This window comes from Microtus pennsylvanicus, chromosome 6 (genome assembly GCF_037038515.1).
Source record: "Microtus pennsylvanicus isolate mMicPen1 chromosome 6, mMicPen1.hap1, whole genome shotgun sequence".
In the NCBI taxonomy this organism is placed as follows: Eukaryota; Metazoa; Chordata; class Mammalia; order Rodentia; family Cricetidae; genus Microtus; species Microtus pennsylvanicus.
Genome location: NC_134584.1, coordinates 91,125,046 through 91,196,229, shown reverse-complemented (window position 1 = coordinate 91,196,229; position 71,184 = coordinate 91,125,046). Strand labels below are relative to the sequence as shown.

At 48.4% G+C, this 71,184-nt stretch overlaps 1 protein-coding gene across 1 annotated transcript; it reads left to right on the top strand.

Annotated features, from left to right (window-relative positions):
- Nucleotides 1-16,255: 16,255 nt before the first annotated feature.
- Sall1 (spalt like transcription factor 1) lies at nucleotides 16,256-32,948 on the top strand. Its single transcript, XM_075976841.1, has 4 exons — nucleotides 16,256-16,405; nucleotides 17,984-18,076; nucleotides 26,817-30,247; nucleotides 31,368-32,948. The coding sequence occupies exons 2-4, from the start codon at nucleotides 18,001-18,003 to the stop codon at nucleotides 31,809-31,811; spliced, it is 3,951 nt and encodes a 1,316-aa protein (XP_075832956.1). The 5' UTR covers nucleotides 16,256-16,405; nucleotides 17,984-18,000; the 3' UTR covers nucleotides 31,812-32,948.
- The last annotated feature ends 38,236 nt before the right edge of the window (nucleotides 32,949-71,184 follow it).

The following is a 71,184-nucleotide window of genomic DNA, read 5'->3' as shown; positions in this document are numbered from 1 at the left end:
AAAAAGCCAGAGAAAGTGAGGGAAAAGGTCCAAGGCCAGCTCTGCAGGATAAACAGTCATCTCAGAGACATAGCTGTAACTGCTTTGCTGGGCCTCTTTGTCACCATCCATGCTTGGGAGTGATTAGCTGCCTTAGTTAAGGTTTCTATTGCTGTGAAGGGACACCATGACCATGGCAACTCTTATAAAGAAAAACGTTTAATTTGGGTGACTCTTAGTTTCAGAGGTTCAATCCATTATCATCATGGTGGGACATGGCAGCGTGCAGGCAGACATGGTGCTGGAGGAGCTGAGGGTTCTACATTTTGATCCAGGCAACAGGAAGGGAACTGAGACATTGAGCATAGCTTGAGCATAAGAGACCTCAAAGCCCACTCCCACAGAGATAAACTTCCTCCAACATACCTCCTAATAGTGCCAATCCCTATGAGCTCATTGGGGCCAATTACATTCAAACTATCACATTAGCCGAGAGAGGTAAGAGGCCAATGAGTAAGCTACTTGGCTATACTTTACCATCATCACCATCTCCATCATCTTTACCAGTGCCATTACCATTATCATCATCACCGCCATCATCACCGCCATCAGCATCTTCTCCTTCCATTCTGTTATTAAGTGATATGTTGCTGGGCTGAGCTAAACATTTTATACACTTTATTTCACTGAATCCTTAGAGGAAGCTTATGTGGGGCTAAGTTGTCACTTAGTAGTGGAATGCTGGCTTAGCAGGTTTGAAACCCGAGATGATCAAAACCCTCTGTATCATCGAAGAAGAAAAAAAGCCTAACCAAATGAAGGCAGATACTATTGGTATCGTCAACAAACTGATGGGAGGGAAAACAGAGGGAACTTGAGTAACCCAAGGTCATGTAGCTCAAAAGGGGGTCATGATCATCCCCCAGACTCTTACCAGAGCCCTTAGTCACACAGCTATAACTCATCAATGCCATTGTCCCCACCTATGCCATACCTTTGCACGTTCTGAGTCTGAGTTCAGCCTCTCCCAGCCTACTCTCTGCAGATCTGTCTCCACAGCTGTCACAGCTACACAGTAGAATTTCTGCCAATGTGCTCTTGTGTTTTTATTTAGAAGATACATTTTATGCCCGGGTTGGAGCTGGTGGCAGATCCTGTCTCTTCTATATTATAAAATCTTACGTAAACATCATAAAATTGTTCCCTGGTGCTTATGGCAATATATTGATCACAAGCATTTAAACTCATGTGCAGAGCCAGAGGCTGGGTACACCCTGCTTCCTGCAGTTTGGCCTGCAGGTTTGAGCTTATAAATCTCTATTTATACACCAGTGCTGGAGGCCAAGAAGGATTATTTATGAATGAGATTCTAGGGGCGTTCTGCCCCAGATTAATTGCTTCCAATCCTATTTTATGGAGGACCAATGGGTCAATGGTGGGGAAAATGAATCTCAGCCATACAGCCTCAATGGGGAAAAAAAATTCAGAAGCAGCATTCGTCTTGCTGGATGGTCACTGTCCAGTCCAGCTGTGTTCTGGATCTAGGTTCTGTGATGCTGGACAGACAGCTGTAAGGGAGGACGACACTTGTATTCTCCCCAGAGAGCAGCTGCAGCTCCCAGTGCCATAGCTGCTCTTGCCAGCAGCCTCTGACTTTTTACTACTCTTGTCTTCTGGAAGGAGGCAGAGCACAGATCAATAAGATGCTCCGACAGAGGAGCCTGCAGCAGGGCCATTTCTCAGGCAAGACACTGATGGTACCTATCACTAGCAATAAAAGGCCACTGGAGACAGAACGGAGGCCCGTCCATTGCAGACCTGTCCATCCTCTCTGATAAACATCCCCTGAACAGGCCTACAGCAAAGAAACCATTTCAGGAGGCAACATGCCGGGCCTCCTCTTAGGACTGATCCATTGTGTACCTGTATACAGTGTATGACAAAATGCCCCTTCGGAGTCTATGGTGAATACCGGCTCCAGGGAAGCCAGGGAAGGTGTTTTGAAGTCTTGTGTGCTGTTGAGTGAGATCTATTCCAAATTAAATTATTTATTTATTTATTTATTGGTTTTTCAAGACAGGGTTTCTCTGTGGTTTTGGAGCCTGTCCTGGAACTAGCTCTTGTAGACCAGGCTGGTCTCGAACTCACAGAGATCCGCCTGCCTCTGCCTCCCAAGTGCTGGGATTAAAGGCGTGCGCCACCACTGCCTGGCCCAAATTAAATTATTTAAAGGAAGCCACATCTTGTCAATCCTCAAGTTTTTTGTGTTTTGTTTGCTGTTGTTGCTGAGGGGGGTGGAGGGCTTATTCTTCCAAACTAGTTGCTTAGAATACATTTCTTTTTTCTTTTTCTTTTTTTTTTTGCTTTGAATAAAAGCAATTTTATTTCTCAATAAAATTGAGCAACTGGTCTGGATTTTGCAACCAGAGTGGGTCTAGGTAGTCTGTCCCAAATTCTTGGTGGACATCCCTTACTGATCTCAGTCAGAAAGGGTAGAAAACAGTAACTAGAACAGCAATGCCCAATTCTAAAGCAGCACAAACATACAACCAAAGGGCTCCTTTCCTCCCTTCCACCCGACACATACTGCATGAAGAGAATGTGGAATGCCACAGTCACCGTATCCTATGAAAGGCAGCGAGCAGCATGAGGAAACAACCCTCAGTGGCCTTGAATTTAGACTCAAAAGAATACAAATTAGGAAAATAACATTGAAAACTTCCATTCCCAAGCCAGATCAGAGAAGCTGTAGGAGACTGCAAGGCAGAAATGGAAAGAATTTCCTGCAGGATGGACCACTTCGGCCAAAAGACTACCCTGACCAGCATCACTAACACTGGCCTGCCTACACAGCTTGTTGTGGGAAGCCGTCCTGTGCTCTACAGGTGTCCAGCATCCTCCCTAGTCTCAGACCTTTAAGGACCACTAGCACTCATCAGTTGTAACCATAAAAAAAAATCTCCAAATGTTACACACTGACCCTGGGCTGGAAATTACCCTCGGCTGAAGATTACAGCGCCAAGCAAAGGCACGGAAGCAGGAACGTGGCTGGGAGAGGCGCTAACCCTGATTGGCAACTTGAATGGATTGAGAGATCAGTGAAGGACACTTCTGGAGCTGGACTTTCTTTGGACCACCAGCTCCCAAATAATGACAGACACACAGACTCCTTATTAATTATGAAAGCTTGTTCCCAACTAGCTCTTAGCACTTAAATTAACCCGTTTATATTGATCTGCATTCTGCTACATACTCTCCTCAGTATTGTATGCCCAACTTCCTCTGCCTCTTGATAGCGAATCTCCCACCTCTCAGACCCTTCCCCCCAAGTTCCTCTCTCTCCCTAGAAGTCTCACCCATCCTTCCTACCTAGCTATTGACTGCTCAGCTCTCTCTCTCTTAAAAAAAGATTTATTTTATTTATTATCTATACAGTGTTCTGTCTGCATACCAGAAGAGAGCATCAGATCTCATTATAGATGGTTGTGAGCCACCATGGAGTTGCTGGGAATCGAACTCAGGACCTCTCGAAGAGCAGTCACTGCTCTTAATCTCTGGGTCCTCTCTCCAGCCCTGGCCAGTCAGTTCTTTATTAAACTGATCAGAAGGTTCCTTAAGCAAATGAAATGAAACAGACACATATTCACAGTGTACAGAAAGATTATCCCACAACACACTTCTGGGAGTGTCTGTGAGAGTGTTTTCAGGAGGTGGTTAGTAGAGGGAGCAGACCTGCCCTGAATATGAAGAGCATCCTCCCTCTGTCCCCCAATGGAATTAAGTAGAAAATCTGCTAACACAGGTTCAGAACCTCTGAAACTGGGAACCAAAATCAGTCCTTCCTCCTTGAAGTTGTTTTAGTCTGATACTTTGTCACCGCAAGGAAAACTAATAGAGCTGGCATGCTGAGGCTCTAACCACTCCCAGGGCCTATACAGTCAGTGTCTAAGGTCACTGGACTGCTTAGAGAACTCGAGCAGATGCCAGAGAGCCTCAAAACACAGCATCATTAGAGCAGCCACCTGCAGCGCCTAAAGCCTGCTATGCATGTGGCAGGTGTTTGATATCCCAGGTGTCATACCGCTGGCCGGTGACTCAGAGGAAAAAGCCACTAGACCCATCACGTTCACCAAATACAGAAAATATAAGAGACCACAGCCAGGCAACTCTCAGGGCTCCTAGGGGGAAAAAAGGAGGGTATGCTCTTGTCCGTAGGAATAGTTCATACAGTAAGAGGCGGGGAGTGGGTCACATCCTACTGGAAGGTCACCAGCTAAGGTGACTGCGCTGTTACCCTACCTAGTCTTGCTTGCCAATTGCATTTAATCCTTTACAAAGAGCGGTCCATGACATGCAACCTTGCTGAGAAACTCATCGGAAATTTGGGATCTCAGGGCCCACCTTTGACCTTCTAATTCCCGATCTTCATCCTAGCACAATCCATGGGTTATCTGAGACGGCATTCAGGTCTGTGGTCTTCTATGTAATGGCAGCTTATGTTGTAATCAGCAGCCTCTACTAAGCAGCCTCCATCAGCACTTGGCATCAGCTCCCACTCACCGTAGCAAACATCTGGGATAACAAACTTGCAACTGAAAAAGTTTATTTGGGCTCTTAAAAAAATATTTGTTTGTGTGTGTGTGTGTCTATTTCTCTGTGTGTGGATGTATAAGAAAGAAGGAGGAGAGAAAGAGGGAGGGAGAGAGGGAAGGAGGGAGGGAGGGAGGGAGGGAGGGAGGGAGGGAGGGAGGGAGGGAGAGGGGGAAGAAGAAAAGGACAGAGGAGGGAAGGGAGAGGGAGGAGGACATACATAGATGTCCTGGGAGACCAAAAGAGGTTGGATTCCATGGAGTTACAGGCAGTTATAAGTTACCCCATGTGGATGCTGGGAACTGAATTCAGGTGCCCTCTGTAAGAGCTACTCCTAACCTCTGAGCCCTCACTCCAACCCCTTGCTCATTGGTCAGTAGGGTGCCATAGAGAGGCCATGAGCAAAGCAAACTGCTCACCTCACAGCCAGAAAGAAGAAAAGACAAAGCAAAACAAACAAAAATCAAAGCCAAAGCAAACAAACAAAATAACACAGAGGGGTCTTGGGTCCCTTGAAAGTCCCCGTGACCTGTACATTTTGCCCTTGGCCCCGCCTCTTAAAGGTTCCCCACCTCCCAGTAGCCTCACTTTGAGCACCAAACAGATATTTAACACACAGGCCTTTAAGAGTGTTCCAATTGCAAACCATCACAGTATGCACACATAGACCCCAACCTTCATCTACATTCAATCAATTCAACAACATCCATGGCTGCCCTGGGGGTGACAGTCTGGTGGTAAGTGCACAGATGAAGTCCTTCAGTCCACAGAGGACTACCGTGAATTTCTACCAGGTGAGACTACTCAGGCCAAATCCTTCTGCTAATGGCACAATACAGCCTGCTAATGCAGACTTCCTTTCCCCAAATCCTGGCTCTTTCAACACATGCCCTGCTTTACACTCACTGGGATGAAAAAACAGACTGGGAACTTTCTGCCTGTCCTAAGGCATGGAAGCCTGGTGGGGGCTGGGGTCGCACCAACTGACAGCTGGAACCAGCTAGCAACTCATCAGGAATCAGGGATTCAAAGACAGTTTAAGTCACAGGGGCGGGCTTAGCTTTACTCTAAGCTCACTACCATTTCATCAGGTCGCAATCAAAGGCATTTACAGACCACACAGCAAAACCACAGAGCAGCCACAGCTCCTGAGCCTAGCAAATCTGTACCCTTGAATAGATACTACCAACATGGAAAAGGTCCAGATCACACCTCTGCTGTGGATATTACCAACATGGAAAAAGTCCAGACCACACCTCTGCTACGGATATTACCAACATGGAAAAAGTCCAGACCACACCTCTGCTGCGGATCTTGCCAATATGGAAAAAGTCCAGACCACACCTCTGCTGTGGATATTACCAACATGGAAAAAGTCCAGATCACACCTCTGCTGCGGATATTACCAACATGGAAAAAGTCCAGACCACACCTCTGCTGCGGATATTACCAACATGAAAAAGTCTAGACCACACCTCTGCTGCGGATATTACCGACATGGAAAAAGTCCAGATCACACCTCTGCTGCGGATATTACCAATATGGAAAAAGTCCAGACCACACCTCTGCTGCGGATATTACCGACATGGAAAAAGTCCAGATCACACCTCTGCTGTAGGTATTACCGACATGGAAAAAGTCCAGATCACACCTCTGCTGTGGATATTACCAGCATGGAAAAAGTCCAGGTCACACCTCTGCTGTGCATATTACAAACATGGAAGGAGTCCAGATCACACCTCTGCTGTGAGTCCCACCCCAACTCATTCCTTTCCTGAGGGCTCTAACATTTGAGGGGGATGTCATTTAGTTTCACTTAGTTCTAAGGTTGTCATTGTTTTGTTGTGCGAAGTGTAGAGGTTGAGACAGATGTCACGATGCAACCCAAGTTGGTCTGAATTGTTGGTCCTTATCTCAGCCTATAGTGTGCAGGGTAAGTGCCACCATGACTGAATTTCATTTTCTGATAAAATGACACATGATTGTAGGCAATAAGCAGTCCCACAGCTCAGAGAACCCCAAAGAAATGGCACATACCTCCACTCCCATGTTTGGAACTAGAAATGGCAGAAACACTTTAAAGGGCTCTGAGGGTACAGTGAGCTAACCCGGGACCACATCTTCCTAGATCCAAGAAAGAAAGCAGTGAATGGCAGGCACCCTTTCGTTCCCTTTTTCCTGCAGGCACCCCAAGATTCTTCTGAGGGCTTCAAGACTCCTAAACCCAGCAAGCAGAACTGAGGAGTGTGGCAGGGCCACGGCCCACCGAAGGACAGGGAGTGGAGAGAGGGGTGCTGGCCCTGTTGTCTGAGGAAGCCCCCAGCTGTGCTCAGAGGCTCTGGAATGCTCTGATGAGACACGGGGCTGAAAGGGCCCACATAGATATCTGATCTCATTCTGGTTCATTCCAGCTCAGGGAGCTGCCTACCCCGTGCACCTGAGATGCTTCCCAGAACTGAAGCTGAAAATGCCATGCATCCATGGTCCCAGCTTCCCTTGCAGCTATGACATGACTACCAAAGGCTTCCCAGCAAGGTTGGACTCCGCATCCAAGACCTGTGTGTAAACACCATGGGGCGGATGCTGTGCTTTCTGGCTCCTGTGTGGCCAGAGTGAGATGTGCTTCCAGAAACAATCATGAGCTTATTCTGGACCTTTGTGAGTTATGCTGGGGGCCAACTCTGGACAGGCTAGCCCTGATTCCTTCACCCTCCTGTAGGAGAACCTGTGTACTCCCCAGTGCTCTCTGTTAAACTGGGCTTTGTGACTGTAGGTTGTAGCACAATTAATAAAAACCCAGAGACAGAAATGGGGGTTCAACCTGAAGGTCAGAAAAGCAAAACAGCCAGCCACTGGCTCTTACCTCTGCCTCAGTCCGAAATGGTGATCCTGCCTCCAGGAATCTCAGAATGAGACTGAGTCTGAGACCGTGTCTGAGACCTGTCTCCTCCCATCTTATATCTGTCTCTTATGCTGGGATTAAAAGCGTGCACCACTACCGCCTGGTTTCTATGGCAAACTAGTGTGGCTACTGGGATTAAAGGTGTGTGTCACCACTGCCTGGTCTGTAAGGCTGATCCGTGTGGCTGTTTTACTCCCTGATCTTCAGGCAAGCTTTATTTACTAAAATACAAATGAAATTTCACTACAGTGAGTAGCTAAGAATCCTAATAACGGTGTCCCAAGGTTTGTTTTCTCACAGAAAGAAGGACGTGAACACAGGAAAGCTCACTGCCACCCTCTCAACTCTGCACCGTGGCTACTTCTCACAGCCCGTCACAGAGTCCATGATAAGCAACGAGTTCTGGCGAGAGGCAGACAATACAAGATAATTTGAGGTTGTATTTTGTGTGACTGTTTTCTATTTCACTTTTATGGTAATATATTTTATTATGTTTGCACAAATACTGGTCCCTGACAGGTTGTGGGAGAAAAACTAACCTACTGGTCTCCCACCAGAGATGACCCTCACTACAGCAGGTGACTGCATGAGAACACCAGAGATGACCCTCACTACAGCAGGTGACTGCATGAGACCACCAGAGATGACCCTCACTACAGCAGGTGACTGCATGAGACCACCAGAGATGACCCTCACTACAGCAGGTGACTGCATGCCAACACAACCATGTGGTCAGGGAGCCGCATACCAGGCTGGGACTGGGAGTGTGTCTAGCCACAGACCTGAGCTCTCTCTGGACCCAAGTGCCTCGGGAAGCTGTACCCTTTGTCTTCCCAGCAGGAAGTTTGGTTGTCAGACTCCACGAACTCCTGACACTCAGGAGTCTTTTGTTTCTAGGAGACCAATGGGAAGCATCAGTACACCCCTAAAAAGCTACGCCTGAGCAAAACTTTACGCTCCTTCCAGAACCAAGACAGGTGACTTGGCGGCAACCCAGTCCCACTTCCATACTGTGCTGTCATCAAGCCAAATGTGAGAAGCCCGAGACAACCTTTAGGGTTCAAGAGTTTAAACGAAGCACTTTTAAGATCCCTCCCCCTTTAAATCCTTAATAGACCATAGCCACTCCTGTAAATGTTAAATGAAATTTTTCACTCTGGGTGTTATCATTGTATATGCGTGCACAGAGGAGGAGGGGTGTGCACGCTATGAGCTATGTGTGGAAGTAGAAGAAAACTTAAAGAGTTGGTGGCTCTCCGCTCTTCTTTATGTGGGTTTTGGGGATTGAGCTCAGCTTGTCAGCCTTGTGGCAGGTCCTTTAACTGGCTCATCTGAGACATCTCAGAGGTGCTACACTTTCCATTTTCCTAACACAATTAACATGCACTGCCGAGCACCCACTTAAAGTGAACGGCAACATCAGTCTTAGGGCACTGCCGGCTATGGCTACACTCCAGCTCACAAACATCTCTAACACCCCCAAAAGTCCCCTCATTCCCTTTAACAAGCCCCCCCCCACTTCCGCGTGATCACCTTCTCCGTCATTTACTGTCCGGCACATGGATCAGTACGACTTTCTAGAGTTTCATATAAGTGAAGTTCTACAGTAGGGACCCTTTGGGTGACAGATTTTGTTTTTACTGATCATGACCTTTTTCTGTCCTGGTCACTGTTCTTACATTTTGCATGCTTAAAATCACCACTGGCATGCTAAGCTGCTCAGTCTTGTCTCTGTCGCTGCCACGGATTTGTGAGAAAGGGGATGAATGGGTGAGCAGGTGAGGGGCCACTGGAGACTTATGCTTTCTTAGCTTACAAAACCCTTCCGCCTCTGAAAATCCTGGCACTCCCCAAAGGAATAAAGATGTTCACAGGGCCACCCACCAACACTGGAGGTCTTTCTTTCTTATTAATTAATTTATTTTTTTAAAAAAAATCTATCTTTTCTCATTTTACATACCAATCCCAGTTCCCACTCCTTCCCCTCCTCCCATTCCCTCCACTTTCTCCCCCAATCCCACCCCATGTTCACTTTTCAGAGAGGGTAAGGCTTCCCATGGGGAGTCAGCAAAGTCTAGCATATCACTTTGAGGCAGGACCAAGGCCCTTCCTACTATATCTAGGCAAAGCAAGGTATCCCTCCAAAGAGAATGCCTTCCAAAATGTCAGAACAAGCAGTAGGGATAAATCCTGGTCTCACTGCCAATGGCCCCCCGCAGTCTGCCCTAGCCATACAACAACTGTGTGGGTGTCAGCCACATTTAGAGGGCCTAGTTTGATCTTATGCTGGCTCCCTGGCCAGAGTTGGTGAGCTCCCATTACTCAAGTAAACTGTTTCAGTGGATGTCCCCATCATGGTCTTGCCCTCTTTGCTCATATTCTCTCTCCCTGGAGGTCCTTCTTATACCAGGTCAGCAGTCCAGATGGACAGAGCCACTGAGACCTTCAAGCCTATGGTGAGCAAAGTCAGGAGTGTCCGGCCATTTCCGCCACTGCAATGCTCCCACAAATCATCAGAAATGCTAGATCATGTTTCACTCCTCAACTGTGGCCGCAGGGACCAGAAAGACACTCACATATAGTTTACACACTGCCGAGCTCCTGAGAGCCTCTAAAGAAAAGGCCCTGTGGCCCTTAGGCATGATTTTTGAATAGAAGGACATCAAGTGACAGATTAAGTGTTATCTGTTTCTCCACTGGGGAGAGGGTGTTGCGGGTAAGTCTCATCCTCCACAAGCTGGCATCTGGGAGCTTCTTGAGAAAGCCAGCACCACAAGGAGCGTGCCCACCGGCGGTGCCAGCAACGCTATGCTGGCAGGTATGACGGCTGCACACTCTGCATTCCTTTCCCAGATTCCACCCGTAAAAACCATTTTAATTTCACGGCACACAGGGAGGGAGTTCACGAGGGTGCTTTGCATCCTGCCTGGAGGTGTTCGATTACATTGAGCCACAACATGGCTGTAATCTTAACAGCAGAAGGAGCAGCCCTCATTGCAGGGTCTGAGTCTATACCAAAAGGCAGCTATTCTGAGAGCAGAACGGGCAACAGGGAGATGCCTGGTTGGAATGGCTGGGGGAACTTTTCATAATTTGACAAGGGAAAAGAGAAGGGCTGGGGGAAGACTCCAGAAAAGCAAGTATAGGGCACTATAACTGGTCACTATTGTCTAGTGAAACGCTACATTTCTTATTGTCCTGTTTGCCCTGCCCTGTTTTGGACATGACCCAGGAGACTCCACACAACAAACCCAAATAGCCAGAAAGCACAGCCTGGCACCTGAGCAGCTAGCGACTCCTGTGCCTACAGGGCTCACAACCTTCCAGAAGCATGAAGAAGGCCTGCCTCTGGTCCCAGGACCCACCTGGGTAAGTCGGCTGGGCTCATGGACAATCTACTCTAGTCTCAGACTTCTTTATTAGATTTATAAAACCTAGATCGAGCTTGTTTTTACTCTGGCCACTGAGCTGTTTGTTCCTCCCCCTTAACACTAAGCCAGGCAATAGCATAGTCAAAATAATAATCCTTTTGATTTATTACTATAAGCAATGAAATGAATGTGAGCCTTTTACAGTGGCATCCCCCATGCCCACCCAACATTTCTCTCTAAGAAATGAATGAATAAATGAATGGACAGACAGGTGAAGTGGAACTCTTTTGACCACATCGTATTATCTGATCCCACAGTAAACCTGTGAGGTCAATGACAATAGCTAACAGTTGCACTGTAATTACATGCCGGGCATCATCCAAAAACCTTCACACGTATTAACTCCTTTACCACGCTGGAACCCTATGGAATACGCGTTATCATTATCATCTCCATTTAGCAAACGGAGGAATTCATGGAAGCAGATTTGCTTATAAGAGGCAAAGCTGGCTCCTTGCTAGACACTGGCCAGCATTATTCCGATGCTCTGCTATACACTTAACAAAGCAGGGAGCAGAGGGTCATGGTATTATTTTAAATGAGGTTAGTCAACATATGAACACAAACCAAGCCTCGGGCTATCTCCCCTGGTCACTGGTTAAAGGACACACCCAAACTGAGAAACCTGAATAGCCTGCTCTGACTCCACACTCTCAACCCCTAAACAGCACACGTGCTAATTTAGCCTGCCCTGCAAACAGCCGGGATGCGCCTGACAGAGACTGGGAGGGGAGCTGAGAGCATGGGTGCTGATTTGCTCAGTACGCCTTTCCCAGACTGAAGGTGCTGTGAGGCCCAAGGTGGAAAGAAAAAAATGAAAGCAAACCTGGGAAACAGGGAATTCATCCAACCCCACCCCCTCCAAAATCACGTACTTGGTTTGCGGAAGAAACCATCCCCCAGCAGCCTGGGTTCGGTTCTGAGCATGTGCACAGCCCAAGTAAAAGCTGGAGCTAAACCTACACGAGTCTTTCCAGAATCCCAAGGTTAAACATGTTACAAACTCAGCCACGTTCAGGGGGCACGATCCTCTTGGGATTGTATTTTAATACAATATGCCTAACGGTCTAGGGCAAGTTAGGGAAATGTTAAAGGCAGACAGAGATCAGAATGACAACCTGTGAGGGGAGAAGAAAAGAAAGACAAGAGCTCCTTCTTCACATTGGATGGTTTCAGAATTCTCTCCTGAGAGAAAGCAAGGCGGCTCGGGTTTGGAGGTGGGAATGGAAGCATCTCAAATTCCCTGCTGCATATTAAGCTGGATGTTAGGGTGAGGAGAAGCATCTTGTTGCTGCAGCTGGAGTTGGATGCTAGAATGCACCAGTACACCGTTTAGAAACGCAGGTTCGAAGAGGCTGCCGGTCTGGTGGGACCTGAAGGAGAGGGAAAGCCGAGTCAAGCTGGCATCCAGGGACAAGACACTGTAAGGAGGAAACCCCTCCCTGAGGAATAGGGAAGGACCCAGAAAAGCTTTGCCTGTGAAAGCCAGGACTCAGCTGACTCTCGGGGGACTTGTATATCCCCACTCACGTGAGTGACAAGCAGGCCTTCCCGACAGGACAAGTCGTGAAACCAGACCTTGCCATTTCTGTTTTTCTAACAAAATGAAACCAAAAGGTTCTTTGCCCCTCCATGAAAGTTAGTGGGGGAAAGCCCCTCACCGGGAAGAATTTCAAGACACAGAGTCTTTCAATAAAGCCAATATCTTTGAAAACGTTTAACCTGTGGTTTAGAAAGTTTTGCTGGTGAAAGAGAGAAAAGTGACAGTATAACTGAAGAAAAATAAAAAAATTGGTGCTGAAGGAGGTTCGCTTCGTCCATGTGTGGGCGCCCCGCGGTTGGTCATCCCCAAATGCACGCACCCCCACACCAGAGCGGGAGCCCTAGAGACCTTACTTTCAGTCTCAACTGAAGGCATTTAATGAGAACCAATCACTCTTCGCTGGATCCTGGGGACCTACTTCTAGCGCTTCAGGGGAATCTGTGCACCCTGCTGGGCTTTCTAAACGTCTTGGTTACTCATTCCAAGAATTAGCCACACGCTATTGCTTGGTGGTAATTTTTTTTTCTCGCTCAGAAAACCGCAAAAGGATTTAACCAAAAGGAAGCAAAGGTTTCCTTTTTATAAATTCGATTAGTCTTTTCCACTTTCTCTGCCTCGGGACATTTCCTCTGGGAGGAATTTTATTCCCAGACACCCCTTAGCGAGGCACTGTTGCATGAGGGGCACGGAGAACTTAAGCGCAACCTGGAGGAGCATTTGCGGTCCCCTGCCCATTCCGTTTATAAATGCCGGTGTGAACATAACCCTGTAAGGAGAGGAAGATGACGTTTTCCATCCACTGGGATCCACTGCCCGGGTGGAATCCTGCCTCCGTTGCGAGCGACTGAATTTCCTTCTAGAACCAGCATCTGGGCGTCTTGTCTTTGCGCCACAGGAACACATGTCTAGAAAAGGTCCTTGCAGGTGAACAGGGGTCTGTCCCCCCACCCCCAATCTGAGCCCTTCTCCACTTCGCCAGGAGTGAGCTGCTGGGCAGAGCACACAGTTCGCTCTCCCAGGGCCTCGGGTTCGAAGCTGCGCCAAGATCTTAGAGGAGGTTAGTATTTGAACTACAGCAGTTCGCTTAAGAAAAAGAGTCTTTGAAATTCCCAGGACAGCGCAGTTTCAAGTTTGGAAAAAGGCCGAACCTACGGAATGCTTTCCAAGTTTGTATTTTGTTTTATGTCATCATCACCACCACCAACCCAAAACCCCAAATCCAGAATAGAACCTTAAGGGCAGAAGAACAAGCCACCTCAATCTTTCTTCCCTCTTCTTCCCACTCCCACCCGGCAGGCATCCAGGCAAGAAAAACACAAATAAACCCCAGGTGGTTAATGGTGATGCATCCAGCCGCCCCATCCCCAAACACACACAGACACAGAGACACACACACACACCATGCACAACCAGCTCACCACCCACTTGGCCCCACCCACCTCCGGGGAGGGGAGGGACTGGGAACCTGATCTCCCGGCTCCTGCCCCGAACGTTTTCTCATCAATAATGTTGATACCATCGACGCGCTTGCTCCCCGCCCCCAGGGCGCCGCTGCCGCCTTTTTGCCGCTTTTTGCCCGGCGCAGGAAAACGAAACCTCCTCTACTGCCCTTGTAGTCCCGGCCTGGGGCCTTGGACTGGAGATTTCGGAAGCTGGGGCATAGCCAAAGCGCTTAGGGACCATCTCCACTTCGGGTGTAGGGTGTTCTACCTGCACCGATGGAACCCGAGTCAGGGGCCCACACAAGGCCTCAACCCAGGCCCCATTCCACACCGGGGTCGGACTGGGCCATAATTAGAAAACTTTACGGACAGAAGAACCAGGCCTCAGAATGAAAGGACTTCATGCCACCACCCCGTCCTAAAACAGGAGCTCGAACAAAAAGATACACGGAAATCCCTTCCTTGGGAACTAGGCTGTGGCAGCGGCTTTAGGCCACGGCCCTCGGGTCAGCCAACTCACTGAGGACAAACTAGACATCGGGAAACTGAGGTGATACAGTGGAAGGACAGAGACCCTCACACACTCTCTCTCCCTCAAAAGCAGTTTGCACGACTGCTAAGCGCCTCCCCAGGGTGCGTTTCGTCTTGGTCCGAGAGGTCGCGACCCCTGCGCAGCTGTCACTTCACTTCGGGCCACTGCCATTCCCTATTGGGTATCTATCCCCAAATACCAGACCTTCCTGAGGAACCTCCAAGCCACAACCTCTTCGCCGTATTTCCCCAAAGCAGCCCCCATCCATGGTTGGGAGGGCAGGACCCCATGGAGTGCTCTGGCCTGGAGGTGTGCTGTGCATTCGGAGGGACCCCAGCTGTGGCACCTCACTGGCCTTCGTTTTCTCGACCGGTTCAAAAATAAAAATTAACCCTCACTCTCTGTCCATTTTTATTGATTTAATTATGTCTTTGCTCCGCGGCACGCGGGGCCTTGCCAGCTTGCTGACACTTTGGCGACCGCACCAGCGAACCGCGTAACTTGGGCTCGAGACAATGGCCTGTAATTGATGTATCGCTACCAACAATAAAGACCAATTCTCCTCTCCCGGCCATTCCAACCGTCCCCTTCCTCCCATCCCCCCTCCTCCACCTCCCCTCATCTCTCTCCCGGCCAAAGGGAAAGAAAACAAACAAGAAATTAGCGGGGGATGCCGCTCGTAGAGTCAGGCGCCCGCCTCTATGTCGTCGAGGACTCAAAAAACGAAAAAAGTTCTAAAAGTTTAGATACCCCCAATTAATTCGTCTCCGCTCGCCTATTTTTAATTAAACGGAGCGAAGCAGTTTTTGCGTTTTCGTTCGTTCGTTATCTGTGTGAGGTGTCCCCCCACCCTTAATCACACAGAGAGCCAACAGCGAGCACGTGTGAAGCTTCTCCCCGGATCTTCCCGAGTAGCACACCATGAGAAGGGTTTGTACGACCGCCAGCTCCACTGGGTTTCTGGTCACTCTATTGCCCGGAGGTCGGGACTTTCAAGAAGGCAAGAATGTTACAGACTGCTCAGGACGGCTCCAAACACAGGCGCAAGTGCGCCTGGAAGCGTCGGTGCACCCTGGAGGGTGCGCATTGGTGTGTTTTGAAGCGCGCCGACTTACGGGTGGGGGCGAGTGCTGGGTTTAAAAATGGTCAGGTCTGATCACGTTCCTGGGGGTTTGGGGCAAGTGAGAGGCTCACACCCCAGGAGCGCGCAAATCCATCTTTGCCGAGGGATCTCTTTAAATATTCAGTGAGAAATAATGGCATTTGAAACACCACCTATGGAAACATTATTATCTTCATTCTTCAACATCAGACCCACTGATAGCTTCGTTTGTCTTTTTATCAAAATCTACAGTACCCAACAGAAACTGTGGAGAGGGAAAGAGCGAGATGCAAGAGAGGAGAGCGGGAGGCCAGGGAGACGCGCGAGGGGTGGGTGAGCAAGGGCAAAACTAAGTAGAGGTAGGAAGAGTGAACAGGGAGATTGAAAAAAGGGAGAAGTTATACTAAGAATAAAGACAGGAGATGGAAAAGATATTGTCAACTAACACACAAAAAAATTAAGGGAAAAAGAAAAAAATCGGAGAAGAAAAAAAAGGCCATTTAGGAGAGTGCGATATGGGCACTGAATTCTGAGGCTCTAAAAGGCTCTGCCGCGAAGGCTGGTGCCCACTTCGCGCGAGCCGACTATGGCTCGATCCAGACTCAAAGGCGCTCCAGAATTGGGGCGTCCTTATGAGCCCTCTCCTCTCCCGATCGCGAGATAGGACAAGGATTGTGTATCTGCACCCCTCCCCCGCCTCCACCCCCATTACTCAGCCGAAGTTTAGTTAGTTTAGTCCCTCAGGCGAAGACTTCGGCAACCTCGCCTAGCGGAAACCCCGAGGCGAGAGGAGATATAGACTACCCAGGACCAGCCCCAGATTCGCGGGAGTCTAAGCCTGGAAGAGGGAGAGCAAGGGCCGGATTCCTGGGTCCCGAACTCGGGTAAGGGAGGCTGTTACCCCCCCCCCTCTGGGAGATGGAGACGGAGCGAAAAGTTGGGGCACCGCGCGTGGCAAGTGTTGGAAAAGTGAAGGCGAGTTGTGGCGTAGCTAGGGGGCAGCGGATAGGACCCTCTCCCCTCGCACTCACTCCGGGGCTTAGGGAAGCCACCTCGTCGCAGGCGAGGAGGCAGCTAGGGTAGGCAAAGGGGTCCTGGGCAGAGGCGGTGCCTAGGGTCTGGCTTCAACTGCACCTCCCAGGCCGGGGGCGCGCTGCCTAGCACTGGAATAGAGGCGCCCCTCCCCTCCCTCCCGCCGAAGCTGAACTCGGAACCAGGCAGGTCCCTGCTCTCCACCCGCCCGGGGCTTGGCGGCGCCACGGTGGCCGCCGCCTCCCCGCGGAGTGACGCGCCCTGCAGCCAACCGGGGCAGCTGGGGGGAGGTTCGGGAGGGGTCCTGGGCGGAGCCGAGCCGCCCCCTTATCCCACGGGCACGGGGCGCTTCTCCCGAAAACTTCAGCCTTAATTGTCCCGGGAATGTCCGAGGTAGAGAAAGGGAGTTAAGGAGCCAGCCAGAGGCTGGAGGAGCGCAGCTCCCAGCAGGGAGAGACTGGGGTGGCGAGAAACCGGCCCCTCCCCCCAGGCCCCAAACCCTTCACGTTCCCAAACCTTTCCTGGGTCCTCTTCTCCGCACCCCCGCGAGCCCGGGATCCTGGGAATGGAGAACTCTGGGCGAAGGATCTCCGAGCCAGGCGGCGGGCAGGCGGGAGGGAGGCCCGGCAGCGGGAGGGAGGCGGACCGGCGTGGGGCTGGCTCGTCCCCACTCGCTTATTTTTTTTTTTTACGAGGGTGGGGGTGGGTTGCTTTCTGGTAGCTCTTAAAGAAACGAAGGAACACTCACGAAACGGGACGCCCTCCCCACCCCACCCCCAATCCCGCCACGGGACTCCCTCCCCCCGCGGGCCGGCACGCAGCGCGGGAGTTGGGAAGTTCGCCGCACGCCCGCAGCCTAGGTCCCCAGCCCCCGCCGCCAGCCCCACCCCCACGCGGCCCTGCTCCGCTTGGCTCCGGGGCGGGCATGCTAATTCGGGTCGGCCCAGCCCGGGATGGAGGGCGGGGGAGGGGGGAGGGGAACGAGCGGGGGGCGCCGGCCGGGGCGCCGGGCGCGCAGCGGCGAGGAGGCAGGCCCCCGGCGGCCGGGCCGCGGAGTCCCGGGCGGTCGCCAAGAGGGTTAACCCAGAGTCGGGCGGCGCGGCGCGCAGAGCCAGCCCCGCGGCCGGCTTATTGGGCCAGCGCGCGGAGAGACAGGGGTCTGCAGCAAATCACGAACTAATTGATTAAGGCGAGCGGGTTTGAATAGCGCTGGCCCGGTGCCAATCGCCTTTCAAAGAGCCCCTCTATGATTAATCGCAATGCATTATTGATAATCATAATTATAGCAGGACACATGCGCGCTGTGCCCGGGGCCGGGGAGCCGGGGAGGGGGCGGGCGGGCCGGCGGGCGGGGGGAGCCGCCGCCGCCGCCGCTCGATTTCCGTAATTTTGAGAAGATTTTTTTTTAGTAATTTTTTATTCTGCCCCAGCTGATGTTTGAGCCAGCATGTCGCGGAGGAAGCAAGCGAAGCCTCAACATTTCCAATCCGACCCCGAAGTGGCCTCGCTCCCCCGGCGAGATGGTGAGTGCTCCGGCCCGCGCCGCGGACACACAGACACACGCACTCACACGCACACTCGGACCCACGCACACGCGGCGGGCCCAGCGCCCACTGCCGCTCTCGCCTTCTGCGCTCGGCGCGTCTGATTTTATTTCATGCTTCCTCGATTTCAATTTGCCGTGCCGGTTTTCCCCCTGCCCCGGGAGAACCAGCCCATCCCGGCTGGAGCTTTCCGGAGTTCCGTGTCCTCGTCTGGGCGGAACAGGGTCGGCTGGCCTCTCTCCTCCGCCCCGCCGGTCCGAGGAGCCCAGGCCACAACACGGCCGCCCCAGGGACGATCGCGCGGACCGAGGCCGACCGTGGCTTCCCACGCGAGGTCCCCCGTGCTCCCCGCGGGGCACGCGGGTCCCTGGGCTGGGCCTCGGTCTCCTGGGCCTCTCAACCCAGCCCCGCCGCTAGCGTTGAAGAAGTTTACTTCGTGCCGGTGGCTGAACGCCGAGCGCGTGGGGAGCTCGCTGCACCCCCTCCCCACTCTCGTACCCACTCGGTTAGCTAGCGAAATGTGGTGCCTTTGGAGGTTCCGACCTGTGAGAAGTGGGGACCGGGGTGGAGGAGTGGCATGCTGGAATCGCGGCCAGAGTGTACTACCGGTCGCTTTGGAGACTGGGCTTTGGGACCTGGAAGTGTCGCGGTCCGGCTTCCCAAGTTTATCCCCACGTTTCTCCCAAAATTTGCACCCACAATCCCTCAAATTCGGGCTGGGGTTTGTGCTCCCCACCGATTGAGGAGTCCCCTCCAACGGGACCGGTCCTGGAAAGGGTCATTCGTTGGACACTTTCTCGGGTCTAGGGCTTAGCCCGCCAGACCTCTGAAGCGAGCAGGCGACGAAGGCAGGGTCCGGAAAGGAATGGACAAGTCGGGAAAAGTTTGTGTGAGCGAACTATGGCCTAGGGTAGGACACACCCGGGCAGGGAACTGGGGCTACGGAGGGAAGACCCCTCCGACCCCAGCGTGACCTGAACTGTTTTCGGGGCAGAGTTTCCGAGCTCCCAGGCCGGAGGTGTCGCTCGGTCCCCGGGTCAACCGGCGCTGTGCCCGACTCTGCTGCGTGGGTCCGCGGCTACTGCTGCCTCTCGGGATCCTCAACCCCGGGGGGGGGGGGCGTTGCAGGGTGTGGAGGTGGGAGCTACACCCTAGCAGAGCTCCGAAGCGTGACCTGAGATCCGCACCTCTGCCCACTCCGCTTTGCGAACGGCTGAGCCCCACGTCGGAGGCTCCTTCCCCAGAGGCCTGACTCTGAGCCGCTCTGGGTGCAGGGACGAGCAGGCAGAGCCCCAGCGAGAAGGGACCAGTGCTTCCTTCCTCCTCGCTGTAGGGAGAGGGCAGGCCTGGCGTAAGATACCTGGACATTTTTCGGGAGACCAAAGACCCATTAAGGCAACTGTTTGCCCAGCACTTTTTAAGCTCCGAAGCCTTATCAGTGTCTGCTTCTCTCAGCTCTTCGGAAAGATCCCTTGAAACGCATCCGGTTTACCACCCCAAAAGAACCGGTTCGAGGGTAAGCCAGATGAGATTAACCAAGGCCGCAGCGACCACTCGAACTATTTTTGTGGGGTTTCTCAACTAGTTTTTTTAAGGCCTCCTGCCTCCCCCACACCAATCTTCCCTTAAGTTTCTAATGAGCCTTACTGTTAAAGTTAACAATTTGCATACGAAATTTAAAAAAACCCAACTAGAGAGGAGAGGGTTTTTTTATTTTGCAAATTTGTACTGATTATTTACATTTTCCACGCAAAATTTTCAAAAAGCAACAATCACCACGTCGGGCTTTGGAAGAAGTGATGCTTGCTAGTTCTCCGCTTTGAGTCTGGATCTGAATGTTTAATAGTTAAGGCTTCTCATAAAGCGATAGCATTAAAGGGCTTCACTACCTCTCGCTATTATTATTTATTAGTACAATTTTTTTTAGTTTATTTGAGCTTTGAGGTAAGTTAATTAGGGAACTGAATCAAGTTTCCTTTCTTTCTCTTTCTTCTTTTTCACTTAATTCTCCTTTTTTTTTCTTTCTAAAAGCTAGTTCATTGTCCACAAGTCTTGATTATTCTGAGCAACCTAGGAAACACCCCTCCCAGGCCCTTTTCTCACTCCCTCCTTTTCTTCAGGAGTAATAGTTTTAGGTTATGACTGTTTTTACATGGTTGAACAATAAGTTTGGAAGAAGTTGCCTGGAGGGTAGGTTTTGTAATAGGGTGACAGGATTTAGTGTGCCGTAATAGCACTCCTCCAGGAGAGCCCTCCCCACCAGTTGACGGTCAGGAGGGCCTGCCATACCCGGTTCTCCACATCCGGGAACAGTTGTGAGATAGATAGAAATGGAAGTCCATGACATGGCTCAAGTTTGCTTTAAAAACTCAGTTCTTCTGCACTGAGTCCAGCCATCTCCATCTCTTTCCCTACATAGAACCTGCACCTGAGAAGGTGTTGCTGGATGGTTGGTATTTTTACTTTGGAAGGCAATCCCCTAGTCAAATGCCAGCCTTACTTTTTCTCCTATCACAGGAGGGTTTGATTGTAGAAAACGAAACAGCAGATATTAGCAAAGTAAATCTGATTTATGCCCTTCTCCCATATTGTCCCTCGAAGTGTCTGACCTAGAGCAAAACAGAAAAGTTTGCAGCCCCAGCCACAGTGGCCCTGAAGCAGCCATTCTCCTGTTTGGCTGTCTGTCCCCATTCATGTATATGTAGTATATACTGTCTTTGAGTTGTACAAAGAAAGCCATGCCATGCTAAGCAGCCATTCCAAAAGCTTAATTCAAAGTTTTGCTTTGTTTTTAAGGATTATTTAGTTTGTCTTAGAACATTGGTAGTTTTTTCTCCTTGAGCATTTTTGTAAGTTTTTTTTTATTAAACCAGGATTATGCTAAATAGGATCCATATCTTAAAAGATATTCAACAAGTCTCAAGTTACTTGTAGAAAGATAACTAGCCTTGGAAAGATTATTTACCAACATAGATAATTCTTAGAAAAGGGAATATGTACTCTTATGCTTTTATATGTGATTACTCTTCTGTGAGTTTGGATTTCCAGGGTGTGTGTGTGTGTGTGTGTGTGTGTGTGTGTGTGTGTGTGTTCATTCCTTTTGGCGATGGTTTCAATATTCTTGAAGCTATTTGGAAGCCCCATTCTGACTTCATTCGTTTAAGTACTTTTGTTGCTTAGCCTTTTTTTAAGGATAATATTGGAAGAAAGTAAAAACATCAGGAACTGCAGATAAGATATTGACTCTCCTAAGAAATATCCTGAAAACCCCATCTTACTCATATTAATAAAAAAATTCTATTATTTACCAAGGTAATTTACTCATTGTAAGCAGCTTAATGGCCACACATTGATTTCTGAGCCCCAAAGGTTAGAGAGAACTATAATGAATTGCTTTACAAAAAAAAGAAGAAAAAGTACTGACACCCACAAGACAGGGCAGTTGGAAAGAATTTGTGTTTAGTCAAACCTTTTTTAAGTTTGGTGAGATAGAAGATTCTGGATGATTAAAAAGTGATCTGCTTTTTTTTGTTTTGTTTGTTTTTCGAGATTTGTTTCGGGCTGCAGATACCTACTAAAATATTGAAAACAAACAGCAAAGCCAGATCAGGCAGGGGATAACTACGTGAAGGTGGCTCTTTGGTTTCCAGCGTTTGGTGGTGGTTTCCATCCAGTTTCTGCCCTGGCTCATAGTACCAAACTATAGGGTGCTCTTTGGGAAGCTGTCTTTTCTCTACATTTGGAGGCTTCAAGTTTTTTTTTTTAAACCAGCAATCTCCTTCAGAAGGCAAGAGCCCACTTTTTTCCAGTTGAGAATCTGGAGGGCGATGGGGGCAGGGGGATTCAGGCAGGTTCCAGGTTTCCAAACTTAGCCAAGCTCAGTGGGTAGCAACCAGAAAATCGAAATTCTTCTACAGCTTAAACATGGTTTTTCTAGCACAGTCCCTATTGCAGAAAGCCTGCGTTCCAAAATATCCTTAGAGGGGAAAGAAGAGACTATTAACCTAAAAGACTTGACACCCCTCCCCCAAGAAGAAAAAAGTCCGTGCCAGGCTGTAGAAAACCTGCATGCGTAGAGCTGTTTTAACCTTTGCCGGCCTCCTCCCATGCAGAGGTGACAAGGTCCAGATCATAATATGTCCTTCAGTGTCTTCCCAGTGACCCCCAATTTGAGTCTTGCTAGTCACTTAGCAGGAAGTTAGTAGTTTATTTTAGTTTCTCCTTATCAGCTTGGCTTCTTTTCCTAACCTTATTCCCCTGCCACCCCCAGATGCCAGACCCCCAAAGGGGAAGATTGACAGGTAATTCCCATAGCTCAGCTTCACCCTCCAACAACAGGGATTTAGTTTCTTGTGACTTTGCCAATGTTTGTGTAGTGAGCGTTTAGATCTCGCCTTAAGGAGTCTCTCTTTTACGCGTCACTGGGATAGGAAAGCCACAAAGCAGTTTTTGGACAAACCCTTGCAGTTGGAACCCCATCTAGTGTTCAGTTTGATTCATCCATGGGGAAGACATTTTCCCCTTTTATTTATTGTGAGCAAGAAGTGGGCTGGGACCAGTGCTTTCAATGGAGAGTGTCTTGTCCATGTGATTCTTTTTTCAGAGATTACCCTTGCATCCTTTCACACAATCAGGGCCGGCACTGTAAACTGAAGGAGACCAGTTAGTTTGTCGTTTCACATAAAGGGAACTTCAGGCACTACTAAAAATATGCCCAGCATATGGTGTGCTTTTTCTGGAACTTTACATTGGTCATTTAGAGTCTGTCTTCAAAAAAAAATTTTTTTAAAGATACAGAATCATTCAATCAAATATGTTCATGATCGCCTTTGCAAGTAGGTCCATGGGAAGGAACAGCCTGTTAAAATTAGGGGCCCCAACTCCACTATTGTTTGAATTCTATTAAGAATTGCTAATGTAGTCTTAAGGTAATGGGAAGTAGAGTGGAGGCCCTTTCTACAGAGCTTCAAAAAAAGAAAACTAATCTGGTAGAGCCTGGTGGTTGGTTTCTAGTTTTTTTTTTGTTTTGTGTTGTTTTTCTTTTCTTCCTTTCCTGCTTGGCTGGACCTTTCTGTGCGAGGCATAGTTTTATTTTTGTTTTCTGAGTAGACGGCTAGGCTGCAACACTTGTATTTTTCTGCTTCCGAGTCTGCTGGGTTCGATTCAGAGGATGAAAAAGTGACAAGCTGGAATTGGGGGCCTAAATAGTTAACCAAGAGCTTACACATCTGGAATTTTAGTGTTAATTCGGTATACACCTCCTTCCTCCAAAAAAGAACTGAAATTTTAAGCATCTTTTTCTGCTTGCTGAGGAAAAAAAAACAAAAACAACAAAAAACTTTTGCTTCGTAAATTTCCTACCTGACTGGAATTACAAAATGAATGTGAATGCAAGGTCTGGAATGCGATTTTCACCACAATAGGAGGAACAAGGCAACCGTAGTTAGGATAATGAGGTCACCAGTTGCTACTATCCCGACTAACAGATTATTGAGAGAGATACAAGATAACAGAGGATAGGATCAGGGAAAAAAAATGAATTAGAACACAGGCGTGTGTGTGTGTGTGTGTGTGTGTGTGTGTGTGTGTGTGTGTGTGTGTACATGCGCGCACCCGCGTGCACGCGTGCCTGTCTGCCTGCTATCTAATTGCAGCTTAAAAGTATTTCTTTTAGCAGTTGGAGCCCCAGATTCGTGCTGGTTTCCTGGCCTGTCTTCTTTCTCTCTAAGCTGCTTCCCTGGAACTGTGTTCACAATGCAGATGGGTTTAAAGTTAGGCATTGTAGAGGGCAACAACACCCGCTTCTGAAGTGAGTTCAAAAATGGATACCAGGATTTTGAGGGGTGGGGGCAGCATGTTCGTAAACACCAGGAAATTAAATGAGTTGATTGGACAGTGAGATTAAATGACAGCTTACTAAATTGTGGGAATCAAAGCTTAAATATTGGCCAACTTTTAGACAGGGTCCTCTCTCTCTTAGAAGCGAGCAGGCACTTGTCTTCAAGCGTCTCTATCTCCGTCCTGTTAGCATAATCCTAAATATAAAAATGTTCAGGTTGAACAACTTGAAAATTCTCAAGTGAGGCTTGAAGCAGCACCAATGTAGAATCCCAGTGCGGGCAAGTAATAATCCATTAAGCCCTCCAAAGGAACCTCCTCTTATTCTTTTTCCTATATATTATGAGAATATCAGATGCTTGCAAGTTATAAAGAATTAAAATGCCCTTTAACCGTGAGCACAGATGTGCTAAATATTTGAAGCAGCCACATTGTAATGTGTACAATTGATGAAGTCAGTTTTCTGATTTCCCTTGCTAGTTATTTAGTTCTGAATCTGCCGTTATTTGTCTAAGCCCAGCTGACCAAGCAAAACTGTGTTTTAAAGTGGCTTTATGTTTTGATAAATGTGAGCTGGTTGAAAAGTATTTTCCACTGAATGCAGAGCTTAATAGAACATGCTGACATAATAGTTTTAATGCATTTTGTTGAAAATGTGTGAACAAACAGAATAGCTTTTGTTCCTTCATAATTGGCTGTAAAAGTAGATGGAAACATAACCATTACATATGGAAATGTGCAGAGAGAAAGAAATAACATTTCTGTTGAATATATTAGGAATTGCATTTCCTAGTTTAAAATAAGCATCCGAAATGGATGCATCATTTAAAATCAGTTGTCAAAATACGAAGCTTTAAACAGAATTTTTGTCACATCGTTTTGTCCCAAGTGAAGCGGTGTAACTTTAGCAAATTTCATTTAATATTTTGTTTGTATTATTTCAAGGCAGGGGGAGAGACAGAAAGTGCTTAAAACAGCACCTTCAGTGTGCATGGGAATCTGGTGCCAATTAGAATGATTAAACATTAAATTAAAACTGGATCATTATCGGTATTTTCTGCCACAACCGCGATTTGTTTGGCGTTGTTAACGCGTTTTGCACTATAACCCTGTGTAGATTTAAAGATGGGGATTAGGAAAGCTGGCTTATTAAGTATAACTCAGCTACTAAAATAACCCTCCCAGTGAGGAGAGCGTGCATACGGTAGACATACTTCACCAGGGGCCCTCATCGACTTCCGCGTCACTCCAGGCAGATAGAGTTAAGGAATTTTCACAAGTGACTGTTTAGGTGTTAATTGTATTTTCTGAAATGCAAAACTCTTCCAGCTTGTTAGATGCTTAATCCAAAAAGGTAACCTCTGGCTCTTTTGAGTGGACATGCAGTTGACTGGGGGGGGAGGAAAGGAAGCATTTTGATTTTGCATGTATTCATATCTGCAATTGCCTTTTTTTTTTCTTTTCTCCTGCGAGTTTTCTAGAAGATTCAATTTGGAAGCCATGGAAACTACCCATTATCTGATTCAGCTTTGTAGAAAAGCATGCAGGGAGGTAATCCTTGAATTCAACAGTTTTTTTCCACAGCCTTCGGAGATGACCACACACCATTTGTACAGCAGAAGTTGGTGTTCCCCATGCTGAGCAAACAAGGGGAACGCCATCCTGTCTTTGAATAGGATGTTAGCTTGGACTTGGAGATTTTGGTGTTTAATTTACAAATGGGTCTTAGTGAGAAGACCCCTGAGCAGCCAGAGAAGACAAACAAGAAATCTGGGGATTTTTAAATTTTTTATTTGTGTGTGTGTGTGTGTGTGTATCTAAATGATGTCTTTTCACATATGAAACCTTTTCATAGACATATATATGCTTGATACAATCTTTTAAACAACTGATAACAGTAAGAAACAACGTGTTCTTAAAGACATTCAGGCAAGAATTGGCAAACTCTCCTATAAGCACGATTCCTTCAGGATGGAGCACTTCTAGCACGTTCTTCTTCAGCTCCTGTTTAGCAGGACTGTAGATGGCATGATTGTTTTTATCCACAGAAAGGCCATTTTCGAGGAGACATTTAGAACACCGCCACTTGGAGCACAGTGACGTATATTCTTCGGCAAGGAGAATGATCACCCGGGCTCCTTCCTGAATCTGAAAGACAAATGTGTGTGTAGGGGTGGTACATAGGTACCAGACAGACCTGTGTGGGATTGTGCCCCTGTGTTCTCGTGTGTGTGTGTGTGTGTGTGTGTGTGTGTGTGTGTGTGTGTGTGTGATGCTTCCTCTTCTAAAACAGTCGGGTCTGTGGCTGATGTGATTGTACTGTGTCTGTCACTCCTCGGCCTGGGCTCAGGTTCCAGGCAGGGGCTTGAGGTGACTCTGGAGTTGTCGGCCCCCAGCTAGGTGATGTGTATGCATTTTTCCCTCTTGTCAACAACTGATTCGAAGCTGAATGACTACAAATTAGTTTAGTGACAGAACAAACTGTCACAGATATCTTTGCATCCGTTGAGAATGAATAAGGTTGACAGAAACTCAAGAGCCTAATAAGTTCTCAGCCTGCTTGAGGGACCCTCTCCCGGCAAGTAGACAATCAGTGTATAAAATATTGGAAATCAATATTTCGCTATGGAATTTCATTATGTACCAGTGTCCTCCCTTCATGGTATTTTATATTTTGATGAATTATCTAAAGGCCATAACTATCCACAATTCCATCTGGATAGGAATCTCGAAACACCCAGGTAACACTACCTGGCTTCCAGGGCTTCCATTTGGCGCTTTGTAGACAGGAAACATTTACAGCCCTTTCTCTCTTTCTCAAGTCATTGCTGACAGTCTGTCCTGGCGTCATTTTTAACCCTGAACCTTTTGATGTTTATAGGGGACACAGAGAAGGGTCAACCAAGTCGCCCTACCAAGAGCAAGGATGCCCATGTCTGTGGCCGGTGCTGCGCTGAATTCTTTGAGCTATCAGATCTTCTGCTCCACAAAAAGAACTGCACTAAGAATCAATTAGTTCTGATCGTCAACGAAAGTCCAGCCTCCCCACCCAAAACCTTCCCTCCTGGCCCGTCTCTCAATAATCCTGATGAGCAAATGCAAGACACAGTGACCAGAACAGACGAAGAAGATTGCAGAGACCTTTCAGAACACAAAGGACTTGACAGGGAAGAGTCCATGGAGGTGGAGGCCACAGCTGTCACCACTAGCAGCAGCAGCAACAGCAGTACGTTGAGTGGCGTCACCAACATCACCACCCCAAGCTGCCTCAGCGGCTCCTCCACGGGTACCTCAGCGATCACAACCTCTCTACCTCAACTCGGGGACCTGACAACACTGGGCAATTTCTCGGTGATCAACAGCAACGTCATCATCGAGAATCTCCAGAGTACCAAGGTGGCAGTGGCCCAGTTCTCCCAGGAAGCGAGGTGTGGGGGGGCCTCCGGAGGCAAGCTGGCCATCCCAGCCCTCATGGAGCAGCTCCTAGCCCTGCAGCAGCAGCAGATCCACCAGCTGCAGCTCATAGAGCAGATTCGTCACCAAATACTGCTGTTGGCATCTCAGAACGCAGACCTGCCAGCATCTTCTAGTCCTTCTCAAGGTACTTTACGAACGTCGGCCAACCCCTTGTCCACACTAAGTTCCCATTTATCTCAGCAGCTGGCGGCGGCAGCTGGATTAGCACAGAGCCTTGCTAGCCAATCTGCCAGCATCAGCGGTGTGAAACAGCTCCCCCCAGTCCAGCTACCTCAGAGCAGTTCCGGCACCATCATCCCGCCCAGCAGTGGCACTTCTCCCAATGTGAGCCTAGTGACGGCGGCGGCAGTTCCTACCCCATCCTCAGAGAAAGTGGCTTCCAGTGCTGGTGCCTCCCATGTCAGCTCCCCGGTAGTCTCAGCGTCATCGTCACCAGCATTCGCAATAAGCAGTCTGTTAAGTCCTGCATCTAACCCACTTCTACCTCAGCCGACCCCAGCTAACGCTGTTTTCCCCAACCCTTTGCCCAACGTTGGAACAACTGCAGAGGATTTAAACTCCCTGTCTGCCTTGGCCCAGCAAAGAAAAAGCAAGCCACCAAATGTCACTGCCTTTGAAGCAAAAAGTACTTCAGACGAGGCATTCTTTAAACACAAGTGCAGGTTCTGCGCAAAGGTCTTCGGGAGTGACAGTGCCTTGCAAATCCACTTGCGCTCCCACACCGGAGAGAGGCCCTTCAAGTGCAACATCTGTGGGAACAGGTTCTCCACCAAGGGCAACCTGAAAGTTCACTTCCAGCGCCACAAAGAGAAGTACCCCCACATCCAGATGAACCCCTACCCCGTACCGGAGCACTTGGACAACATTCCCACGAGCACCGGCATCCCCTACGGGATGTCCATCCCCCCGGAGAAGCCGGTCACCAGCTGGCTAGACACCAAGCCAGTCCTGCCCACTCTGACCACTTCCGTTGGCCTGCCATTGCCCCCGACCCTTCCAAGCCTCACGCCCTTCATCAAGACGGAAGAGCCAGCCCCCATCCCTATTAGCCATTCTGCTGCCAGCCCCCAAGGCTCAGTCAAAAGTGACTCTGGGGCCCCTGATTTGGCCACAAGAAACCCAAGTGGGCTCTCAGAGGAAAGCGAGGGGTCTGTTCTGCCACCTTTCAGTGGAAAAAGTGAAGAGGCTGGTATGGCCATTGGCTCAGTCCCAATAGCAGGCAACAGTGCCCTGAGTTCCCCAGTGGCTGATGGTGGCCCAGGGGGGGGCACCTTCACCAACCCTTTGTTGCCTCTCATGTCTGAGCAGTTCAAGGCCAAGTTTCCTTTTGGGGGCCTCTTAGATTCAGCCCAGGCCTCAGAGACATCGAAACTGCAGCAGCTGGTAGAGAACATTGACAAGAAGGCCACAGACCCCAACGAGTGTATCATCTGCCACCGGGTCCTCAGCTGTCAGAGCGCCCTGAAAATGCACTACCGAACGCACACCGGGGAGAGGCCCTTCAAGTGTAAGATCTGTGGCCGGGCCTTCACCACGAAAGGCAACCTTAAGACCCACTACAGCGTCCACCGGGCTATGCCCCCACTCCGAGTGCAGCACTCTTGCCCAATCTGCCAGAAGAAGTTCACCAACGCGGTGGTCCTCCAGCAGCACATTCGAATGCATATGGGGGGTCAGATCCCTAACACCCCGGTCCCTGACAACTACCCCGAGTCCATGGAGTCCGACACAGGCTCCTTTGATGAGAAAAATTTCGATGACTTAGACAACTTCTCGGATGAGAACATGGAAGATTGTCCTGAGGGCAGCATCCCGGATACACCCAAGTCAGCCGATGCTTCCCAAGACAGCCTGTCCTCGTCGCCTCTGCCCCTCGAGAGCTCGAGCATCGCTGCTTTGGAGAATCAGATGAAGATGATCAATGCTGGCCTGGCAGAGCAGCTGCAGGCCAGCTTGAAGTCAGTGGAGAACGGGTCGCTGGAAGGGGATGTGCTGACCAACGACTCATCCTCCGTGGGCGGCGACGTGGAGAGCCAGAGTGCCGGCAGCCCGGCCATCTCCGAGTCTACCTCTTCCATGCAGGCTCTGTCTCCCTCCAACAGCACCCAAGACTTTCACAAGTCTCCCGGTGTGGAGGAGAAGCCACAGAGAGTGGGGCCGGGCGAGTTTGCCAATGGTCTGTCTCCCACCCCAGTGAATGGGGGCGCTTTGGACCTGACCTCGAGTCATGCCGAGAAAATCATCAAAGAAGACTCCCTTGGAATCCTCTTCCCTTTCAGAGACCGGGGTAAATTTAAAAACACTGCTTGCGACATTTGTGGCAAAACCTTTGCTTGTCAGAGTGCCTTGGACATTCACTACAGAAGTCATACCAAAGAGAGACCGTTCATTTGCACAGTTTGCAATCGTGGCTTTTCCACAAAGGGTAATTTGAAGCAGCACATGCTGACACATCAGATGCGAGACCTGCCATCACAGCTCTTCGAGCCCAGCTCCAGCCTCGGCCCCAATCAGAACTCGGCGGTGATTCCCGCCAACTCCTTGTCATCTCTCATCAAAACGGAGGTCAACGGCTTCATGCACGTTTCTCCTCAGGACAGTAAGGATGCCCCCACTGGTCATGTCCCTTCGGGGCCTCTGTCATCCTCTTCAACATCCCCAGTTCTACTCCCGGCTCTGCCCCGGAGAACTCCCAAACAGCACTATTGTAACACGTGTGGGAAAACCTTCTCCTCCTCGAGTGCCCTGCAGATCCATGAGAGAACTCACACTGGAGAGAAGCCCTTTGCTTGCACTATCTGTGGAAGAGCATTCACAACAAAAGGCAATCTGAAGGTACCTGCTCTGCCTGTACCCATCACCCTTTCTCATGCCCTTGGCTGCTGCTGCTGCTGCATGCTCCTGGAGCCCTCAGCTGCATAGTCAGGGAGAAGGTTCTGGAAAGGGGACCTGGTGCACGCATCTGACGGGAGTGGGCGGGGGTGGGGTGGGAGGATATGAAGGAGCCTTATTAGGTCAGGATCATGGCAGGGGCAAGGGCAGCCTGTAGCTTGCTGCATGTCACCACGCCTTGAATAATTTGGTACCTAAGCAAAGTAGCAGCCTGTCTCGCTAAGTGCACCAAATGAATTGCTTTACCTACCAAATCAGACAGCCTGGCGTTGCCATGGGGTATTGATTAAAGACCTCCATGTGGCCTGCGTACTGCCCATATCACTTAATAATTACGGCTTCCTTTGGCATATGCAGCTATTTTTCATAACTGCAGTCCCGCTTGGTTTGTTTTTCTAGAAACGGTAACATCACTCCTCCGCTAATGGGCATTATGATAATTGATCACACGACATTTCCTACTGATATGTGTTGGAAATAAAGCAAACACGCTCGTTCTAGAGCAACAGTTGAACACTCGCTGTGTACATTTTTCTGTTGACAGAGTATTTCTCTGGAGGTTGCTGCCAGTAATGTGAAATGAATAATTACTTTCTGGGTTTCCTCTCTCTGTGTGCGGGGCCCTCCAATGGGCAATCAGTGAGGGCTAGTTTCTTCCCATCTGAGAAGGACATTTACAGGGTAAAGGGTGTCAGATACAATACTTAGCACCGCAATGAGAGTGGACATAACAATTCTAACCCAGAAAGGCACTATCCGCGACTGCCTGGCTCGCTTGAGGCCATTACAAGCTAAATACGGGTAATAAAAAAAGAGTAACTAAGGCTTCTTTGCCCAGGAAGAAGCCAGCCAGCCCAGGGGTGCAGAGAGCGAACGCATTATTACTAGACCTGGGGAGTGGATGGTTCCTGGTGTCTTTCCCCCTGTCTGTTACATAATAAGAATAGACATTTAAGCCACTTGCTATGTCAAGGTTTGGGATATGAGTTGAGACAGATTCAGCTATTAAGCTTCTGACTCTCTTTTTTTCTTCTCCTCTCTCTTCCCCAACCCACGTCCGCAGGTCCATATGGGCACTCACATGTGGAACAGCACCCCTGCACGCCGGGGTCGGCGGCTCTCCGTGGATGGCCCCATGACATTTCTAGGAGGCAATCCTGTCAAGTTCCCAGAAATGTTCCAGAAGGATCTGGCGGCCGCGAGGTCTGGAAGCGGGGATCCGTCCAGTTTTTGGAACCAGTACACGGCAGCCCTGTCCAACGGGTTGGCCATGAAGGCCAACGAGATCTCTGTGATTCAGAACGGTGGCATCCCTCCAATTCCTGGAAGCCTGGGCAGCGGGAGCAGCTCACCTATCAGCGGGCTGACAGGGAACGTGGAAAAACTGGGGAATTCCGAACCCAGCGCTCCTCTGGCCGGCTTGGAGAAAATGGCGAGCAGCGAGAACGGAACCAACTTCCGCTTCACCCGCTTCGTGGAGGACAGCAAAGAGATAGTCACAAGCTAAAGATGCCGGAGCATTTCCACTCAGAATGCTGCCCGAGGTTGCCTCCTGCCCCAACCCCTTCTTTCCCTTCTGGCCCCTGGGACTATGAACTACACTATGAAGACATTGTTTTGTACTTTATTCAACCTCTAGAGTTCTAAGAAAGCTTATTTATTAGTGCTATAACCTTGCTTTGCAAACAGAATGCAAGCATTAACTTTGGTCTTCTGTATTTCGGACTAAATACTAATGGACTAGAGTGCTGTAAGCTTGCTGTAACATTTATGGCAATCACAAGTTGCCCTGCTAGGCGGTCTTAATCTGGCATTAACTTATTTTCTATATCCAGTTTAATATGAATCTGGTGTTGATGCAATGCCTCCGTGATGGGTAGATCTCTAATAAAGTCTGTATATAAATGTACACTTTGATCCTGCTGGGAAATTTTATCAGCAACCACATTGTCTGATCTTTCCAAACAGATTGAAGGGAAGGACTTTAAGTACAGGCTGAACATTCGAAGGGTTTGGGTTTTGTGTTTGTCTGTTTGTTGTTTGTTTTTGGTTTTTTCATTTTTATTCTAAACTTCAACCTGCTTTTTTTGTTGTTGTTATTTTATAGAATTAACCATTTCCGTTTTGAACTGCTATTCGTATTGTGCTTTTTACTTGAGTCGTCTTCGGTGTTAATAAGTTTCTGTACAGTAATAAGCACGCAGAATTCTTTAGAGGAAAAAAAAACCACAAGTGTTGTTTTGGTAGTTGAAACTGAGACGTAGCATTTTTGCCTTGTAGGGTATATTCACAGTAGGAAACGTGTGCTGGAATTTCACAATGCTGCTAACGATAGCATCTTGAACAACCTTCAGTGGAGAAATGTCGATGCTCTTGTATATACAATAAGAAATATCACTTTCATTAAAATGTACATATGTTCCTCACAAGAGCAAATGCTTCTCGACCGAGAGCGAGTATAGTGTTGGTTTATTTTGTATTAGGTAAGGAAGGAGAAAAAAACGGACTGTGACATGCACTTTCTTGGAAAGATAGAAGCGGGGAGGGATTCCGATTTCTTTAACATTTAATGCTTACTAACAACAGAGATACTGTAATTTTGCTCAAGTAATCAAATACATCCTTTTTTTTGCAAGAGATAAAACAGCATCCCGTGTCTGTGTTTTTAGACTGTATTTCTCTCTAGCCAGGCCCCTAAAGGTAGTTTACCATTTCCCCAGGTAGCTGTAAATTGCGTGTGTAAGCGAGTATCTCCTCTAAATAAGACATAGTAAAAGGCATAACAGAAACGGGCATGCATGGGCCTGCATTTTGTTTTGGTTTGGATCCCCCCCCTCCCCGTTTCGTTGTTTTTTGTTTGCTTGCTTGTTTGCTTGCTTGCTTGCTTGTTTTTGAGATCTGGCAATCTACCTATTTCTTCAATATTCATTTCTTGTTTGGAAATGTATATTAGTTTCCACTTTTCTCCCACTCCACCTCCCAAGAGAGGGGGGAAAATATAAGCTGTGGTTGGAGACCTCATCCTGACAGGTAAGTTCCCTCCAACGTGATCTGTGGACTTAGATTTCAGCTTTAACTATTCTAGTTCCGTTTCACTTGATTCTGTGGCCTGTTTTTTTCAGGCAGCTGAGAGCCGCCTTGCTGGAGAATTCCCCATGCAGCGGGGTTATATAACCTGACTCAGAAACTGGGCCTCAACCCAGGAGGTCAATATTTTCTTTATTTAATTAGTCTTTTAGGCATTTAAAAGCACATACATGTTTAAAAGGAAGAAAGTCTATTATTCGGATCTGTAGGAGCAACTTGAATCATTTTGTCATCCAAGTTCACCTGAGTCTTCTTTCTTTCTGCCTTTTGTTCTGGGGGCATGCTTCCGTGCACAATTTTAGGGGGAGCAACAGACAGGGTGGAAGTTGTCTGCACAGGGGCCAATGAACTTCTTTGTCTCAGGGAGGAGATGACTCTCACTAAACCTGACTGTGCCCAGGTGAGGACTCCCAGCAGAAACTCCCATATTTGTCCCTAGACTCCAAAGCCCAGAAAGCCACGAGGGTGCTTCAAGCGCCAACTCAGCCTCAGCGTCCAACCGATAGTTAGGGAAAGCCCCTGTTCTTGGATCAGACGTCGCCTGGCGGGGCTTCCAAACCAGGGGGAGGGGGCAGAGTAGGGGTACAGTGCGGATGCCTTGGTTCCTATTCATCCCCGGGATGTTTTCTTGCTGCCCTGCCTGCAACATTTTTTTTTCTACAGGAGTGATCACCGAAGGAAGAGGTCAGATGCTCAGTCGCCTAGAGGCGACGGCCTCTCTGGTCTCATATGCAAAAAAAAAAGGGGAGGCCGGCGCCGAGCTCCTGGCCCCGGCGTGAAGCCTGGTGACGGCGGGGCGATCCCCGGGCTGTGGCCACCGTGAGGGGCCAGGCAGTGACAGCGCCTCTGCCACCCTCCCCGGCCACCGCGCGGCAGCTGGGCCCGCTATCACACGTTGTTGCAGGCCCGCCTGGTCCCCAAGTTTCGCTTGCAGTGCTCTTCCCAGAGGGCTGCAAGGCAGTTTCCGCGAGGGGGCAGGGGCGGGCGCTTTTCTCTTATCCCTCAAACCTCCCTTCTAGCGTTTTCTGCAAGCTAGTTAAGACAAACTAAAGTAGCTTTGGGTTCAGCAAGATTTTCGAAGGTCTCCTAGGCCGCCATCCCAGTGTCCCTGCGCCCCTTCTCCCGCCTTTTGTTCGGACCTATCTGTATCGATTGATTATCATTCTAATATATCGATCACTACCTGCCCCATTTCCCTCTACATCCATTCCAAACCCAGAGAATGCAGAGCCCAGGGATAAACACATGCTTGGCCTTTGACACTCATCCAGGAACTGGGTGGGTTCCCGGCAGAAGATGGGAGCGCGCCTTACCCATCTCCAATTCTGCCACTAAGCTTTCTTTTCCCTTTTGGAACTTGAGAGACAACCCGGTTGTTTGGAACCAGGTTGGCTGAACTAAGAAAGGTCCCTAAAGACTGGAACGACACTTAACGTTCATAAAATTTTAAAACTAAAAATACTCACTTTGGTGACATTTTTTAAAATGTGGTTGGTGAAGATACCCAAAAATTCAGCGGTGCCAACGGCCCACAATTTACCAACTTTAAGGACTTGTTTCTGCTTCTTAACCCCTTGTGTCAGGGTCTTGCCCTGCTATTCCTTTTTGACTCTCTCCACCCCTCCCCCCTGCCTTGCTTCCTCTCCTCCCCCAATAAGGGCCTCCCTTCCTGGAAAACACCCTTGGAAAAACAGTTGATGATTGACAGTGACTTGGGGAGAAAAAGAAGTTACCACCCTTGCTGGCGGAAGCTACCTAAAGATCCTCAAGTGTGTGTGTGTGGGGGGGGGGGAGGTGTCCTGCGAGGAGGAGGGCGCAGGGATATGGAAGGAAGGACCTTGCAGATCTACCGAAGCTGGCTTTGGCTTTTCACGTCCCAGCTTCCCAATTCAGATTTATAATCGGCTGTTAGGGCATGGGGAGGCAACAGCGTGGTTTTTTTTTTTTAGTTATATATTTGCTTTCTAAAAGTGTTCAAACAGAAAGTCCGAAATGATTTGCAGCTAACATGGACTGCTAGCAGTAGGTTATTTGCTTATTGCTTTTGGCGTGTTGAGAATGTCAAGAAAGAGAAGTATAAAAGAAAAAAAAAAGGAAAAGGGCTCCCACTCCGTTAGAACTTCGCAGTTCTGTTAGAAAAACAAAACCATGGGCTCTTTGCTGGGAGTTACACACTCCGCCCCAAATGAAACAAATGACAGAGAGCGGTACCGAAGCGGGGAGAAGAAAAAAAAACATAAAGCGTATTTCAAAGGGTCCCTCGGAAAGGCAGCAATCTGAGATGCACAAAAAAAGGGGAAAAGGATAAGACAGGAATTAGGTCATCTGCTCCAGACCCCAGGAAATATGTTTAGATCAAAGACTGCACTGTTAGAATAAACAAAACAGGACCCACTGAGCCCTCCCAATATTTTCATCTCAGCGCTAAGAGCCGCCAATCTCACAAGCTCTGTTTGATGAAAGCGGTAAAAATCCCAACTGTAAAAATGACTAAGTAGAAAAATCTCCTCTCCACTTTAATAGGAAGATAAAGACTTAGGTTTGCGCTGAAGAGAAACAACATGCAGGCCCAGATCAACACAAACTTCCTGGAATTTTAGCACCGAGTAAATTATCTCATCCTAACCCATTGTCTCTTCCTTTGCTGCCCCCCATCCTGTACAGTTGAGAATGCCAGATAATTTACATTTTAAAATATTGTTAAATTTTAACTGCAGTCTAACACTGCAGGCCTTATTTGGGGCTCACTTATTTTATGGTCCTTAAGAATCCATCTCAGTTTTGTTTCCCCAAGCAGCCCTCTGTCCCGGTGACTTGCCCCCTAAGTGGCTCTTGGGTGTGGGTGTGCTTTTAAGCTTAGTCTTAAAGCTTGTTCTTTTTCCACTGAAAGATGAGATTGACAGAGGCTGAGAGCTTAGATCTATAAACCTAGCTTTAGGTCCACACGATTCAGCAGTGGTTGATAGTTTAACAACTAAGCCCAAGTCTGAGTAAGGCGTTCTTTTACCGCCGAGCCGATGGCCTTTAAACCAACTGCCAAGGAACGTGGGTAGATAGAAACATCCAGAAAAGGGACAGGAAATCCCAGAGAAGGAAAATGAACCCGGGCTAAATTCAGGCCCCTAGATCCTTACTGAGTCTGGTTTCCTCTCAACTGTTTCCCTGGGTTTCTGCAACCCTCTGAGCTTATGTTGAACAAAGACGCGTAGATGATGTGTTGACTTGGCTGGGCCCTCTGTGACTCAGGATACTGAGGGTAGTGAACGTGAGGCTCTTACAGACACCCCAGAAACAGACACTTTTAGCCCCGTGGAGGGCAACTCCAGGATCAGGCTTTTACCTAGTTTTTTTTGTGGAGAACTTTGCAGATGCACAGATCACAAAGTTAGAAGCTCCACGTCAGTCTGTCTTTGTCGGAGGCAGAGAGGACCTCCCAACTTCAGGAAACACAGCTAAATCCTGACACAGAAGTCTGCCAGGGCATGGATGAGACTGGAGACACAGATCATAATCATGGCTCCCTTTGGTAGGAGGCCCAGATGGCCCCTGTGAACTCGGATGGGATTGTAACTGCAGCCACTTAATTCCCGATTTCACAAGAGGAGAAGGAAGGCTGACCTGGTAGGCCTGTGGTACTTCTTCTGCATCTCTGCATTTCTAAGTACCCCATCTTGTATCTGAGTCACCCAAGTCCATTTGACAGATGATAAAACTGAGGTCCAAAAGGCAGTGACTTGCGGGCTGGGGAGACGGCTCAGCGGCTCAGCAGCTCAGTGCCCTGGCTGCTCTCCTGGCAGCTCACAGCTCTCTGTGCCTCCGGTTCTAGGGGATCCGACACCCACACAGACATGTGAACAAACAAGCAAACAAATCAAAACTCAGCCACTAGAACTAGAGCTGTCCCTAGCTTGAGAGCCTGCCTGGGCATTCTTGGGTGTTGGTCTGATCAGGGGTTGGGTTTCTCCCTCTCGTCCTGTTCAAGGTGAGACAGCCATCATCAACCCATCGCTTCCCTCCGGATTCCTGCCACTGTCATGGTCTCCTGTTACTGAAACATCTCCACTTACTTATTCAATGCTTTAGGTGTCCCCTTTTAAAGCTTTAGTGGACCCACTCCCAAAGGAATGGGAAGCACAAGCTTCAGTTTCCCCCAACAATCTTGTGATCCTGCACAGGAGAAACTGGTGGACAGCTGATGATTTCAAGCCCGTGACACGCCCTAAATAAAATAACCTGAGCGTATCCGGCTACCCTTTTCTCTATACCACTGCCACTTGCTGTAGATGCGAATTGGAAGGTTTTCTTGAGGCCTCATCCCTAATCCTTACTAGGCACCCCACACATTTGAAATGACCAGGATTTCTCAACCTGGATTGTGATTCAGGATGTGGTGACATCAAAGCCACAGGCCAGCCCCAGCGTTCTGCTTGGATGGGACACTATCTCCTGAAGCTTTGGTCTCAGCTGTGTCGGTGTGCACACGTGTGTGCCCTACATCACATCTGTTAGTATGGTCGTTAGCACAAAAATGTTCAAGGGCCAAGCATGGTGGCGCATGCCCTGTAATTCAGACACCCAGAAGGCAGACAGGAGGATCGCTGTAAGTTCCAAGGCAGCTGCAGACTGAGCCCTTGTTTAAAAGACAGACCGTTTTAAAGCCTCAAGGTACAGTCATACATGCCTACGGTCCCAGAACTCGAAACACTGAGGCAGGAGGATCACTAGTTACAAGCCTTCCCTGTGTTACTCAGGGAGACCCTATTAGGAGGGGGTAAGCAAATACAGCAAAAGTTAGAAGGTCATCAACAAAGGTCTTCTGTCTGCTTTTCAGTTAACACATTAGAATAAGGGCTGGCGTCAGAACTTGGCCAGAGCGATGACTAAGGTCCCTAAATTCTCCTGCAGCCACGCGTCCAGTAGGCAGCATTTTCTAGGCTCTCCTTCTGCCCCTAAAAAGGAGGCCATCAGCTGGACTCCAGTGCTGTCCTGTGTATGTTCTCCTTGCCCAGGCTACTTCCACTTGGAGGGTTTTAACACCATTCGGTTGTCAAGAGGATTCCTCCTTGAACACACACTAATGTAAAAACGGGAACAGAAACTATGAGTGGCAGGAAGCTTAATTGCACAGCAAGCTGCCCTGTCCCTTTAAGACCCCTCCCCCATTGGTAATTGGGCCCAGCTCTTGGGTAACTAAGATAACATCCCTTCCAAATCCTACCATTTCTAAGCATCCCAGGCGCTGGACTCCGCGTGAGGTTTACCATGCCTAACTGCAGAAAGTCCTCTGAAGGCATGCTGGGAAGGGCCCTCAGGGACAACTCCTCAGCAGGGCTGGGCTGGTGGTGTGCTTGCCTAGTTTGCACCTGGCCCTGGGTTCAGGTCCCCACAAAGGGGGAAGGAAAAGAAGACACTGCTCCAATAGGAAGGTTGTCTGAGGACGCCCGCGTGCGCGCATACAATTCTAACACAGTCACTTAAATTGCTCTCCCCCCCCCCTTTTGCTCTTCTGAAATAAGGTCTTGCTATGTTGTAGCCCAGGCTGGTCTCAAACTGACAAAAATCTGTGCATTTGGCCTCCTGAAAGACAGGCTGTCAGGAATGCGCCACCCCATCTGTCCACTTCCCTGATCTCCAGAACTGAGCAATGAGCAAGGAACTTGTTTGACTGGATAGATGTCTAAGGTCCAGAGCCTGACTTTCTTTGAGTTAACCCTTAAGATCTGAGGGCGGAAATGGGATACCAAAGTCAGTCTAAAGACTCCAGGTCAGCCTACAGCGTCTCAGCCTGGATTCTCAACGCAGGCTTTCCTAAAGGACAAGCCAGTTACCGTTGTACCAGCGCTCTTCTCTCTGTCTATGCCGCCCTTACCTCTGTCATGCTTCTTGGTGGCCTCTAGGTTTCAAGGAACTCACTTTGGCCAGGAAAGAAGGTAGATACTGTGGTGTGCTGGTTTCAAGGCTGGGCCTCAGGATATGACATGTTTCGGCATGTGCTCTTATGCCTTTGCTAGTCACCGTGCCAGCTAGCCTTGGGAAGAAGAAAAACGGTTCTTGGAGAAGCCCACCTTGCAGCCGCCAAGCCCCAGCCACTGGCACCTGAGTGTTTTATGCTGTTGATTTTGGAAGTGATTGCTCAACATTCCCGATAAGTCACCTCCCTCTGTAAGATGCGTTCAGTAAAGTGTCACCACCCCAGACTCTTTACTTGGATTAAAATTTGACCCTGTGACACCCACGTGATGCGGTAGAGCAGGAGAGCCATTTGGTGGGTAAGGAGAGACTGATGCAGAGAGAGGTTACGTTAGGTGCTTAAGGATGCACGTTTGATAAGCGACGACTATTTGAACCCAGAGTCCCTGACTCCAGAACACATATGGAGGTGAGGTCTTAAAGACTGAGCTGGTCTCCCTTGTCACACATCTTCCCTAGGAACCTGCTGCCTGTCCCTCCCTGGTTAGACCGCCAGGTGCAGAGAGATATCATAAGTCAGTGTCCTGGTCTGACTTTCGCGTTTCCTACTTATACTACATATAAGTATCCAGCAAAGATTCCGCTTGGACTCACAAGCAAATGCTCTGCTCTGCAAACACCTGTCCACGGAAGAAACTTCCTGTTTTATTGGGATTCATGGTGGAGACTGAAAACGCAGAGGTTCCCTTGGTGGTGCAGGCTTGACAGGTCAGAAGGCGGGAGATGGGGCAGTAGCATCCCGGGTTCCAGGCCAGCCTGGACTACTTGGGAAGACGTTTTCTCCCCCTAATTCCAGCATCTTCCTTCAAGGTGCAGGAATGCTTTTTGCATGATTACCTATTCACAGAAACCTTACTAAAATTTCGAGATAAATCCCGTAGGAAATGATCCTTCCAGCTAGCTAGAAATGTGTGGGGTTGTGCCTGCCCGCAAGCTCCTCTTTCTTCCTGTGTATTTTCAGGCTGCAAGCCACCCATCCAGTCATCACAAGTTGCTGTCACTGGGAGGGGAACACTTGCAGGCACGAGCAGCTGCTGTGTCTCTACTCTGTGTAAAAACAATCTCTGCAGTCCACACTTTCTCCGTTACACAAAGCTAGATTCGAACATTCCTGCAAAATCAAGAATATGCCTAGGGGAGTCATTCAAACTTAGGACATTTGGGGATCCTGAGAGTGGGGTTGGGTCCCTTGTCTAGGATGTGACAGGCCCTGAGATGATTGGCAGGACTGGGGTCATGATCTGTTTGCTGTTGCTACAGCAGAATATCAGAAACTGAGAGCATTTGGGGGGGGTCAGGGTGTGAGGCAAGCCCTCACGTACAACACTTACACTTGATCTCAGTCCAAAAAAGAGAAGCAGTAAGACTGGAGGTTTATCGAGCTCATTTACTTTGTGGTTCCCGGAGCTGGACGTCCAAGATTGTGTGGCCATGGTGGGCAGGATGTCAGCCATTGCACAAGTAGCTGTGACAGACATCCTCCAACAGCCTACTCGAGAGTCAAGGACTTTATTCCAGAGGGCCTGATTGTCTCTTCAGTCTCAGCCGCTCAGTAAAGCACCATCAGGCACTTTCAGGGATGGCAAGCTGTATCCACCCACAGCTCCCCTACCCGAGACCGACAGTAGATGGAACAGCAGAGGGTCTTGGGTTGGAGACGCATGGTCTAAACTCACATTGGCAGAGCTATACCATCTCTGAGGGAGCATTTACTCTGCCTACCTCAGCTTCTGCTGATGCCAGAAAGACTTGGCACCTCAGGGCGTGGTCTTGTAACCTCTGCCTCAACACCAGCACATAGCAAGCCTTTACTCTCTCCCCTGCTTGGGTTTATCCTCTTCTCTGATGTAGAACCCGCCATGTTGAAGTATCTAGACTTCATCTTAACAGCGTCCATCTGCAAAGAGCTTATTCCTAAATAAGGTCATAGGCACAACTACCAGTTGTCGTCACAGAAGCCCAGGTGCGACTCTAGGACCTGAGAGAAAAAGCCCAAGGGTGAAGAGCCCTGGGGGAATCTTCCAGTAGATTCCACCAACTGAACAAGCAATGTGTTCAGAGCTCTAATAGCGCCTGGGGAGGCAGCCACAGCCTGCAGACTCCCCCCCACTCGCTCTACTGAGTGTTTCGCTTGGCTCCTGTAGCCTGGCCAACAAATGTGAGAGTCTTGCCAGCACCTAAAACTCGAAGGTCTCTCGTTCCAACGTTCTAGTTTCCAGGGATATTTTTCAGTCAGTTGAGTGTTGTCTGCTTCCCACATCTCAACAGCTGTGGCAGAGGGAGCTAAGTGCTTCTCGCTCCTACGGGACTCCTACAGTTCCTCCCCACACTGTCCAAGATAGCTTGCCTGACACATCAACAAGGCCGTTCATGGCATGAGGCCGCCTTGAGGGGAATCAGACAGAACCTCAGCTCCCCGCAGAAGGGAGTTCTCCCTGGAGCTGTTCAGAAAAGAACAGGACTCTCGAAGCCAGGCTTTCCGTGGGGATCATTCTGGGCCCCCAAGCTGCGCTTTCCAAAACTGTTTCCTCTGACTCTGGTGAAGGGGATGAGGCGCTTGGAAGCTCCGCTCCTCATCACAGATTAAGAAACTGAGGTCTGGAGAATTGTCACTTTTCTAAGATCTGCCTGGAGCGTCTGAGTAAACAACAGAGGAAAGTTATATTCAGGATCTAGGCTGGGGAGATGACTCAGCAGCAAAGGCATTTAGTTTGTGAGCCTGCTCACCTGAGTGTAATCCCCAGAACCCTGTGGAGGTGGGCGGAAAGACCTGACTCCACAGAGCTATCTTCTGACCTCACTGGAAGTTTCTGACTCCACAGAGCTGTCTTCTGACCTCACCAGAGCCTACGCAGCCCCTTCCTCACATACTAATACATTTTTAGAAGAATTATGTTCAGGATTTTTCAGACTAGGAAAAAGGATAAATAAAATGTGATAGATATATACACGAGAGTACTATTCAACTATGAAGAAGGATGAAATAATGCCATTCGAAGGATGGAAATGTAGGTAATCATATTAGGCAAAATAAGCCAGACTTAGAAAAATACTGTACGATCTGTCTTGCATGAGTAATCTAGATTTATCTCAAAGACAGGGCAATAGAAAGGGACCAATGGGAGGAGCAGAGGGAATAAAAGAGATGAAGAGGGTGACCAGTATCAAAGTGCACATATGAAATGTTTTAGGGGAAGCCATTGTTTTACACAAATAAGACATCAGGTAAATATGAAGATATCTGAGATTTCTCTCTACAAGCCTGGATAGTCAAATCACTATCACAAATCAACGAGGCAGTCAAATCACTATTCCAGAAATTGTGCTTTTCCTCTGGCAAGAAACTTCTATCATCTTTGTCCTTAGAAGGTTCGATTCAGGCTCAGTCACAACAAAGACATAAACAGGCTAGCTTCCCAGAGAAGGGCATTTATCCAGGAAGAACTGTGTTCTTCAGTGCATGTCCCAGGCCAGGGCCTTTCCCAGGCGAGGCAAGCCCTATACGGGATCACCATGGTTACAGAGAAAGAGCAGGTTCCACCCAGAATTCCCCTCCCACCTGTAACCTACTTTCCCTCTGTCCTCAGCCCTCGCCTCCCTACATCAAACAGTAGCGTGAGAGCTGTTGTTTGGGAGTGGTTTGTCCCCTCAAAAACATATGTTGACCTCAGTCCCCATAAAGGTGTTGTGAGGTCCTCAGGGTGCTGAGACCTTTGGAAGCCATTGGAGTGGTGGGCAATTTGCCCTCACGAAGGGATGGATGCAGTTGCCTCAAGAATGGATTCGCTGCACAAAAGCAGGTGTCAGAAAGACAGACAGACAGACAGATAGAGAGAGGAGAGAAGTGTGACTTCTTTGACTTTCTCTTGCTTCCTGACTTTCTCTTGCTCTCTTTCTACCACAAAGCCTTCCCTTGACAGCCGGTCAGATGTGAGTACCTTCCAAGCCTGGAGAGCCATTATTCAAGGTTAACCCATTTTCCTCATAAAATACCGAGTCTCGGGAGTTCTCCTATAGCAACAGAAAACACTTCTTAAATCAGGCAGTTTGGCAAGAGTCAGGGTTACTCCCCAGCGCTCACAACACTCTACACCGTGGAGGTCATGGTATAAGCCTGAACCATGCAGGGAAGAGTCCAGAAGGATGCAAAGGACGCTGGAGTACGGCCACACCTGGGAACGGAGCTCAAAAGCCTTCCTCAGTCCTGGAATGACAAGTATTCAACACCTTTCCAGCCCAGGGCTTTGTTGGGGGTTCAGGGAAACATCTGTGACCAAAGCCAAGCCAGCTCTTGCTGCCTACTGTCCTGCAGACTGCCCAGGGGAGCGGCCCCCAGACTCCAAGTAAGAGCTGCTGCTTCAGCAGGGATGAATGCTGAGGACACCAGTGGCTGCTGAAAGATGCTAGCATCTATACCCTAAGCGTGGAGCAGGGCAACCAGCGAGGCCAGACACTGCGCCAGTCAAGGTCATCCCTGAACTAGTAGCATCCTTCCACAGAATATTTCTCAGTGACAATACAGGCAGAAAAGGAACACAGTGATTGTTTCTCAGAGAAGAGGAAGCAAGTCATTCCTTTCTGGCTCTCCTGGAGATTGATACAGAGCTGAGAGAGCTTGTGGGTCAGTGGTCTTGACCATCATGGGGTAAGCTTGGCAACGTCCACCGGCTTTTATTCTCTGCCCTGATGGACCCACATCCTTTTACAGCAGAATGCTGATGGAGATGGGACCTTTTCTAACTCTTGGTCCTTCTGAAACACTCTGAAGGAAACACAATGTTTATTTCGGGATTAAAGAGGGTTGCTAGAAATCACAGCCCATGAGCTTCAAAGGACAAGCCCGTTAGGAGCCCCGGGTCAGCTGAAGTACTTGAGTACAAAGGTGCACAACCTTTTCCCTGAGAAAGGGAAGGAGGCGGGATCTGTCCTGAAACCACCAACAGCTAGCACCTAAAAAAGTGAGAAGTCAGACACATGAGGGAGGGAGGGAGGGAGGGAGGGAGGGAGGGAGGGAGGGAGGGAGGGAGGGAGGGAGGAAGGGAGGCAGAGGGATTTTAAACTTATTTTGGTTGCAGGGGGTGTGTGTGAGAGAGTGGGTGAGCAAAGGTGAGCATGAGTGTGGAGGTCAAAGGATCAAACTCAGGATTGGTGGAACTGTATTGACCTGCCGAGCTCTCACCAGCTCCCAGGACGCACATGTGTTTTTAAAAATGTGGAGCACTAACCCAGCATAGTAAATATTTATAAATACCTTTTCCTTCTTCTCACTATGTAGCTCTGGCTGTACTAGAACTTGCTACATTTGTCAGGCTGGTCTCAAACTCACAGATATGCTGGGATTAAAAATATGAACCTCTGTCTTCTATTGCTGGGATTAAAAGTATGAACCACCACCAGCCGGGCGGTGGTGGCGCACGCCTTTAATCCCAGCACTCGGGAGGCAGAGGCAGGCAAATCTCTGTGAATTCCTGGTCTACAAGAGCTAGTTCCAGGACAGGCTCCAAAACCACAGAGAAACCCTGTCTCAAAAAAACCAAAAAAAAAAAAAAAAAAGTATGAACCTCCACACTCACAAATAAATAGCTGTTTTAATAAGGAACGTTCCTTTCTTCCTTTTGGTTTTGTTGTTTTGTTTTTGGTTTGGTTTGGTTTTTGGTTTTGTTTTGTTTTGTTTTTTTGAGACAGGTTTCTCTGTGTAACTTTGGTTGTCCTGGAACTCACTCTGTAGACCAGGCTGACCTCAAACTCAGAGATTCACCTGCCTCTGCATCCCACGTGCTGGGATTAAAGGAGTGCTTTACCATGCCTGGCTTGGAACTTTCCTTTCTTTAAAAAACAAAACAGCTAAAGAGAAAGAAAGAAAGAAAGAAAGAAAGAAAGAAAGAAAGAAAGAAAGAAAGAAAGAAAGAGGGAGGGAGGGAGGGAGGGAGGGAGGGAGGGAAGGGAAGGGAAGGGAAAGAAAGGAAGAAAGAAAGAAAGAAAGAAAGAAAGAAAGAAAGAAAGAAAGAAAGAAAGAAAAAGTTCTCTATCTATTGCCCCCAGATGAACCGTTGTAAAGTCATGTCTAGATTCCAAAGCCATACTTCATCTGATCCATGGAAAAGAGGCACGGGCACAACCTTGTCTATACTTGTCTTCTACATGGTGGCTCCTTCGTCCCAGAGAAAAGTGATGGTATAATCAGATATTTTGTTGTTCAGTCATCTTTTATCACACAATACCCATCTCCTCTAAGTGTATATATTTGATTTGGGTTTAGTTTTTTGAGACAGATTCTCACTGTATACCTCAGGCTGACCTTGAATTTGAGATCCTTCTATATTTCAAGAATGGGGGATTACAGGTATGTCCCCTCGTGCCTACTGTCCATACCGTCTTGCGAGGTGCAATGTGCTGGTTGAGGCCAGCTCTTCTCATACTTTGCCCACAGTCAGACCACTTGAGATGCCACTGATAAAACTCTCGTCTGGCACGCAGGGCTCACTAGTTTAGGTAGACAATATTCTAGTATCCCAGAATCACCTGAAGACAGATCCCAGGGTCCTGGCCCCCAAATCGGATTTACCTCTACCAATATAACGTCTTGTAGGTTATACCCAAGACTGACACAGGAGCCTGGAAGCTGCCTGTTGCCTCTTGGCAACCCCCAATCCCTACCCACACCCCAAACCCACCCCTCACTACTCTCCCCTTTGTCTGCAAAATTGCAACTTCGGGCTTTGTCAGTTTGTTCCCACAAGTCTCTCTCCACTCTTCTTCTTTGCAAAAAGAGGCAGGCCTTGGATGACTGTTCAACTTAATTAAGCTGCACTCTCTCCCAGTGACTGTCTTCAGCACCTGTTTGGTTTCGTATTTTTGCTGTTTGCTTCCGCAACTCTCTTACCCTGGAGCTGTCTTACCTCATCATCTGTACCTATTGCGTTTGTCTATTGATTCACCGTTTTCTTCCTAAGGACGGGGACTCCCGCTCTGTTCCCCATCACTGAATGTCCCAGCCCCTGGCGAAGTGCTGGGGTCAGGGAGGAGTGAGTGAAATAGTGCCCCAACTGAGAAGCAAGGTGTGTGTAAACAATTCTGACCTTGGGACCTCAGCCCCAGAGTGAAGCCAATGATGTGAATGTTTAATGAGCAGCGGAATGGTCACAGGAATGGCTGGAAAAAGGAGTTGCTTCCGGTGCGGTGTGGCGCCGAAGGAAGCCAGACTTAGAGCCGAGGATGGCAGTGTGCGGCTTCCCAGACCAGAGTTGGGAATAGCTGGTGTTGTGCAATGCAAGATGTGCATGAGGTGAATCATTTGGAAAAGCACAAGCTAAATAAGGAAGTACACACTACATTATCCTACTGCCCAGAAATGACTATGGCTGTCATTGTTGTGCTTTTACCTTTGGGGACATTTTTAGTGTTTTCAGATGTGGACATCGTGCAGAATCCAGGTGGTGCCCACATTGTCTTCTCCTGCTTCACATCACGCAGGGGAGAGCCCCCAAAGTGTCTTTAAAACATTTTTAGTGGCTGCTTAACATTTTGTTACATGGTGAGAATACATTGTTTTTTTTTCTTTACATTATATCCAGAAAGACACTCTTCCCCCAGGTCCTCTCTCAAGTAGAGCAGAAATATCTACTACATGGCTTTTCTCCTTGAAGAAAGCTCAGTTTTCAACTGGTTAACACTGACCCCATAAGAGGCATTGGAGACACCCAGACACATTTTGGCTGTCATGACTAGAAAGGACATGGGTACAGGATAGTGTCTGGATGCTGCCCCGCCTCCCAAGACACAGGGCATCTAAAGGGACTGCCCAGCCCAAAGTCAACAGTGTAGGCCCCGAGACTTACTGTCCAGGACAGTGTCAGGGTTAATATTCAACAGCCATTCAAAACTCCAATCAGCGCTCTGCCGCCAGCCTGCAGGACTTTGCCCTGGGATTCTGCCTCACAATCAGGTCTCAGGGATAGAGAATGACGGCCACAAGAATCTGGGGAAACAGCTGGTTTGCCTCCATGATGCCTGTTTGATCAGCTACCTAAACAGAATCGCAGAAAGTGGAAGCAGAAGCCAGTTTGTTTGTTTTGCTGTGCTAGGAACCAAAGCTAGGGTTCTAGGCAAGCGGTCTACCAGGGAGCCAGGTCCACCGTTGACGGTGTCTTGCAACTATTAAGTTTCAGGGAGAACTTGCAATATGTCTAGAGCTCTGCCTTTTGGAGCCATGATTTCCTGTAAAGGCTGAGACACAAAGTGGGTGTCGCAAACTCCGAGAAATTACCTGAACCCAGGAAGCATTTTTCCCCTCAGGCAGAGAAGTGATCTGGCCCTCATCGTTCTAGAATTTCTAAATTCCAAAGGAGGTTTCGGTGAAATGTGGGTGATTGGAATCCTGTCCCCAGCCCCCATCCCAAAGGTCTTCTTGAGGAGAGGAGATGCAATCTTTGATAATTTTTACAGAGCCTGAAGGTACTGGGAACCCCGCCCTAGTCAGCAGTCCCTGAAGCAGCCTCCTTCCCTCAGTTGAGAAATCCACATGCCCTCTATCCCAGATCTAATCTTTGAGGCTCTGCCTGATCTTTGCAGACCAAAATTGGTATAGAGACAATTTACGATGGCGCCACCTTCGTCTCACAAGATCCAGACACCACCTGCTCAACCACGGAGGGGACATCTGCTGTCCCTTCCCTTTAGGCTCCCGGTCTTTCTTGGATTCATGGTGGATGACGTGTAACTGGGAGATATTTGGAACTGCACTTCAGAGAGTGAAAATATCAAACCTCCAGCCTTCCCAAGGAGGTGTCAAGTCTGAGCTGTCAAACTCAGCAAAACCAGAAGTGGGGCTCTGGGTTTTAACAGTGGAGGGGTGCACTATTTACTTCCACAGGTGAGGAGAGGATAGTCCTGGTCCTGGGCTCAGTCAGAACACTCAGGCCGGGGTGTGTAAATGCTGTTCCTCTGAAGGCAATGCTTGTTGGTAGCTTTGCCTCCCCCATTTTACCTGCCTCTTGTCCAGAGCCCTAGTCCTATGTGGAGCAATCTGGAGAGACTGCTTCCTGGACAGAAGCCATCCAACAAGCTACATCAGCTAAAGACACATGCCTCAGAGAAGGTGTGTGGGGGGGGGGGGGACAGCAAAAAGCCAAAAAGCCAGAGCTGTGTGATTGGAGGATAGTTAAAACCATCCATTAGGGCCTGAACAAGAATGTCAGCTAAGAAGTCAGAGCAGGAGCTGCAGAGATGGACGCCGGTCGTTTCTCTTCTAGATGATAGCTACTTTTCCCTTCTGCACTCAGTCACAACTTTTGGTACCCAAATACTCTTTCCTTTGCAATTTTCTATCAAAATATTGCTTCGGTTGCTGAAAATGATAACTAGAATATCTCCAAGATTTGCAGGGGTGTAGAAAGACAAGCCAATCCTTCTGTGATTAGCAAGACACATACATCTGCAAACACGGATGCCCCCAAACATGCAGGCACTCGGACCTGCGCCCTTTCAACCAGGGGTATGTGTGTGTGCGCACGCGTGTGTGTATGCTCTAACTCAGGCAGTGTGCTAAACAAGATTTGCTCACACTCAGACTCAGATGGTTTGATGTGCAGCCGGTGAGCGTGGGGTCAGTGGCAAGAAGGGAGGCTGAGGGGATAAGATTCGAAATGGGGACAAGTGCTCCGCCCAACACAGAATACTCACTCCAGCTCCATAAGTCCCGACTTATTAATGCAATCAATATAATCACTAACTCAACACGTCTTCAAGCACATTTGTCTATCCCTCAGACGCCGTGGCAACACATGAAGATGATCTCACCATTACTCTCAAGAATGAAAAATCCCAAGGAGGCATATGACAATGTGTCAAAAGCCTGATGTTCCAACTCTGAGCCAGAACTTCGGAAGTGGCTCAAAGGTTTCATTTTTTTTTCTCTTTCTTTGTTTTGAGGAGGTGGGTTTGACACAGGGTTCTTCTATGTAGCCCTGGCTGTCCTGGAACTCCCTCTGTAGACCAGGTTGGCCTAGAACTCCCAGAAATGTGCCTGCCTCTGCCTTGCAAGTGTTGGAACTAAAGCTGCCCATCACCACCACCAGCCCACTCCAAAAGTATCTTTCAAGTAGTTTCGGTGTGACCGAGCTTCCAGTAGAGTGACCAGCCCCTGTGGCGAGCACTTTTCTTACCTTTGGATGTCAGCATGTGTGAGTTTGGAATCTTGGAAACTAAGAGAGCTTCCCTAACAATGGAGCTGATAGGAATTCTTTCGAGGACTTGGGCTCCTACAGAAATTTTGCCTGACACTAAAGGGAAGTAAGAAAGAACATTCCAAACAACGTCACACAACCTAAAGATGTTTGTCTTTCTGTAGTCTTCCTGATCTGACATACTTCATTCCTAGTGAATTCCCAGGTCTAGGCTCAACTCAAGCAAAACAAGGGCATCGCTGTGCCTACAACCGTCCCTGATTCAAGCAGAACAGGTAGGTGTTTCCGCTGAGATGAACCATGTCGCGCAGCTGAGCATCTGCCACATGACAGAACCCCGGGCTCTTGGACTGCCACCCTCATCTTCATCATCATCATCATCATCATCAACTCATCATCCTGGGTCTTGATTTAGAGAAATCCCAATTTGTGAAAACCACGTCAGGAGCCATCCTTTCTCGCGATCATTCTTCGCTTCACAAAACCATCTTCTACACTAACACATTTTCAATTTGCTCTGCCCTCCAGAACACTTGGTACAAATGGAATCCATTATTATGTAGAGGAAGACATATTTACTCCCAATTACACTGTGTATTTGAATATAACCTGGGAAATGCGAATTGGATTTTCACATGCACTGCCTATACGACGGAGATAATCAAATATGTCCGCAAGGCTTGGGGATCTCGATATTATTAGCTGCTTTTTATGACAGAAGATGTCCTTGATCACATTGTTTATATTTGCCTATGTTTCCAGACTTTATGGACACCCTGGAGGCAATAAATAGAGTAAACAAGAATAAATTGCTTGCCATTTTGGAGGAATTCCTAATGTTTTGCATGCTTGGTTTAAAGAAAACTCATGTATTTTATGATGGAATCTCTGCATTTATAAACAACCCCCCAAAAAATTTACAGAGAAAGAAATCATTTTGACTTTCTTACTCAATATTGGTTCCATAAACCAAATTATGGCTAATGCTAACTCCCAGGGTGATTGAGTTATTTTGTTTAAGTTAGTTTAATACGTTAGGCCTGGGCAATCCTTTTTCTTGTCACTGAGCTTCTTCCTCTGAAGTTTCAAAATTAAATCATCAGGGCTAATTTTTCGTAGGCGTTTCTGCACTGCAGTGCAGAGAATTTTGTACTAAGTGTTTCTTCGTGTTTCATTCCTCGGGTGCACGCCTGACATGAAAACAATCTTAAAAAAATTATTTAAAGAAAATCTGAAAAAAAAACCAACGCAGAACCAATTACTTCCTAGTTTGGTTCTCAAAACAACCAGGACATTTTCCGTAGGTTTTAGCTCACGCAAAAAAATGTGGGGCTGTTACTTAGTGTTCTGGGTTCAAAATAAACCAGTTTTGGGGCTCTGAGGTGACTCAGTCATGGGTCAGGTGACCATCTGCCTGGTCAATGGGTGGCCAGTCCTGGCCTCAGCCAGCTAATTGTGCCTAACTGGGATTTTGTGGTAAGAACGGCACTCCCTCTCCAAGCAAAGACATGGTGTTCATGCTGTCTCTATGACCCCTGTTCTTTCTCAGCCAGGAAGAGCAGAAACGGGTCATTGCAAAGTCTGTCTCTAGAAGCAGGCAAGAATGGCAGGGGTGATCAATTCTGGGATAAGCAGTGGGGGAGGGGCAGGAGACAGCAGGCAGTGGGGGAGGGGCAGGAGAGAGCAGGCCACAGGGAGGAAAAAGAAAGAAAAAGGAGGTGGGGAAGAGGAATAGGGGAAGGGTCGGGGAGGTGTATCACGGGAAAACGAGAGTCTCCGTGTCTGTCTCCTCTGTGATTCCGGACTAGCCGTGGACTGCTAGCCCCACAGCCAGCCCCAGCGAGCTGGGCGAGAACAGCCGTGTAAGAGTGAATCTGAAAGAGATTGTGGACAAGTGTCCCTGACTCTAGAGCCCAGGCCTGGAGCCACAGCAGAACGCGGGGACAATGGCTGTGAGATGGTTAGCTACAGAGGCTGAAATGAAAAGCTTGGGTCGCAGGCATGAGCCAAGGAGGAGCATCGGATCTCAGCGTTCAGTTAGCCCTTCCCGGGATAGAATGTCAGAGCCACTGGGGTTGAAAGAGTAATCATAACGTTGTGAACTATGAAAAGAAACAGTGGGGTGCAGCCTCAGCCTAGACTTCCACCCCTCAACACCTTTGTCATTTGAAATGGATTCTGTTGGATGGGGCTTCCCTAGCGTACCCCTCCCTGACCCAGATAGAAACCAATCGTTCCCTCCCTCCCTCCCTCCCTCCCTCCCTCCCTCCCTCCTTTCCCTCCCTCCCTCTCTCCCTTCCTCCCAGGTGATGCTAACTCAGAATACCCCCAAACATAACCAAATCTTTTGCAGAGGCAAGGAACAATTGTCTCGGGCCTTCCAGCTGTACTTTGAGGTGTTTGCTGAGGCAAAAGTCTGTCCCAGGTCTTGGAACTGGCTGTGTGTGCGCACGCGTCTGTGCACGGGTGAGGGTTTGTCTCTGTGTGTATGTGTGTCCATTTATATGTGACCGTGTTCATAAAGTGGCCGGTGACCCTGGACTCCACAGCTCCTCCTGCTTCAACCTTTGGTTCCAATGCACAGAGCGAAGACCACCGGTGGAGCCAGGGGCTGGACAAAGAGGAGCACTATCTTATAGGCTCAGACAACCCCCTGGGGACTGATGGCTACCTCTGCAAAGTTGAACCCTTTCTGATCACCCTGCTTTCTACTTGTCTCTGGTTGACCCTACTAGTTCTGGGGCCACCCGAGCAAGAGAACCAGACAGAATGACAGCTGTTAGTGTTGGAGACTCTTTTGAGTTGCTTGTATATATGACATTTTCATTTTCGTGGTTTATACTGTCTATTGAGTGAGCATCCGGAAGGAGGCTCCAGTTCCCAGACCTCCATCTTTGGAGCCCCCCCCCCCCCACCAAAAACCTCTTTTTTTTTTAAGTTTAGAAAAACCAAAGAGTTTTGTTTTTTTTTTGTTTGTTTGTTTTTTTAATTTCAGAGAACCTCCTCCTCAACCCGCAGAAGCTTTAGGTCCCACAGCCCTTTAACCATGTTACCGTCCGATTTCCAGACTCCTGTACACAGCCTTTCAGAATCGGGTCCTGCTTTGGGAGAAATAGTAAGGGGAAGGGATTAAAATGCGGTCAGTTTCAATTCGCCCGCTGCAAGGAAGAAAGTAGTATCTATTTGCGAATGAAAAGCAAGGAAGAAAAAAAAAGGTTGAAGCCCACCCCATGCTTCGGGTGAGTGTCAGGTGCTTGGGGCCACTGGAAACGTCACGCCTAGTACGGTAGAAAAAGCCTAGACACCAGAAGTTCCTGATCAGAGGGGTGCGCAGGACGGAAGCGGCGGCCTGAGTTGGGAGGGGCTGAGCAGCTGGCCAGAGCCCCTTCGAGGAGCTGGCGGTAGCGTTGCTCGGGATAGAAGCCCCAGCCTGAAGTTCCGGGCCTGCCCCCGGCTTTCCCCGGGCCATTGTGAGGCGGTATTGATCAGGCCAGGAAGCAATAGAGCAGCTGAAGCCCAGGGTGGGCAACATTGATCTGGCCCCCTCCCTCGGTTATTACAGGATGCGCCGGCCGGGGGAGTAGCAGGGAGAGTTTGTTTAACGAGGGTTCAGGGTGTTCTTCGCTAGCTGGTTAACTTTAAGTATTGGAATGGAATTGATGCGCACATAATAATATTATGATTCATACAAACCACTTCTCAGGCAACTCAATATATTTCATTACCTCCTTTCTAGCAAATGTATTGATTTCTGTTTTGCGGTTTTATAATACAATTTCAAGGCTGTTGTGGGCTTAATGAGCCGTGTTCTTATGATGTTTAAAAAGATTTGAAGCTATTGTTGAAATAAATATTATGGATTCCCCTCCTCCCGAGGCCCCTTCTCTCAGCCTGCCACTCCTCCTGGCTCGTCCCCCTCCCGCGCGGGCGGAGCTGCGAGCAGAAAGCTAGGGGCTGCAGCTCCGCCGCCCTTTGTGCCCAGATCAAAGAACCGGAACGCCACAAAGGCGGCCCCACTCGGCCGCGGCCACACACAGCCGCACCTGCAGCGCGGCCAAATGTCATTGTCGCTTCTGCGGGGCGAGCGCGGACGCACCTCCGAGGCGGCAGATGACTAATAACGCTTGATGAGAATTGATGGAAAGAGGCGCGCGGTGCCCAGGGCTTTGTATTAGCTGCCCCGACTTCCCCAGCCTCGGCCGACCGGCTGCACCTGTGGACCCCCTTCCTCTTGGCCTTTATGGAAGTTGACAGATTTTATTAACTTTAAGGAAGAACTTTCCAGCGTGCGGAGGGCCGCAGTTTATTTTGTATTCATGCGAAACGGAAACTGAAAAAGCCCTGTTTACATATTTACCGGCCCCAGTGACCTCCCACTGGGACTCCATAAGTCACGCTCCAGATTAACTTTGTCATAAGAATTGACTAGTTCGCTGAGGGAGTTGGGAGTTCGGGGCGGGCGTCGAGGGGGCGGGTTGCATGTGTGAGATTTTTTTTCCGAACCAGAGAAAGCTATATTCAATTATCTAATATCGCTGAGGAACCCCCAAAGACTTTCCGAATTGTACCGAAATTGGAATTCTTTTTCGAAGCAGGTGCTCACGGGGAGAGCATTTGCAAGCAAGCTGGGTAGATTTGCCCTCAGCTGGGTTATCCCATCGTTTCGATTATAAAAAACAAAGGCAAGAAAGAGGAACAACCCAACTTCAAACTTTCACCCCCTTGGGGGCTTGGAAGTGTGGGGAGGGGAATGTGTGTGTGATGCTCACATTTGGAGGCTAAGCTGCAACCCGTTTGGAAAAACCGGATTTGGTTCATTTAATAAAATGCGATGTCAGTGGGGAAAACACTGTCACCGGTAACTTTCAGCATCCCTATTCACAGAAGAAAAAAAAATCCTAGAGGAAAAAAAAATCAAGACTTAGTTTATATTCTTTTTAATTTATTACTTTCTGTTGATGTATTTTCATCATGCGAAACATTGGGTTTCACTATGACATTTTCACACATGTAGGTCATGTACTTTGTCTGCTCACCACAATGTTCCTCTTCCTCTTTTTTTTAAATATTTATTTATTTATTATGGATACAATATTCTGTTTGCATGTATGACTGCAGGCCAGAAGAGGACACCAGACCCCATTACAGATGGTTGTGAGCCACCATGTGGTTGCTGGGAATTGAACTCCGGTCCTTTGGAAAAGCACGCAATGCTCTTAACCGCTGAGCCATCTTTCCAGCCCCCTCTTACTTTTTCCAAACAATTTTCTTCCCATTTTAATATCTTTTTTTTATATCTTGATTCCGCATATGAAAGTACAAGATACTAGTCTGTGAGTCTGGCTTTCTTCACTTAACACAATGACCTCCTTTTCCACTCATTTCCTTGCAGATGACATTCTTTTGTTCATTATGGCTGAGTAAACAACTACTATTCTTCACGCTTTTCTTTGTCCCTTCATCTGCTGGAGGGCACGGAGGCTGCTCCTCTATCTTGGCAAACATGGATGCCCAAGTATCTCAATGAAGCAGACTTAGATTCCTTCCTGTATGTCTGTAGGTGTGGGATAGCTCAGTGATCTGACAGGTTTATTCCGAAGGTTTTTAAGGAGCCTTAGTACTGATTGAAAAGTTTTTGTACCCCCATAAACCTCTCTGCTGACGTAATCACCTGAAACAAATCAAGCCTAATTAGAAAATGCCCATGTTTAATGGATACCAACACTCCAGCCCCTGAGAGATGAGACTGGGCAGGAAGATAAAAAAAAAAAAAACCACGTGTTTGTTCTCTGGGTTGCTGTTTAATTACCCTGTGGGAGTGGTCTTGAGCATCTCTGAGGAGGGATCATCTTTTGGTGGGCTTTCTTAGGGGTGGAGTCTGGACTAAGGCAACTCCCAGGAAAGGGGATTTGGGATAGAACTTCCACCCAAACATTCCAGACTCTTTGGATATATGGATGCCAGGGGCTGGGGTGAAGTCTTAACCCCAAAACTGATTTCTACAGGGACTGTACCAATTTACAATGCCACCAGTAGTGTCTAAAGGTTCCTCCCCCAGGCCCCTCAACAGCATTGGTTATTTTCATGAGGCCAGTCATTTGGACTGTGGTGAGACAGAAATTCACAGCAGTCTTAAGTTAATTTTGCTTATATTCTTGGTCTTGTTCTTGGGATATTTCTTGGTTTTCTGACTCAACAAATAAGAGTCTACCGCTATAAACATCTCTGGGATAGTGATATATGAACATCTCTGGGATGTTATGAACATCCCTGGGATAGGGATACCGCTATGAACATCCATGGGATAGGGATACCGCTATGAGAATCCCTGGGGTAGGAATATATGAACATCCCTGGGGTAAGGATACTGCCATGAACATCCCTGAAGTAGGACTGGTCAGATGTTGAGAACACAGCTTACAGCCAGCTCACCAGCTGTCTGTTAGCGGAGCAGCATTAAGCTTTCGGGAACTTCCTTTTGTGTGGCAGACAAATTTCAAATGAACCGAGGATCATTTTCCCAAGAAACTTTTAAGTTGAACGATAATAGAAAGTACTTAGTAGAATATCGCACTTTTCATTTGGGCCAACAGATGGGATGCCTGCTTCTAGATTTAATCGGGGGGCTGGCAGACAGGTAGGAAGGACACCATGTCTTTGAATTGAAGTCTCTTTCTTTTCAGGAAAGAATGAAACTGCTTGGCATTCAGAACATCCACTGCCCCACCCCCACAATCTAGTCCGCTGTGGCACCTCAGCCTTGCTAATGCCTAACGTCTACTTTTTTCATTTCTGATGACATTACAAAGTACAAAGGTCATCGAGCAGCAGGCAAATTCACTTTTAACAAATCTATTATACTATTCCTCTCTTACAAAAAAGTATTAGGTGTGTGTGTGTGTGTGTGTGTGTGTGTCTGTATGTGTGTCTCTGTGTGTGGTGTTTGAAAACTAAAACACGGGCTGCGTAAAACACACAGCATATCCCCCAGTCTCCACTTACACAGACACAGACATAAATAAATGATTTAACAATCCCAGAGTCACGAGTCTCTGACCTCATGCTTTCTCAACTTCTCTGAAAAGATTTTGATATCAATTGTTACTTTTTTTCCCCCCAGAAGCATAATACAGGGTAACCTTAGCATGCACAATCTGTTTCAAACAGAGGGATACAGACAAGGGCAGTCAATGGTAGATTTTAATGTCCCAAGCAGAGCTTATGTTACCTTGCTAGAAATGAAATCTGCTCCCCCCCTCCCCCAAGCTCAAGTCCCTGGACACCCCCCATCGGAGATCATTTGTTATGCAAAGTTCTGCGAGGCAATCAAAATGAATTCACAGAGCTCTTTCCACCCGGAGCCCGGGCTCCTAATAATGGGCTTTCTCAACAGGTGTTCATTGTGCCAGCCTGACTTCAAATTGCCTGACTAAAGGTTTTATTCTTTAGTCATTTCTTTTTTAATCTTGACCTTGTAATTTACTAATCGGCAGCAGCTGCCAAGGAGGGCCCAGCTGTTTACCGGAGGGGACACATACCACCAAGGAGGCTGCTCCTGGAAGCCCAGTACCTTCAGATTGGGAAGAAGACATTGTTGTTCCCCTTTTGGAGACTTACAAGACACAGTACCTTCTTAAGAAGGTAGTCTAACAATTGCAAAGCCCTAGCCACCTCCCGTTGGGCCAGTCTTGGATTTAGTGTACGTGAATAGACAATGTTTTTGTTTGTTTTATTTATTTATTTTTGAGATAGGGTTTCTCTGTGTAGTTTTGGAGCCCAGACTGGCCTCGAACTCACAGAGATCCTCCTGCCTCTGCCTCCTGAGTGCTGGGATTAAAGGCATTTGCTCGGACGAGAAATTTTAACAAAGCAAAAACCCCACCAGAAAAATGCCATGTTAAAGGAAGCACTTTTAAAAAGTGCATTTTCAGTGCATATGAACTAAATGTATCAACATTCAAGTCTGTCTTCTGAAGTCCTGAATAATGGTGCTGACGACATTCTCCTACAGAGATTCTTGGCCTTCCTGGATCACCAGAATCACTTCAGCTGAGTGCACATTGCAAAAGCATGAGGCCAATTTATACCCAAGGCTCAGTTTTGGACTGTGTCAAAGAGCGCATGCCTGAGGCATCAGTGGGCACTTTTAAGATCAGAACTGAACTAAACCCATCTCACAGGTAAAGACAAGGTCACTGGAGTTAGGAGGACTGAGTTCTGCCTTGTTACAGCTAAGGCAGCTTCCTGTGGAGCCAGATCAAGGATGGGTAAAGCTCAGACTCCTGCAACCCGCAGACTTCCAGAAAGAACACTGGAGTCTCTTGGTGTTTATGGAGGAAAGCAGACACAGACTAGCAACTTTTGAGTCAAACAGGAAGACCCCCCCCCCCCCCGGGAATCCAGAACAGAGATGGAGGCTCCAGATAATAGGACCTCAAGGTCTTATTGGAGATCATCATCAGCCTTGAGATGGAAGCTCCAGGGAAGCTCGCCATGGGGAGCAGCAGTCAGCAAATGACCAGTGTTGTGATCTGCTGGCCTAGCATGTCCCCTGGATACCCTGTCCCTTTAAGAGATAAGCCCTGCCCACTCCCAATTCCTCCCCTCCCCCTTTCCCCTCCCCAGGCGAGCAGATCTCAAGCCTCTTCTCCAGCCTTCTTCTGGAGGGGCAGCTTTTGCTTCTTCCCGCTTCTTCCTTTCTCCCTTCTTCTCTTTCTTTCTCTCTTCTGTCCCCTCCTCCCCACCAACCCCTTATTCTTATGCTGTTCCCAATACCCACTAATAAACTCTATACCCAAGCTCTGCGTGCTGTACCTATCTGTCTCCCTTGTGGCCTCAGGCCACCCACCCAGGCCTCGGGTCACCTGACAACAACCAGTCCCCACCCAGCCTTCATCACGTCTGTTCCCTCCCTGCAGCTCACTTGGGTGTGCTCACATGCCAATCACAGCTGTGCAAACTGCCAAGACCAAAGTCAAGAGGTGTAACACATATGGGGGCAATAGCACCTCTCAGTGTTTGTCCACGCGTGGGCAGATAACTACTCTAATATTGAGGGTCTGGAGAGCGGGACACACAAAGACCTCCCCCAGTCAGCTCCTATGAGCCTTTCCAGCTGTGGGCGGAATAGAAAGATGTCTTGGGCTCCAAAGAGCACACACTCCCAGCCTTCTTCCTTCGCTTGTTGTAGGAAGCTAGCCCATATGCTTTGAACCAAAATCTGTGCCTTGTGAGGAGGGCTCAGTGGGTAGCTTTGTAGGGCAGGTGTCGCATTAAGGCATCTTGATGCAGTTTTCGCGGCAGGTGCTGTGCCAGATGGACTAGGCCAGTGAGCAGAGCCTGTGATTAGCACATCTGGATATGACCATTGCCGTAGGCCTGGAGGAGCACAAGTAAAGCTGCTATTAGCTCCCATCACCACTAGGCGTGGTTTGCTTAGGTATGGTCCCTAGCGAAATCGCCTGCAACTCTTCTAACTGTAGTAAAGGGACCTGAAGGTCAGAGAGGGAAACACTCTTGCTCAAGGTCACACAGCGATTTCTAAACAAGGATTGGGGCTCAGGGGTGGACCCATCTTTTGATCTACTAGTGTTCTGAACTATTAAATTTGTACTGGGGAAGTATACTCCTGAGGGCTTCTGTTTACAGATTCCTGAACATTCAGCTCCATCACCAACTGAACAAACAAAGAGTTCACCGGAAGCTCTCAAAATGAAGGAGGTTCATTCCCCTGCTGCAGTCACACACAATATCCAAGAACGGGGGATGTCTAAAAACTAGAGGTTTATTTTTTACACCGCTGCTCCCAATGCCAGGGAATCTAAGAGCATGGAGGTGGTACCTTCTTTACATCTGTAGGGACCTCCTGATACTTCTTTGTAAGTGTATAGGAATAGGCTGGGGATGCCATTCAAAGGTGGAGGACTTGCCTTGCGTGCACAAGGCTGTGGAGTCTATCTGCAACAGAGGAGGGCAAAGAGGAGGAGGCGGAGAAAAAGAGGGATGGGGAGGGAGGGGAAGGGAGGGAGAAAAAAAGGCCTTCAGTAGGGGAATATTTGGGTGGGGAGAGAGACTACAGAACTGCAGATAATTGAATTTTGTGTACCACACTAGGCTTGTGAGGCAGGGGGCTGCCTGAAGTCTCTGACATGGTTCTACTAAAGAAGTATGGACTACAGAGGGCTCAATTACTTGGGCTCCTGTGGTGTTTGCTGTTAGGAGGTGGTAGTCAGGATTCGAATCCTGTCCCTCAGATATAGATCTTGCTGGTTCCCACTCTGCCACGCCGCAGTGGCGTCCTCCACGCCGCAGTGGCGATCTCCACGCCGCAGTGGCGTCCTCCACGCCGCAGTGACGTCCTCCACGCCGCAGCGGCGTCCTCGCTGGTGCTGGAAGGGTTGCTGGCGTCTTGCTTCTTACATTTGCACCAGGTTGTGTTGTGCCCACGACCACAGGCTGAATTTCCTTTCCCTCGTTTTCTTCTCTCAGTGCTAGGGCTGGAACCCAGGGCTTTGAGCACTCCAGGCAGGCACTCTACCCCTGTGCCTCAGCTCAAGCTAAGGTAAAAAAGATGGTGTCCATTCCAGGTTCCTGGGGGCCTCTACCGCACCCATCTAGAGACAGGTTCCAGAAGACAATGCGTTTGTCAGTAGAGATAGTTTTTGGAGATGCCAGAAGTTTCAGAAATGGCTGTTGTAAGAAGCTGTGACATTTCCCCGCTTCAGCCTAAGAGCCCCTTCCCCAACTAGCATCTAAAAACATTTCTAAAGGAATAACCTTTCCTAATAAAATAATCTCAATAAGACATTTCAGTAGGGGAATTATTAGATATTAATTCATGCCTAGTTGCACTGACAGCTCCAGCCGTCAGTGTTAGCCTAATAGCACGCTAGGTGAGAATTAATATGCCATAATTCATGCTCTGTCATGCATTATTGCTTAAATAAGAATAATGAAGAATAACCTATTCTGGGGAAATAACTGGGATTCTCAGAGTTCTCCTGGCCAAGTTATAAATAGTTATGTTTGGATCCAGAATTTTTTTTTGTATTACTAAATTTGAAATAAATTGCATATATGTATGCTCATCTGTAATTACTGTGAACATTTTTCCTAAGTACTAACATTAAGTTCAGTCATATTCCATGTTTTAAAATTGAACTTAAGCAAAGTCACGTGATTTTCTAGAGACCAAAATAGACACTTCTTTCCTCCATGTATCCCTGGATCTAGCACATGGCACCATGTGGCTGGGGTGGAGGACCTAACAGGAAAAGGAGAAACGCACTGGACTGAGGAAGGCACAAAATAGGACAGGTGGAATTCCAGGGGCTTTGCATGCTCAGCCGGAGCTTCTGAAGAATGAGTCCCTTCCAAAAACACGGCTGTTTGCCCAGCAGAGAGTCGGGGAGAGAGAGGCAGAAGCGTAGGGCCTCCTAGAAGGAACCCTGTTTGGTCTGAATCTGTAGGTCTCCCTCAGGTTCCTGTTTCCAGAGCTTCTTCCCCAGCTGGGGAAGTTGGGGAGCCTTTCCGAGGTGGGACCTAATCGGCGGAAGTAAGTCAAGTAAGTCGCTAACTAGAATTAGGGCTTTGAAGGTTACACCTAGCCTGGTTCTGGTACCCTCTCTGCTTCCTGATTTGCCATAATATAAACAACCTCTCATTCCTGCTCCATAGACAAAGGCACGGCACCCTACCTTCCGTGCTATGCCGGACTGAAACTGAGACCAGGAACCAGCAGAGCTCTCTCCTCCCTTGTCCCCTCTGTCAGGTATTTCGTCACAGTGAGGCAAATGTCACTATTACAGCATGAAACTAGATAATAAATTCATATTAAATTACAAGCTAGTGCCCGTGGATACCGTGAGACGTGATGAGAAAGACCGTGAAGTGAGGAGAGAGAGAGAGAGAGAGAGAGAGAGAGAGAGAGAGAGAGAGAGAGAGAGCAGAAACCATGACATAGAGATAAAGGTAACTTGTACATGAGTTCATTCAGGAGTTGGTCGTGTATTCTTGAGAGCCCACTCCATGCTGGTCCCTACAATGACTACTGGGCACACAAAGAAGTTGGGATTCCTGTGTGGGAGATGAACTCTCAGAGAATGATGCCATCTGATAAAAGCAAAAACCGCAGTGGCCCAGGAGCTCAGCAGATTGAGGCTGTCTCAGCCTAAAGCTGTGAGCTGATTGAGAAAAGCCTCACAGAAGAGGTGATGCTAAGAGAAAGGATCCCTCCAGGGTGAGCAAAAGTGCTTGGCTGGGCTAAGACGTAGTGCAGGCAGCAGCAGGAGGCAGTGATGGAGGAGGCAGACCCACAGAGACACAGACCGTGGCAGCTCTCATAGACCACGGTAAGGTTTGGTGTCTCAGAAGTATTCATATTTGGATCCAGCACGAATGCTCTATAAGCCCAGGACCGGGACAAGGAGAAATGGAAAGAAAGAGGCAGGGACTAATCTGAGAGGGATGTGTTTGAGGTCTGGGGCTCAGGGGGTAGAAGTGAGGCTAGGGTCCAGGACATCTCAGTGAGGCTAGACCATCAGAGGCATCGAGTTAGGAGAGTTGAAAGAGGATTTTACCCAACAGACACCTATTTTAAAGACTGGGAAACTGAGCCCAAGAAAGATGGCAACAGGTCTCCAAATCCTCTTCAGGCTGACAGCTTTCCTGCTTTGGGAAGTTTTCCTCTTGACTATGAAACAGAGAGGAGGTACCGTAGGGTTGACAGTTTCCAACCACGATTCCCAAATCTCAGATGTGTTCAAAGAACTCATAAAATGTACAACGATCGGTTACATCGTAGGTTTCTTTTTTCCATGTGCAAGGATCAAGCCTAGAGCCCTGGACATGCTAGGCAAGCACTGAGCAACAAGCCCCTAATAAAGCAGTTCTCAATCTTCCTAATGTTGTCACCCTTTAATACAGTCCCTCATGTTGTGGTGACCCCCAACCACACAATTATTTCGTTGCTACTTCATAACTGTAAATCTGTTACCATTACTAATTGTAATGTAAATATCCAATACACAGGTGATCTTAGGTGCCGGTATGAAAGAGTTGTTGGACACCCCCAAAAGGGTCACGACCCACATGCTGAGAGCCACTACAATACACTTCGAAGTGAATGCATTTCTTTTGACTTTAATAAATGTTTCCCAGAGGGAAGCTTGTATTATTTGCATGCGTCGACTTTGTCCCTTCTTTGCTACAAAAAGAAGAAAATCTGGAAGTCAGCCTTGAGAAAATGAAATAACCCTGAAATTCTAGCCAGAGGCCATTGCCCAGTGAGGACTACTCTCCTTGTTAAACAGGCCCGGCTAAGCCTGGGGACACTTTTGTGTTAAAGACTGAGTAGTACACAGCTGGGCCCTTCTGCTTGTTTCCACAGGGTTCAAAGAAAACTGAAAATCAGGGAGTCATTTGCTCACTGTGCGATTCATGCCTTCGGGGCGGAATGTCTCTGCATCACCCAAAGTAAGTCTTCAGAATCGGCCCAGGGGACACAGGGACATGTCCTTTCCAGTTGTGAGACATCTGAGCACAGGGAAGTCATAGGCAAGAAGCTACCCCAACGTGGAGGTGATGGAGGTTGTCTGGGATCCCTCTAACCTAGCTGCACTTGTTCCAACAAGTCTTTCTCAGAAAAACCCTACCACGGTACATCTTCCTAGGCATACTCTACCTAAAGAATCTTATTTTATTCTTTTTAATAGAATCTCATCCTTTATTTCTGACTGTAGGCACTGGCAACCCTACTGTCTCACAATGGGATTACACGCATGGTCATACTTGCCAACTAAGAAACTTTTGTGTAGCCTGCCAGAGACCACTCTCTATTTCAGGTTGACACCAAGATCATGTGTTATTTGCTATACACCTGGGTAGAGGGGACTCCTCAGGTTGTTACCTTTCAAGGTTGTAAGATTGTCTACATATCATTTGTTATTTGAGCAGCCCGGTCCTGGTGGGGAGAGGACAGGAGAGGAGAGGAGATTGCAGTGGTGTCCCTGTCAGATTTCAGAGACAGAAGCACATGCATTAGGCCCTTGCCCCTTTGTATGTCCCCCAGTCGGGGGCCCCTGAGTGCCTGCTTTGAGTCTTCCACAGATGGGAACAGTGTGAGGTGAGGCTGGGTGGGTTCTCGGGACAGATCTTCCTGCCTCCTCCCCCCTCCAGCTTGTCTGAAAAGGATGCAGAAATGTCAATTGTCTCCTGGTTCTATTACTCTGCTGATCCAATCAATCTATATGAAAAGAACAGATTAAATTGAGCGAACCTCATATATTTAATGATTGCTGCTATTTGACCAGGGCGAGCTGCTCAGGAAGTGCCTGTCACAAGCTATTGATAGTCTTTAATCCTGAGTTATCCAGTGTTGAGTTTGCTCTCTGCCCAAGATGGAGGGTCCTCAGTGATTCCCGAGCCTACAGCAAGAAAACGAGGTGCCCGCCAGCTTGTCTTCCTGCTAGGAGGTTGGCTTTAATTCCTGGGCTATAGATCTGTGAGCAGACATAGTTTCTTGCATATCATATAGAACTTCCTGACTTTCCATTCTACCCTTGCAATTTCTAGGAAGGTCTCTGCTAGTTGGAGGGGGCATTGGGAAGTTCTTAAAACACCACTGCCAACAAAGTCCCTCTAAATGCGCGATGATATTGCATGTAACCACAATATTAGGCTCTTTCTCTAACATGCTTTCCTCTTACAGTAAAGGACACTCAGAAGAGTTGCTGGTTTTTTATTATCTGTATTTGAAATGAGGACGCTGAAGCACAGAAAGGCTGGGGAACATGTCTGAGGTCACAGAGCTAGCTCCGGGCAGGCTGGGATGCCAGGCCTTACAGAGGGCAGGAAATACTAGTTGACTCATTGACTATACAGCGACTATCAGCCTGGCCCGCAGTCCTGATGGCTGTGTGTTGGTGGCACACTCGGCGAGAAACTGTGATTGGGATGTCAGGCTTAAGTATGGAAGGCTTGGGTTTCATAAACAAGCCTGATTCCAAGTGTATGTCTTAGCTAGTAATATTTTAGGGACACTGTCCTAGTCTGTTCAGGTGCTGTGATAAAATACCGTGGACTCGTGGCTTACTAACAGAAATGTGTAGATCACAAATCTAGAATCTGGAAGTGCAAGGTTAGTATCTGATAAAGGTTTACTTCCTGGCCCATGGATAGTACCTTTTGGCCAGGCTGGCGCATGGTGGCAGGGATAAAGGGGCTCTCTGGCCTCTCTTTTAAGGACACTGATTCCATATATGAAGTCTCCACTCTCATAATCTAAGCAAACACCCGTAACGGTCCCATCTCCTAACACCAACACCTTGGAACCTAGGATTCAATCCATTACACACGTTCATTCACTCCTGTGTTTCCACCTTCTCTTCCTTCCCCACTTGCCCCGCCCATTCTTGAGCAGTTCCTGAACCTTTCCTTTGAACACACATTCTCATCAAAAATGATTCAAACCGGCGCTTCGACTCAACAATCCGTCACTAGGGACCCTCCATCTGCCACCCAGTGCTGAGCAAAAGAGTAGTCCTCGCCCCCTGCAGCTGGAAAACCCACAAGGAGTTTTAGCAAGTGTATCAAGACAATTGCAACTTCAGACAAGTCTGGTGGCAGACCCCGGGCAGGCTGTGGCGGCCTCCAGACAGTATGTCAGGAGAAACGTCGAAAAGGTGGTGTTCTCCTTAAACCTTAAAATTTTTGCGTGGTGATAAGATGCAGGTGGAGGATGGCTGATGTTCCAAGCTTGCCTGCTTCTTTGTGAACACGGCTTGTCACTCCTGATGCTTTAGATTGCCTGGTGCCTGGCCAGGAAACATGGTGGTCGGTGGGGGAAGATGCAGGGTAAGAGTTCTAGGAAGTGAAACTGGCTGACTTCCTTCTGGAAGGTGCTAGGGATCCATGGAAAAACTGTAAGCATGCCAGGAGTAGGAGATAGAAGCTAAGGCTATGGCCACAGGCACCGGAGGTCTAAGGCATCTGTGGTGATTAGAATGTAACTGGCCACCATAAGCTCCTAGGGAGTGGCTCTACTAGGAGGTGTGGCTTTGTTGGAGTAGGTGTGGCCTTGTTGGAAGAAGTGCGTCACTGTGGGGGTGGGCTTTGAGGTCTCCTAAGCTCAAGCTTCGCCCAGTGAAACAGTTTACTTTCTCTTCCCTGCAGATCAAGATGCGGAATTCAAAGCTTCTTCTCCAGGACTGTGTCTGCCTGCACGCTGCCCACCATGATGATGATAACGGACTAAACAGTAAACCACCTAAACTAAATGCTTTCCTTTGTAAGAGCTGCCGTGGTCATGGTGTCTCTTCACAGCAGTAACGCCTAGCTCGCAGAGAGCCTGCCCACACTGAAGAGTGCCTGTCTCTCCTTCGTAAATTCCTAAGCTCTCCTCTGTTAACTTGCACTCATTCCGAAGGGCAGCTGCTAGGTTAGGGGAGGAAGCATGTTCATACTGTAGCCAGGCATACAGTCGGTGCTAAATAACCACTAGCTGGTTGAATCGTCAGACTAAGACTTCAGAAAGCTCCTCTTGGGAGACTGCACCGGAAGGAATCGAGGCTGCCAGCAGGAGATGAGCTAGGACACAGAGAGGCTCTTCTGGCAGGCGGTAGCAGAAACCTGAGCCAAGGCTTCACAGGGGATGGAGGTAGCGTGAAGTAAATGTGGTGGAAGGCCAGCAGCGCTGAGCAGATGAGGAAGATGGAGGGAGCCAGGAAGATGCTCCACCCCTGATCTAGTGGCTGGGTTGGCAGTGGTCTTGTTCCCTGAAGCGGTTTTTATGGGAAACTAGAAGGTGCTGTTCTGAGCAGCTTCATGGCCCCCCCCCCCGGGGGGGGGGGTTCATTACTCTGAAGGTGCTTGGAAAGCAGGGGCTGACTCTTGCTCTCCTTCGTGTTAGACGCTCTTCTCAACCTGAAGCATAATTGTTCCTTAGCGTGTTCCTCAAGACAGGCCCAGAAAATCCTGCGTGGCCTCCAAGAAGGTCGTTGAAAGAACAAGTAGCAGCTCCTCCCACAGGCTCTCTCTAACTTCTCCACGGGAGTCTCTTTATAATTGTGGCCCAAAGGGAACATTGACATCTGTGTACCCTGCTGCAGCTAGGCTTTGAACTTTTGGGTGGCAGGGCTGATCCCTTCGTCCCATATCCCCATAGGAATAAAGTCTGTTGCCAGCTGGCTTTTCCATGAATGGATAGATTCTAGACTGCAGAGAAAGTTCCAGGGCTTTCTATTTTGTCTTTAGTGTCTACAAAAATAGGATCTTGTGTCCTAACCCATGTGGATGAGACATGATAAAGGAAGTGATCCTCCAAAAGGACCCAGAAATGTCCTTCCTTCGACTCCCAAGGGTCCTCCTGCTAGAAAGGAGATGCAGTTTTAGCTTGACAGCAGCTCCTGGCTTGTCAACACACAGCATCGGAGCCTTGGGTCCTGAGAAGGAGGAGACCCAGACCTTCCTCACATCTTTCTTGCCTCATCCCGCCCCACCACACTCCTGCCTTGACCATCTGTCTACTCTGTGTGCTATAAGAAGATGCTATAAAATGCCAAGTTACTTTAAAAAGAAAACCACACACCCCGCCTGGAAGATCTGACCTGGGGCACCAGCCAATAGCAGCGATCAAGTCAACTCGCTTTGTTAGCTTGGGTATGGCTCTTGTTTAAAGTTTCGGGATCCCGTCTGCTGCTTGGTGTCGTCCATCAAGCTCCTGACTTGTATTTGTCTTCTTTGATCTTCATCTTGTGGTAGGAACTCACAAAGAACTTGCTTGAGTAGCACAAAAAGCCAGGGAGAGGGGCTCTTCTTTCTCCTGTCTTCCTTTCCTCCCAGAAAGAGGTGGAGCCATGTTAAGATGGGAGGGAGGGTGGAGAAGGTTTTGTCTGGGGGGCATATGCAACCCCATTAGCATAACCCTCTTTTCCTCTGCCACTTAGGAAAGAATGAGACTCCCTCCCCCCAATTCTAAAGTGATCTTCTATCCAGGGACTTGGACCTGCTCCTTAAGCAAAGACTTTTAGGTGATCTTGTGTTCCTAGTCACGCTTCCCTTCTCCAAGATAATGAGTGAGCCATGAAATTCCTACCAGAGTTTGCCTACCTTGGTTGAGAGCTGAGAGGGCTAGGCCATTCAGAGGTCCCATTCTTGTGCATGCCTGAGTGCTACCTTCTTAGGTCCCTCACCCACCCCGGAGTTTTGTGTGCCCGTCAGCCCAGCTTTGGTTCTTTAATAAACTCCATATACCTTTCCATTGGAGTCTGTGTCTTGACCGTTAGCATTGTGGATTCTTCAAGCGGGATGACTCATTCGGAGCCGCCCTGTGCATTGTCAGGTCCTTGCTGAACTCCTACCTCCTACTCTTGAATGGCAATTGCAACTCTCGCCAGCTGCCGAGCCGTAACTGTCTCCAGGTATTTCAGGTGTCGCACGGAGATAGGAAGGAGGAACCGTCCTCAGACAGCCTGCGTCTGGAACATTGCAACAAGGGCTGGGCCTTCTGTCTCTCACTGTCCTCGGGTCAGGCCTGTGTTTCTTCACCCCAAGACACGCTGTTGGTGTGTGGAATCAATGGCGCAGGAGGGGACCTGGCAGGTTTCTGAGCCAGATGAACTCCGTACCACCTGGACACTTGCACCCTCTGATTGAGACATTTTTGTTAGTCACTAAGGGGGTGCCAGGTGCCTATGGCATGACAATACAATGCAGGACACAGCAGTCGGGGGACAGGGACCTGAGAACCCCCCAGCAGCTGGTGGGAGTGGAGCTACGGAAGGAGATATAAAAAAAAAACAGATAATCTCCAACAGTAATCATCAACACCATGAGGAAAATATCAAAGGAGCAAGAGCAGAGACTGAGTCTGGTGGAGGGCGGGGTATCTTTGACAGACCGACAGACGTGACTGTTGGGGACACCTCCCTGAGGAGGTGAGTTTTGAGCAACCACTGAAACTTTGGTGGAAACATAACAATACTTACTTCGTGTTTTCCTTGCGATCAGTCTCCAAGACTTGTTACTTAGTGGGCACGCAGTTGCCATTGCCCACTGGTGGGTTTTCCCCTCCCTATGCAAGGCAACTCTGCTGCAAAGGCTTCTTGCCCTTTGAGCTCTAGAGTAAGCTCTAGGAACTCCAGCCAGGCAAGTGTGAGTGTGTGACGTGTGTGGACCCGACTGAGTCCCCGAGCCACCCTGGCTCCATTCGGTTCTGTTTTTTTTACAAAGAGAGTTTCTGTGAAATAAATGGAACAATGATCTCCCCCTCGAAATCAACCGTTTAATCATGTATCAATCATCACTGTCATTTAAAACCTGAAACCGCATCTATAGTCCCGGGCCATTTCCCTGGCCCAGGTGTGAACCCCAGGACGGTGACTGAGGGAAGTATGTGAGCTCCCCTCCCCTGCGAGGCAGAGTCGGCTACCTTCCCGATCAAATGCGCTCAGAGGAGGGGGTAATGTTACTATTGTGCCTGGGTAAGAAGGTCCCATCCGGCCTCCCACCCCATCGCAGGGGAGGAAGACGAGCTTAATCATTACTAGCATTAACTTGCCTTTCCAGAGCCTTGAAAATGAGAATTTTGCCCTTTTTTTTCCCTGGGAGTAAATTGGGTCAGAGTGTTCCCAGAATTTACATTTCAATTAAAAATACAATAATAACACATTGTGCAAATAGTGAATGATTCCGACCCAAGGGAAGATGACACCGCCCGCTACTTTGTTAATGAAAAGCCCCCTTCATTGGGACAGGCCACACATCAGCAGTAACAAATCTCCTGTCTTGTTCTGGGAATGGGGGCGTGGGGGTGGGGACGAGGAGGTGAACGAGTTGCCACCGCCCTGTGGGGACTTCCAGGCCACAAAAGCACCACCTGATGCTACAGATTTATTGTTTCTACCCACGCTGGTCCATCCTCCCAATGCGGACGTGGCGTGGCTGCTTTTCCTTTAGGGCTGGGAGAGTAGCCCAGTGGGTAGAGTGCTTGCTTAGCTTGCAGGAAGCCCCGGTTTTGATCTCCAGCACTACGGAAAACCTAGCGTGGTGTTGCACACCTGTAATCCCAACACTCCAAGGTAGAGGGGAGGAATATAAGGCCTGCTTGGTGTAGGACAATATACATATACATACGCATATGTATGTATTCTAAGTAATTCAGAGAGCATCTAAGCTGGTCCAGACCCTTTCCCTCTGGTCTTTGTAGATGGACTGAACTTTTGAAACATTTCCTATTAGTTTCTTGACCTAGACCTAAACTGGGGGGTGGGGGGAGCCTAGAGATTGGTGGTTGTGACTCTTTGGAAGCGGCCCTGCTTCACTGATAGTTAGAGATGGCTTAAAAGTCCCGCCAGGTGTATGCTTTATCCTGACCCACATAGTCTGGGAGGGAAGGGAGATGGAGCTGGCAGGTGGAGACGTTGGAGGCTTGCTCTAGGGAACACGGGGGGGGGGGGGGGTATGTGCCTCTAAAGACACAGGTGGCAGAATTTAGATCATAGATTGGTTCTGAAAAAGAAAGGAGCTGCTTCAGTTTAACAGGAAAGTTTTTATGGGGGAAAGGCTGTCCCTCCCCACAGCCTCCTCCAGGTTCAAGGACTTTAAAAGCAGGACTGTGAGCATGGGCTAGTAGCCCCTGAGAAAGCAGAGGCATCTAACTGTAGCCCTGCAGGCATAGCGACTCCGGAGCCCTGGTGTGGCCAGCATCCCAGTTCGTCAATCTGGTGCAGGTTAAGTGTGGGGAGCTGCATGGCAGCCTTTGTCTTACACGCTGCTGCATAGCTTCAGTATTTTTCAGTGAACTTAAAAAAAAATATTGATTTTTTGCTGGGTGTGGTGGGGGTGCAGGCCTTTAATCTCAGCTCTGGGGAGGCAGAGGCAGGCGGATCTCTGTGAGTTCGAGGCCAGTCTAACCTACAGAGTGAGTTCCAGGACAGGCTCCAAAGCCACGCAGAGAAACTCTGTCTTGAAAAACAAACAAACGAAACAAAACAAAAAAAACAAAAATAGAGATTTTTATAAAAGATTTGTTTAAAGTTTATTATTCATATTCTCTCTCTCTCTCTCTCTCTCTCTCTCTCTCTCTCTCTCTCTCGTAATGAGTGATAAGTCCAACAGAGCCTATGTTCTTCAGTATTTAAGTCTAATAATTGTTGGAGTGCAGTCAACAATTCCATTCATAACACTTTATTTCATGGCTTCTTCTGTTCTACCCCAGGTAGAGTTAGCACACACCGATCGTTTACTCCAAGATCTTTCCCAAAGACACATCAAGTTTCAAGGAAGCATCGCTAGGTATGCCCTGAAGATTCCTTAGAGCTCATGCCTTCAAAATCCTCACCTTGCTGTCCCCACAAACCCTGGGCTCATAAGCCTGACTCAGCTGATCCTAAATGAGTCCTTGCATTCACAGGTCCTCTTTGACCTACCCTCCCAGTTCTCCACACATCTCGACCACCTGCCTGTGAGCTGCAGTGTATCCTCTGCCATCTTACTTTTCCCAGTGTGGAGTGGAGCACAGGCTCAGTCTCAGAGGTCTGGATAAAAATGCAGTCTCTTTTAAAAAACCAACAGTTTTCTTCTAGGCTGACTGTATTTCAACTCGTTAAAAGATCGCTTCAAAACAGTACGTAAGCATTAGTT

Excerpts from the sequence above, each read along its gene's own strand:
- Sall1 (XM_075976841.1), top strand. The coding sequence starts at position 18,001 with ATGTCGCGGAGGAAGCAAGCGAAGCCTCAACATTTCCAATCCGACCCC. Across the intron at positions 18,077-26,816 it reads CTCGCTCCCCCGGCGAGATG|GGGACACAGAGAAGGGTCAA; the intron begins GTGAGTGCTCCG and ends TGATGTTTATAG. Across the intron at positions 30,248-31,367 it reads CAACAAAAGGCAATCTGAAG|GTCCATATGGGCACTCACAT; the intron begins GTACCTGCTCTG and ends CCACGTCCGCAG.